The following is a 71,934-nucleotide window of genomic DNA, read 5'->3' on the forward strand; positions in this document are numbered from 1 at the left end:
GTTGAATAAAGTACGAGTAAGTAAAGTGCGAGAGTAACAATTGCAGCGAGTGGCCCAATCCTTTTTAGCACAAAGGACAAGCCGGTTTGTTTACTTATAATTTCCAAACGTTCTCGAGGACACACGGGATTTTAGTCTAGTGCTTTCGCTACATACGGCTAAATAATCTTCATTGTTATGATAAGTGTTGTGTGGGTGAACCTATGCTAATGTACCGCCCTTCCTAGGACTAATACATACTTGTGATTATACCCCTTGCAAGCATCCGCAACTACAAGAAAGTAATTAAGAATAAATCTAACCACAGCCTTAAACTCTGAGATCCTGCGATCCCTCCTGCATCGATATACCAACGGGGGTTTAGGTTTCTGTCACTCCGGCAACCCCGCAATTAGCAAACGAATACAAGATGCATTCCCCTAGGCCCATAAATGGTGAAGTGTCATGTAGTCGACGTTCACATGACACCACTAGAAGAATAACACCACAACTTAAGTATCATACCATTGAATATTACTCATCCATAGTTCACTACTAACATTTAGACTTCACCCATGTCCTCAAGAACTAAACGAACTACTCACAAGACATCATATGGAACATGATCAGAGGTGATATGATGATGAATAACAATCTGAACATAAACTTGGTTCAATGGTTTCACTCAATAGCATCAACAACAAGTATGAATAGATACCGGGAGAGTTTCCCCTATCAAACAATCAAGATCAAACCCAAATTGCTACGGCGGTGACGAGGTGCTGCGGAGGAGATGGCGGTGATGATGGTGGAGATGATGATGATGGTGATGGAGATGATGTCCAGCTCGATGACGGTGACGATGGCGTCGATTTCCCCCTCCCGGAGGGAATTTCCCCGGCGGATTCCTCGCTCACGGGAGAGCTCTTTTCTCTCTGGTGTTCTCCGCCCCGCAGAGGCGGCTGTAACTCTTCGTGAGGAACCCTCTGTGGCTTAGGTTTTCGGGACGAAGGATTTCGCGAAGAAAAGGAGGCGAAAGGGGCCGTGGGCCCCCCAAACCACATGGCGGCGCGGCCAGGGCATGGGCCGCGCCGCCCTAGGGTGTGGGCCCACCCTGGGTCCTCCTGGCCCCTCCTTATGGCTTCCTTCGTCATCTTGAAAAATAGGATTTTTGGTATAATTTCCTTCCACAGTTGATCTTCCGAAATATTGCATTCTGACGGTGCTTTTTCCAGCAGAATCCTGGCTCCGGTGCTTGATCCTCCAATAATGATGAAACATGCAAAATAGATGAAATAACATAAGTATTGTGTCCCAATATGAAATGTATCAATGAATAACAGCAAATTATGATATAAAATAGTGATGCAAATTGGACGTATCAACTCCCCCCAAGCTTAGACTTCGCTTGTCCCCAAGCGAAACTGAACTCGATAGACAGGACCACATGTTTATGGAGTGAAGAGTCGATAAATAAATACGGACAAGAAGCATCATATTCATTCACACAAGACATTATAGTAAACAACCTCTTATAACTCAACTTGAAACAAGTATAAGGTAATCACAAGTAAAGGTGCATAAGAAATCATAATTGGTGATGGCAAACGTCGTTCTTGGTCAGAGAACAATTAACAGATTATATTTACCTCATTGAGCAGCGCTCTCATGTTAAAGTTTATAAGGCACAACTTGCATACTCAATCATAATGGTCTTTTCATGATCATTGATAACTTGCAAAGCTATATTCATTCAGATAAAACTTGTACTAAACAAAGAAGAATAGAAGACATGATGTAGCAAATCACAATATAATGGTTTGATCACAACTACTCAAATGCTTGCTTGAGATGGAGGGAAATAGGTTTACTGACTCAACATAAAGTAAAAGATAGGCCCTTCGCAGAGGGAAGCAGGGATTAAATCATGTGCTAGAGCTTTTTCAGTTTTTGCAATCATATAAAGAGAATAAAAGTAACATTTTGAGGGGTGTTTGTTGTTGTCAACGACTGGTAGCGGGTACTCTAACCCCCTTGCCAGACAACCTTCAAAGAGCGGCTCCCATATTATTTTCATTTTGTGTGGCACTCCTTCCAACCTTTCTTTCACAAACCATGGCTAACCGAATCCTCGGGTGCCTGCCAACGATCTCATACCATGAAGGAGTGCCTTTTTATTTTAGCTTTATTATGATGATGACACTCCCCCCAACCTTTGCTTACACAAGCCATGGCTAACCGAATCCTTCGGGTGCCGTCCATCAATCACATACCATGGAGGAGTGTCTATTTAGTTTAATTAATTTGGGACTGGGAATCCCATTGCCAGCTCTTTTTGCAAAATTATTGGATAAGCGGATGAAGCCACTAGTTCATTGGTGAAAGTTGCCCAACAAGATTGAAAGATAAAACACCACATACTTCCTCATGAGCTATGAAACATTGACACAAATAAGAGATTCTAAGTTTTGAATGGTTTAAAGGTAGCACATGAAGTATTTACTTGGAATGGCAGAAAATACCATGTAGTAGGTAGGTATGGTGGACACAAATGGCATAAGTTTGGGTTAAGGTTTGGATGCACGAGAAGTATTCCCTCTCAGTGCAGGTCTTTGGCTAGCAAGGTTAATTAGCAAGCATAAGAGTCGAGGGAAACAAACAAATATACATATGATAGAAACAATCATGCATCTTCCTTGTAAGCACTAACAATCTTAACTTCAGAATAATAAGCTATGAGCTAACAAGAAAGACAATGAAACATCTACATGTATTTCTCTTTTCTACTTAAACCTCAAAGTGTTGTTGCTATTTGACCAATGCTAAGTTTGCCAAAACCAAATAGATTTATTCAATGCTCCCAAAGTGATACCAATACTAACAACAAGGTAAATCATATAATAGAGATTGCAAACTAGAATAAGATGTGCAATATGTAAATGATAAGACTTCTCATTAATATTCCATAATGATAACTCACACCAAGGGATACATAGATAACCAACTAAAGAGAGATACTTCCAACTGCAACCCATCTTATATGATAACTTCCCTACTCATGATATGACACTACTTGACAATAAAAGTAAAAGGTAGTGATGATGTGATACCGCGGCACTCCCACAAGCTTGGAACAAACCAAGGGGATGCCAATACCGATCATGAATTACTCCTGCGGAGATGGTGGTGATGAATTCCTGACAAGCTTCTCAATAAGCTCCTTCAACTTCAGTTTCTCAGCTTGACAATTCTGCACTAAGATTCGAAGAGATTCATTGTTATCTGAAGTTGGCGATGACGACCTTGTGATGCGAATCGAGTGGTATTCAATCATTCTTCGGAGACGGCAATTCTCCTCCTGGAGTATCTCCACTTCTCTTCTTAGAGCCCGATATTGATCACAAAACTCATCGGTAATCCGTAGAACTTCTTCCATCATGGGGAAGGAGTCGAGGCTAAGAGCGGGTGGTAAAGGTCCCTGCAGGTTATGAGAAAAAGAACGTCGAGTGTCAACAGATCCCACCAAGATTTGCTTGCTCCCTCCGGCTTGCTGCTCTTGTCTTGATGGTACCTCCTTCACTTCTTCCTCCGGAATCCCCTTGCCCTTGTTCTTGGAGACCATGGTGCTTCCAAACTGAAAACAGATCCTGGCAGAAACAGCTCGAAACAAAACACGTCGAGAACACGATATACGGACCTCCAGGGGTCCGGGGGATTATATAGCAAAAATTTTCACGACATAAGGAAAGTACCAGATCGAACCAGAGTCGGAAAGTGGCGACGGGGCGGCCAGACCATAGGGCGGCGCGGGCCCAGGCTTGGCCGCGCCGGCCTATTGTGGCGCCCCCTCGTGCGTCCTTTCCACTCCGTTTTGAACTCGTAATTTTTCATATTTTCTAAAAACAGCAAAAATATTGTTCGGAAAGTAAATTGCGTACTTTTCATTACCAGTACTGTTGCCTATTCAAAGTCGAGTTCTGGCGGACTGCCAATTTGCCCTTTAATGAAAGCCTCCGGTGTTTCCACTTGAATAATATCAACATCAACATTATAAGAATCACCTGAGATATAATGCGTGAGTCTTTGTCCATTCACCACTTGCGTAGCACTGCCTTGGAGAGAGCTAATTTTGATTGCTCCTGAACGATACACCTCCTCGACAACATATGGTCCTTCCCATTTCGAGAGTAATTTCCCTGCAAAGAATCTGAGACGAGACCGATACAATAGGACTTTATCCCCAATATTAAATTCTCTTTTGATAATCCTCCTATCATGCCATTTTTTAACTTTCTCCTTAAAGAGTTTAGCATTTTCATAAGCTTCACTTCTCCATTCATCTAGAGAACTCAATTGCAACAACCTCTTATCACCGGCAAGTTTAGGATCTTTATTTAATTCTCTAACAGCCCAATAAGCTTTATGCTCTAGTTCTAAAGGTAAATGACAAGCTTTCCCATAAACCATTTTATAAGGTGACATTCCCATGGGATTTTTATAAGCAGTTCTATAAGCCCATAGTGCATCCTTCAATTTACTAGCCCAATTCTTTCTAGTTTTATTAACGGTCTTTCCCAAAATAGATTTAATCTCTCTATTTGATAATTCTACTTGACCACTAGTTTGAGGATGATAAGCAGAAGCAATTCTATGATTAATACCATACTTAGCAAGGGTTTTTCTAAAACCTCCATGAATAAAATGAGAACCTCCATCAGTCATAATATATCTAGGTACTCCAAATCTAGGAAAAATAATATCTAAAAGCATTCTTAAAGAGGTCTCACCATCAGCACTTTTTGTAGGTATAGCTTCCACCCATTTAGTAACATAATCAACGGCAACAAGTATGTGAGTGTTACCTTCCGAAGACGGAAAAGGTCCCATGAAGTCAAATCCCCAACAATCAAACGGTTCAATAACAAGAGTATAATTCATAGGCATTTCATTGCGTCTGGAGATATTACCAACCCTTTGGCATTCATCACAAGATAAAATAAACTTTCTCGCATCTTTGAAGAGAGTTGGCCAATAAAAACCTGATTGTAGAACCTTTTGCGCGGTTCTTTCTCCAAGGCATGATGTCCTCCATAAGCACTACCATGACATTTACTCAATATCTCCGTTGTTCATATTCGGGAACACATCTTCGCATAATACCATCCACTCCTTCTTTATATAAGTGTGGGTCATCCCGTAAATAATGCCTCAAATCATAAAAGAATTTCCTCCTTTGCTGAGCTGAAAAGGTTGGAGGCAAGTACTTGGAAACAATAAAGTTAGCATAATCAGCATACCAAGGACTGTCTCGCGAGCTCACCTTTATTACAGCCAATTGTTCATTTGGAAAACTATCATTAACAGGAACAGGATCATAAACAATATTTTCCAATCTAGACAAATTATCAGCAACAGGATTGTCAGCACCTTTCCTATCTACAATATGTAAATCAAATTCTTGCAAAAGAAGTACCCATCTAATAAGCCTCGGCTTAGCATCTTTCTTTGTCATTAGGTATCTAATTGCAGCATGATCAGTATGAATAGTAACTTTTGAATCAACGATATAAGATCTAAATTTATCACAAGCAAAGACTACAGCTAATAATTCTTTTTCAGTTGTAGCATAATTTCTTTGAGCAGCATCAAGAGTTTTACTAGCATAATGAATAACATTCAGTTTTTTATCTACTCGCTGTCCAAGAACAGCGCCTACAGCAAAATCACTAGCATCACACATAATTTCAAATGGTAAGTTCCAATCAGGAGGTTCAACTATAGGAGCAGTTGTTAAGGCTTTCTTAAGAGTTTTTGAAGAAGATTAGTAAGAGGCTTTGAAATCTTGGAGAAATCTTTAATAAATCTCCTATAAAACCCAGCATGACCAAGAACACTACGAATACCTTTAACATCCCTCGGATAGGGCATCTTCTCAATTGCTTCAACTTTAGCTCTATCAACTTCAATACCTCTCTCAGAAATTTTATGTCCCAATACAATTCCTTCATTAACCATAAAGTGGCATTTCTCCCAATTAAGAACAAGGTTAGTTTCTTCACATCTCTGCAAAACTTTATCAAGGTTTCGCAAGCAGCTATCAAAAGAATTCCCATAAACGGAAAAATCATCCATGAATACCTCTACAATACTTTCACAAAAACCATGAAAAATAGCAGACATGCATCTTTGAAAAGTAGCAGGAGCATTACATAAACCAAAAGGCATGCGTCTATAAGCATAAATTCCATAGGGACAAGTAAAAGTCGTTTTCTCTTGATCTTTAGCTTTAACAGCAATTTGTGAAAACCCAGAATAACCATCAAGAAAACAAAAATGAGTGTTTTTAGACAATCTTTCTAGCATTTGATCAATAAATGGTAAAGGGTAATGATCTTTCTTAGTAACTTTATTAACTTTTCGAAAATCAATGCACATTCTATACCCTACAACTACTCTTTGAGGGATGAGCTCATCATTATCATTAGGCACAACAGTCATTCCTCCTTTCTTGGGAACGCAATGTACAGGACTAACCCATCTACTATCAGCAATAGGATATATAATACCAGCTTCAAGAAGTCGTAATACCTCATTTCTTACCACTTCCTTCATCTTCGGAATTAGACGACGCTGATGTTCAACAACAGGCTTCGCATCATCTTCCATATTAATAGCATGTTGGCAAATAGAAGGAGAAATCCCTTTCAAATCATCAAGAGTATAGCCAATAGCTCCTCGGTGCTTCTTCAATATTTCCAATAACCTTTCTTCCTCAATCTCTGAAAGCTTAGAACTAATAATAATAGGATATATTTTCTTATCATCAATATGAGCATATTTAAGATTATCAGGTAAGGGCTTTAAATCAAAAACAGGATCTTCCTTTGGTGGTGGTGTTGTACCCAAATCTTCCACCGGTAAATCATGCTTGAGAATAGGTTGGCGAAGGAAAATTTCCTCAAGCTCATCTCTTTCCTTCCTAAAAACTTCACTCTCGCTATCCTCCAAATGTTGCTGCAAAGGATTGCTAGGAACAAGAACAATAGATGCACACTGCTCCATTTTAAAATCATCACTAGGCAAATCAGCTTTATAAGGAGTTTTAGTAAATTTAGAGAAGTTAAACTCATAAGATTCACCAGCAAATTTAGTCAAAATTTTCTCTTTCTTGCAATCTATAATAGCTCCACAAGTATTTAGAAAAGGTCTACCAAAAATAATAGGACAATAATCACTAGCAGCAGAACCAAGTACCAAAAAGTCAGCAGGATATTTAATCTTACCGCATAAAACTTCCACATCTCGAACAATACCAATTGGAGAAATAGTTTCTCTATTAGCCAACTGAATAACCACATCAATATCTTCAAGTTCACAAGAATCAATTTCGTGCATAATCTCCGTGTAAAGCTCATAAGGAATAGCACTAACACTTGCACCAATATCACATAATCCATAATAGCAATGATCACCAATTCTAACAGATAGCATAGGAACACTAGCTTGTTTGGGTTTATTAGGATGTGAAACAATATTAGAAGCATCTTCACAGAAAATAATATGACCATCCTCCACATTTTCAGTCACAAGATCTTTAACTATTGCAACAGCAGGTTCAACTTTTATTTGTTCTTCAGGTTCTACCGGTTTCTTTTCACTTTTATGAACCGCACTATTTATAACAGAGTACTCCTTCATTTTAGCAGGGAAAGGAGTTTTTTCAATATAAGCTTCAGGAATAACATGATCAGCAGTTTCAACTACAACGCATTTATTAATAGATGAATCAATTTTATCTTTATATGGTTCATGATACTTATCAAAATTCTTCTTTGGCAATTCATAATGAGAGGCAAAAGCTTTATAAAGATTTGCAGCAACTTGAGAATCAAGACCATATGTAGCACTCATATTATGAAATTTATCAGTATCCATAAAAGCTTCAATGCATTTATAATCATAAATTATACCTGATTCTCTATCCTTGTCGTTCTCCCATCCTTCAGTATTTTCTTGGATCCGATCAAGAAGGTCCCTTTTAAACTCTTCTTTGTTGCGTGTAAATGATCCGTAACAAGAAGTATCCAGCAAGGTCTTGTCTTGAAAAGAAAGTCTTGCATAGAAATTATCAATAATAACATTACCAGGAAGCTCATGAATGGGGCATTTGAGCATTAAAGACTTCAATCTCCCCCAAGCTTGGGCAATACTCTCTCCATCATGAGGCCAAAAATTATATATGCGATTCCGATCCTTGTGAATTTCACTTGGAGGGTAGAACTTAGAATAAAACCGGGGCACAATATCATTCCATTCAAGAGAATCCCCATTATCCAGTAATTTATACCAATGCGCCGCCTTACCGGACAGCGATAAAGAGAATAGTTTCTTCCTCACTTCATCCATAGCAATACCTGCACATTTGAATAACCCGCATAATTCATGCAAAAACAAGAATGATCACCAGGATGGACAGTTCCATCCCCTTCATAGCGGTTATCCATAACACGTTCAATAATTTTCATAGGTATTTTATATGGTATCACTTCCTCACCTGGCGCCTCATCCACTACCGTTGCAGTAGTAGTAGATTTCCCAAATAAAAATTGAAGAGAAGATCTCTCCATAATGACTTATAGCGAAAGCAGAAATAAAATCAGCACAACAAGAAAGGTTTTCCTTACCAATTCCACTTACCAATAGCGCTTCACTCCCCGGCAACGGCGCCAGAAAATAGTCTTGATGACCCACAAGTATAGGGGGTGTATCGTAGTATCTTCGATAAGTAAGAATGTCGATCCCAACGAGGAGCAGAAGGTGTTGACAAGCAATTTCGATGAAGGATTCACTGTAAATGCTCACAGACAAGTATTCAGGGGGTTTTGATGTAACAGTTGAATAAAGTACGAGTAAGTAAAGTGCGAGAGTAACAATTGCAGCGAGTGGCCCAATCCTTTTTAGCACAAAGGACAAGCCGGTTTGTTTACTTATAATTTCCAAACGTTCTCGAGGACACACGGGATTTTAGTCTAGTGCTTTCGCTACATACGGCTAAATAATCTTCATTGTTATGATAAGTGTTGTGTGGGTGAACCTATGCTAATGTACCGCCCTTCCTAGGACTAATACATACTTGTGATTATACCCCTTGCAAGCATCCGCAACTACAAGAAAGTAATTAAGAATAAATCTAACCACAGCCTTAAACTCGAGATCTGCGATCCCTCCCCGCATCGATATACCAACGGGGGTTTAGGTTTCTGTCACTCCGGCAACCCCGCAATTAGCAAACGAATACAAGATGCATTCCCCTAGGCCCATAAATGGTGAAGTGTCATGTAGTCGACGTTCACATGACACCACTAGAAGAATAACACCACAACTTAAGTATCATACCATTGAATATTACTCATCCATAGTTCACTACTAACATTTAGACTTCACCCATGTCCTCAAGAACTAAACGAACTACTCACAAGACATCATATGGAACATGATCAGAGGTGATATGATGATGAATAACAATCTGAACATAAACTTGGTTCAATGGTTTCACTCAATAGCATCAACAACAAGTATGAATAGATACCGGGAGAGTTTCCCCTATCAAACAATCAAGATCAAACCCAAATTGCTACGGCGGTGACGAGGTGCTGCGGAGGAGATGGCGGTGATGATGGTGGAGATGATGATGATGGTGATGGAGATGATGTCCAGCTCGATGACGGTGACGATGGCGTCGATTTCCCCCTCCCGGAGGGAATTTCCCCGGCGGATTCCTGCCCGCCGGAGAGCTCTTTTCTCTCTGGTGTTCTCCGTCCCGCAGAGGCGGCTGTAACTCTTCGTGAGGAACCCTCTGTGGCTTAGGTTTTCGGGACGAAGGATTTCGCGAAGAAAAGGAGGCGAAAGGGGCCGTGGGCCCCCCAAACCACATGGCGGCGCGGCCAGGGCATGGGCCGCGCCGCCCTAGGGTGTGGGCCCACCCTGGGTCCTCCTGGCCCCTCCTTATGGCTTCCTTCGTCATCTTGAAAAATAGGATTTTTGGTATAATTTCCTTCCACAGTTGATCTTCCGAAATATTGCATTCTGATGGTGCTTTTTCCAGCAGAATCCTGGCTCCGGTGCTTGATCCTCCAATAATGATGAAACATGCAAAATAGATGAAATAACATAAGTATTGTGTCCCAATATGAAATATATCAATGAATAACAACAAATTATGATATAAAATAGTGATGCAAATTGGACGTATCATGTAACCAGAAGAAGAAGGAGGCAGCCAACGTGTCCGTGTTCCAACGCTTAGGGCCTCTCCCACCTCGAAGCAAACGCGCTGAGTCCCCTCGGATGGAAGATCTTGAGGATTTGGAAGACGAGGGACAAGAAGAGGAAGACAGGTACCACCGGCCAAGGTGGTGCCCTGATGGACTCAGCCGTTCCCAAAAGCGCAGGGTTCAGCGATTGCGCGGCTTGGAGGAAGCCGAAAGGTTATACCTGCATACGCTAAGGAAGGCGCGACCTGATCTGGCCGCGAAAATTCAGCGAACCCTGGATGAGGAGGGTCGACCACGGAAAATGGAGTGGCGCCCCAAGCAAAGGAAAGCCGATGATGAAACATCGGCTGGCACAAACATGGTGCTCGTCCTTCCGACGGAGCTTAGTGCTCCAGGATTACACGAGGCGCCCAATTTGGATGACTGCGAGCGCATCGACGTGACGAAGGGAAGGGTTAGGCTGGTTTTATCCACTGGCCTGACCGTATAGCAAAAGCCAACCGATGAGCAAATGTGGCAAGGCCGATCCTTGGGATCGGCCCCCAAAGGTATATGAAGGAAAAGCACAACGCCTTCATTGAACACTTCGATCAATATGGAGGCCGATTCCAGCAATCGGCCAAAATTGTCCTCACCACATGTTCTGCTTGTGTTCAACATCACTCTACTTGGCAGCGGTTTTTACGTCGGCTGGTGAGTTAAGAAGAATCAACATTGGTCCTGCCAGAGCCGACGTGCAAATACAATGCCTTGGCTAAACTACAGAGCCGATATCTGCAGTTACCTGACAAATTCGGCTCGGGGGGCACCTAGTCAGATGAACATGTGTGCAGTGTGCAGTGAAACATTGGGGGCCGATTAAAAAAATCGGCCAGTAAAAAAAAATATTTTAGAATAAAAAGCCGATGCATGGACATCGACTCAAGAGGTACAGCTGATATAAGCAGAAGCCCGATGGAGCAGTTGTTGAGTTACAAGGAGAGGCTCTACTAGATGAATTCCTTCTCAAGACCTCCAACTCCTTCTGCAAGACTTCAAGTTCAGCAGTGCCAATGTAAGCATGCAGATCAGGTTAAGGGTGAGTCCAACAAAGGGAGCATACCCATCCTAGAAGCATGAGCACAGCCGATAACGAATCAAGCGGCTATGGCATTTTTGCCTGGCGTGGATTAAGGTGGCGGCTTAGTCGATGTCACTTTCAGAGGTTGTTGCGTCCAGAGTCTTGGAGGGTATCATAAATTCAAAACATCCTCACCGGAAGTTGCATCAGTTTGCCAAAGATGAGGAGCCGAGTTGATCAGCAAGGCGCAAAGGATTGAACTAGGAGGAGTCGGGAAGCCATTATGTTAAGGCTTCTTAAGTTCAAGGTACGAATTTGCTGATCTTTCCGAACCCTTTCAGTGCGTCGTTTCTTTGGGCGTAAGCTTCCCTGCCACGTTTTGATGGGAGCTGAAGAGGCTCGGGGGGCAGCTCGCCCTGAAAAATCTTTGCTCTGGAGAGCCGATTTTGTTGGAATCGGCTGGTTCTGCACTATAACTTGGAGGCCGATGGTAACACATTTGGCTGATTCGTCACTGTTCCCGCCTTGGATGAGGCTTGGGGGGCAACTCGTCCGAAAAGTTCTTGGCCCTGGAGAGCCAATTTGGTTGGAATCGGCTGGCTCTACATCGCAATTGTCCTGAAGAGTGGTGCTTTTGTTACAGAGTTATCAGTTTTAGCATCCAAGCTAATTCAGCGACAGTTCCAGGGTTCTCTTAAAGACGCCTGCTCAAGACCAAATCGCAGGCCTGCTGCGATCGGCTGTGCCAAATGCTGTCGTCATCGGCCTGTCTCGCAGATTATCGTGAGAGACCGATGCGTTGCCATCAGTCATTGAGCGTTGATTAGGCTAACAGTCGACTAAATCAGCATAGAGGACATCGGCAAAATCAAAGGAAGTTTTCATTAATAATAAGATTTCTTACAAAGAGAAGCCGATTGTTCGACAAAAGGGAACAGATTACTACTGCCAACCCTATGCTAGTAGATCCCTACTCTAAGGGTTGTTGCTGTCTTCGCCGTCGCTGGGGTAGCTGCCGTCATTGCTGCTGTCGACGAGTTCCTCGTTGCTGCTACTGTGACCTTCAGCAGAGGCTTCTTCCTCGTCATCATCATCGTCCTCGTCTGACCAAGCCCAGCCCCGGATGCGTTTTGGCGGCGGTTCGTCGGAGGAGGTGTCGTCCTCCTGTTCCTTCTTCATGTCGGAGGAGATGTCTTCGTCTTCGTCATCCTCTTCTTCTTCTTTGGTGACGGAGGTGAATTTACCCCGGAAGGGAGGGTCGTCGTCGTCGCTCTCCGCCTCCAGTGCTCCGTCAACCAGGAACCGGAGGTCATCTTCCCCGTCAGTTAGGGGCATGGCCCCATCTGACCAGACGAGGTCCTCGCCCTCTGGCACGAAATCGAAGTCCCACTCCCGCTTGTCCCAATGCTTGGGAGCACGCCGGTTGTACGCCTCCATCTGGTCGTGCTCTGGAATCGACTCGCTTGAAGAAGAGGATTGGAGAGAAACGGAAGAGGAGGAAGAGGACGACATGGCTATGGAAGGAGAGGGTTTTTTGGCTGACGGCTAGTCTGGTGCAGAGGGATGAAGAGGTGAACTGTTCGATGCTGTAAATAAAGGGGGATGGAATAGAAATTTATTGCTCGAGCAGTTTCCGAGGAGGTGGAGCCAAAGTTGTCAAATCGTGCAGAGAAGCTGAGAAGACAGGGCATCATGATGAAGGATACTGCAACGGTTCTGCTCTGCCATGACATGACCCTTCGAAGGAAAAGCAGAGTGATTTTGGAATTATCAATTCCAAAACCAGGGGGGCATGTGTTATCACCAGAATTTGACCGAGTCAGAGGTGGGCCGCGATCAAGATGGACTTGAAGATTATATACGGAAGAAATACGTGAATCGGCCTTATATGCAAAGTTTGGGCTAGTTTGCCCTTGTATCTGTAACATAGTAGATTACGTGTCGGTTAGTTAGAGTTTGCCTCGTGCACGGTTGGGATTATTCCCACGTTAGAAAGTCCCCTGGACTATAAATATGTATCTAGGGTTTATGAAATAAACAACAACCAACGTTCAACCACAAATCAATCTCGGCGCATCGCCAACTCCTTCGTCTCGAGGGTTTCTACCGGTAAGCATCATGCTGCCTAGATCGCATCTTGCGATCTAGGCAGCACAAGCTTATTACGTTGTTCATGCGTTGCTCGTACTGAAGCCTTTTTGATGGCGAGCAACGTAGTTATCTTAGATATGTTAGGGTTAGCATTGTTCTTCGTATCATATGCTATCGTAGTGCAACCCTTGCATATCTAGCCGCCCTTACACCTATCTTAGGTGTAGGGGCGGCACCCCGCTTGATCATTATTTAGTAGATCCGATCCGTTACGGTTGCTCCTTGTTCTTCAAGGATTAGTTTAATATCTGCAATAGTTAGGCCTTACAAAGGGTTGGAGGATCCAGCGGCACGTAGGGTGTCGTTTGCTAGTCCTAGACAGGATGTTCCGGGGATCAACCTCGTGTTGGTTTTTAGGCCTTGTCTAGGATCGGCTTACGATCACCGTGCGTGGCCGCGAGGCCCAATCGTGAGTAGGATGATCCGATTATGCGGTGAAAACCCTAAATCGTCGTAGATCATTTTAGCGTTATCTTGATCAAGCAGGACCACCATATATTCGTGCACCTCGTACGAATCATGGGTGGATCGGCTCCTTGAGCCGATTCACAGGATAACCTGAGAGCCGATCGAGGCTCGTATTTAATGTTTACGTGTATGCCATGCAGGAAACTAAGCGAGGCATCTCCATCACCTTCCTGACCAGGTATAGGTCAGGTGGCACGCCCTTGCACCAGCATCGGACGTGTGTACCAGAGGCTTTACGGGCCGTCGCTCGGAGGGACCAGGGCCAGCCGCAACCCTAAGTTGTTCCCGGCTCTACTGTGTTGCCCGTCGCTGCCCGCCGGTGGGTTTTGACCGCAACAGCCGGTAAAACCTCCAACCTCGAAAATGCAACAAGTTGCCCGTGCAAAAACCATTCTCGATGAACTAGAGCTTGTCATGAGAATAAGCACAAGCTCTAAAAAATCACATGGATAGGACCCAAATAATAACCAAGAAAGGTGATTCACCAAACTCGAAAACGCAATAAGTGATTTATGCGAAATCCGTTTTCGATGAACTAGAGCTTGTCATGTAAATAAGCACAAGCTCTAAAACATCACATGGATAAGATCCAAAAAAACACCAAGAAAGATGATGCAAGGATGCAAAGGTTTGAGCTCTCTCCGAACGATACGATCGAGTTACTCACTCGAGAGCCCTCTTGATAGTACAGCAACTAAACTATAAATCGGTCTCCAACTATTCTATGATACCGGTGAGAAAGAAACCCTATCACGAGCGAACCTTATACTTGCGCATTCCACTTGAGCTCGATGATGATGATCTTGACCGCAACAATATGGAACACATTTCTTGCTTGTGCTTGCTTGACGAAGTCTTGTGGATTGCTCCCCCATAATCCACCATGGGAGAGCTTCTTCTTCGGCGCATCTTCACATATCCATGAACACCATATGGATGGCAAGAGTCAATCAAAGGATCTCTTCGAGCAAATTAGTTAACGATTTGTCTAATATTTATACTAGTCATTTGTTCCTTTTATTCTAGTCATATATATGACTAGTATAAATCATGAGCAACACCATGTTAACTTTCTTCTTCGGCGCATCTTCACATATCCCATGAGTAATATATAGTGATTTGTTCCTTTTATTCTGAAACATTTGTTCCTCTTGTTCTAGCAAATTAGTTCCACAATTTTTTTGTTCCTTGTTATTTTTTATTGTTTCTTACAATGTTATTATTTATTCCTTACCATATAGATTTGTGTTTTGTTCCGAAAGATTGTTTCTCTTATTCCAAAAATAAATGGTTACACAATTATTTTATTTCTAGTTATTTTTTCTTTTCCCATGTGATGTTCTTTTTTTTTTGTTCCTTAGTGTATACTTTTGTGTTCATTCTTTCTGAAAGATTTATTTAGCTTACTCTGCTAAATTGTTTCCACTAAAATATTGTTCCCAGATGTGTTTTGTGTTTAGCTTCCCTTGTCGTGCTACCAATTTTTTCCAGATCGGAGTCATGATTTTTTTTTTTTTGCCAATTTGTCTATTCCTAGTTTTTTCATCAGTCGCTACCTTTGATTTTCATTCCTAGTTTTTTAATTTCTTATGGAAAAAAGTTTTGTTTCCCTCCAACTTGATTTTTTGTTCCAAGTAATATTTTTTGTATGCGTATATTTTATATCGTTTTACAAAAAAAAATCCATAGTCATAGGCTGCTAGTCAAAAGTGGATGCAAATTACTCTCTGCGAGCTGAATGTTTTTTCTATTCATCGTGTACAAGGCCAACCCATCTTTCATCTCTTGCAAGCTGAATGGTTTTTCTATTCATCGTGTACAAGGCCAAACCATCTTTCATCTCTCGCAACGCCTCCCCATGGACACGGCAAAGGGGTGCCGGCATAGGATCCACACCAAATCTCAATCCAGCCTTCCACCCCACAGCCATGGCCATGAGCTGAGGAAGATTGAAAAAAGACCGATACAGATCTAGACCCGGCCACCCATTTATTTGCCTGGGAGAAGCTAACTCTTTACTCGTCGCAAAAGCTATCAGACCCCGCTGCTGCTGCGCCTTCCATTGCTGCATCTCACTTCTTCCAGAGATTCCAACTAACTAGCATAACCAGGGTCGAGCACTAACTACATCAGGTTATAGTCAGAAGCCACATAACTTCAGTTATGCTTTACCGATACAATCGCCAAGAAGGCGCTCTGCTTGATGGAGTATCGTCGATAGATTGCAGGAGATCCTGGGCCCTTCTGATTTTACTTGCTACTTTCTCCAGATCCATCAACGCCTCACCAGCAGTGCCAGGAGGCTGCTGAACTGATGCACACCCGGTTGAGGTCTTGAGTTTTTTCAAACTGGTGATACCTGATTGGCCATTGGTAAGGAACTCACAAGAATGTCCTGAATTGGCCAGTGGGGATGTTGGATACTCAGCCTGGATGTTCGTGCAGCATTCATCACTTTCATCAGGCGTAAGTTGCGCTTTTGGGCGGATGGCCACTAGAGACGTATCAGGCTCTTCGTTCGTGCATTTTTGTGGTTCCTCCTCGCTATGTGGTTGACTCTTCATGCAGTGCCTGCCATTTCTACTAGCTGGATGTTTTACATCCGGGTCCTTCACTTTCTCCGCGGTAACACATGATCCATTCAAGCAATTGTGTTGTTCCTGCTTCGCTGTGTCAAATGATCCATTCCAGCACTTTTGTACTTCCTTGATACCGTCATCAGATTGCTCAATGTCCTCATCTGAGCTGCTACTTCCTGTATCTGTATACCAATAGTAAGCAAAATATTATGGTCTGTTGCGAAGGCAGTTGCTCTAATTTAATGCAACTCTAGATGAACAATTCAAAAGCAAACACCAAGTAGATTTAATTCTAAGAAATGCAACAGATGAAAACCTATTCAAGGCAGGGTTCAGTAAGCCTGTGAAAACTAATCCCGCCTGCACGAAACTGTTATCAAACTGGTCCAGTCTGGTTTTCTTTAAAAGGCGGTTCAGAGATCAGGGCACCTTTTAACCCCGTTTTTTCTGAAGAGGTCCATTGTCACATGTTGCTTGAAATATCTTTTTTGGCAGAAGTTTAGCTTGTTGGAACTAGTTAGTTAAGTACATCAGGTTAACTTCTCAGCAACTAAAAATATAGACAGAACAATTCGATTTTATGTCTTCATCTATTGCCTGAATCTGAAAGAACAAACCGACGCTTCAACAAACAAAACAAGATAACTTGATCACATGCCCCATTACTGCCATGGCTGCGGATCACATGGATACACATTGTAATAGACGCTCTGTCAGATCCCACTACAAGACCACACTATATGTCTCTTATTCTTCCCTAATCCTGCTCTGGCCCCTCCAGCAAAATCCTTAGCTCCCAATACATGCATTACTGGGCATGCCATAAAAGATTTATATCGACAAAAGTGAGCAGATGTGCTGTACAAGATTGAATTGATGTGGGCCAGATGTAGGTGCATTTGTGCTGCTACAGCTTGTGTGCACCATCGTTGCGGCATGGATTTATAAAAATTTGCCCCACGCTGGTAGCATGCTGCAGCTCTTTTTTTCATAAAGATATTTTTCATATGAATTGCATGCAGAGACTTGCAGTACGTAAGTGATGAAGGTTCTGAATAATGTATTGTACTCCCTCTTTTCCCAAAATATAAAATGTTTTGGGAAGCCAAATTGACTGGCCAAAACATCTTATATTTACGAACAGAGGGAGTAATCGTTAAGATTTCACTTTGGACAAGAGTTATGCAGCACTGGCAAGAAGCTGCATTATAGTAGTGGTTCTGAGGAAATGTCTACATTCAGCATGACAAGGTATGTGTGCTTGAGATTATAGTAAACTTGTGTTGACCATTCCAAAACGTTATAAGGTATGCTACTTCAATGGTTATTTCCAGGATATGAATTAGTGAATGTATGAATGAGTTAAGGGTTTTTATTGACAAGGCTTGCCAGTACATGTCAAATTAGTGAATGTCTGGACTCTGATAATGACTGACAGGTAAGAAGAGGAAAGAGACATTTTTGGCGAAGAGAACTCTGCTCAGGAGATAATGAAGAGTCATTGGAAACAAGGAGGTAATACTAGTCTCATCATTTCCTGACTCCTGTTTATGGGCAGAGAGTTAGAGATATCAACTCCTGAGGATATGCTTCAATCAGGAAGATCCCTGTTCACAAGGACAAGAGACAGATAAGCTCTGCCCTTGGTTAAGATGAGGAATCAACTGGCCAAATGGAGCAGAATCCAGCTAAGATTCTGATTACTTTCATGCTGATGGGGTGGTATGTGTCAAAATATGACAGACTACACCATCACAATTGAAGAGCTGTATGAAGACCATGTAGTTTACAGAAATCAGCAAATTAGTAATACCTGGGTTCTCTGTGACCAAACGGGCAGTATACCAGCATTCACCATTTTCCTGGCACAATAAAACAACTGTTGATTCCAGAAATATAATGGAATGGAGATCTATCTAATTAATTATATAAATTCATTTATAATTAACTGATACTAAATTATCCTACCATGAAAAGCATATTATCTGTGTTTATATTATTTTCATCTTAGAAGTTACTAATTGGTAAGCCAGATCAGGTTTTCGGAGTCATAATCTTAGGTCGAATTATTTTTCTATTAGCAAAATATCAGGATTGTAGGATCGGCTTGTAAAACGTTGAATAGAAAGATAGTGATAAGATCATGATTGGAAATTTTCAAGATTGTCTCTGCTTTGAGTTTCAGATTGGCCAGTTAGAGAATTTCACACAAGAAGGAAATGTCTTCTTGATGCTGAAGTTCGGAACCAGGTAGCCAGCTCCACCATATATTGCACTACCCAATACCGTTTAAATAACCCCCTGTGGTGGTTTTTGAACTGTATTTCTTCTTCGAGAAAAAGCAAAAGCCTTGTGTCTCGATGCATTTGATAGAAAGAAGAGTTTGTAAAAAAAAAGGCCTCGAGGTGCCAAAACGACATAGTTACAACGCGACACCCTACACGCTAGGAGCCACAGAGAGAAGTGCCACCAGCCCAGCTGCCTCTACTAAAGCCCACTGTCTGGCCTCAGCCTGGATAGTGTCAGAACAAGTTGGCAGTGTTGACCTGCCCGTTGTCGAAGACGAACGCGTACCGATGCTTAGGATGTTTCATGAGACACTGAATTATTATGCAGTTACCTTTGAAAGAGGAGCGCTCCACCCTTTTTCGAGGGACCAATCAAGCGCTGGCCTCAGGTCATCAAGATAGACTTCATAGCATCCACCTTCACCTAGCGGTATTTCAGGACAAGCTATCTGTAGACAAGGACCAAGTAGAAATAGTATAATCTAGCGCATATTAAATGTAATCGCCCAAACATAGCAACAAATGTCTGCTGTAAAATATGCAATGAAGGATTTTAAGAAAAAGTTTATATCACTAACAAAAACGCAAAGAAGAAAAAAGTTACATTATGGACACAACAGCTAACCATGTCTGCACAGAGGCATTCAAATCGTTTGCTAGAAAAGAAGGCATGGACTTCTTTTGGAATTTGGATGTTGGCCCCTCATACTTCGGCTGAGGTTGGTCTCACTTTATATTCCATCTAAGAACCAGAAATTTTTGGTACTTCCTCCGATTCAAATTAATTGACTCCATGGTTTTAAAGGCGTTAAGGCGTCTTAGAGCGGAGGGGGCGCTCTGACGCTTAGGCGACGCCTAGGCGGACGCTTTGGACACCTAGGCGCCTAAAGCGGCCGTTTTTCCAAGGCTGAGGGGGAGCGCTTGGACGTCTAAGCGACACCTTTAAAACCATGATTGACTCCACTTTATCTAGGTACGGATGTATCTAGTTAACAAAAACATCTAGGTACATCCGTATCTAGACAAAGTGGAGTCAATTAATTTGAATCAGAGGGAGTACCTATAGTCCTACCACTGGCTATAACACTGGTAAGTGGGACAGAGGCACAAACACAACTGACACATTTATTGACAGATGTGATTCTTAGTTCCTCTCCCGGTGGTAATGAGAGTTTTCCTTTTACGAAATTTTTGCGGTCTTGGATTGTGATTATTAAATGTTTGGAAAGTTGCAACTTCTTGTCCTTGTCAGATTCGCATGATCACAGCGAATGGTCTTGACACCATCTACTGCAATCGTTGTGCAAATATAGCAAGCACAAGTTGAAATCAACTTGAAATAATTAATTTGCAGATAAAGCAAGCATAATTGCTTGAGCAATCATAATATGCAAATAGACAGGCTCCTACCATCCTCAATAAGATGATGCTAGGTAAAACATTTTAGAATCTATCAAAGTGAAATTTGAATATAAATAACATGATGATGCTAATTTTTTGATGAAGTTTCAAACAAAAAATAATTAAGACAAGTTTAAATTACAGTGGATAGCTATTTGCATCCATGAAGAGCAGGCAATCGCCATTTGCCATAACCATACTAAATACTTACCATAGCTTTGTTATCGCCCAGTAACTCGGTAATTTTCCCGGTCCAGAAACAACTGGTGTGCTGCCAGTCAATCAAGTCACCAACTTTCCAAGGGCTGCTTACAACTGCTAGAACATCCATCTTCTGGCCATGCTCAGGAATATCATTATCCCGACACCATGGAGGAAAAGGAGGTCGTAGCATGAGCTCCCTATTCTGTCCTGCTTTCCGACCTGCTTTCCGACGGTATTTTGGGGGAACTTTGTAGAGTCTACTCCAGCTCCTTTCTGTTAGTAGATGAAAGGAATCATTTAGACGTATAAAAAAGTAACAAAAACTAGCTTTGACAGCCGTTTGGAGGTTTGTTGGCACAACTTTTCGGTGATTTCGCTATGCTTGCTTTTGACACTAATATCCATCCAGATTTTCACATGTTGACACTAACCCTCTAAGGATGAAGGAACATTTCTGGCCTACAATTGCAACTAAGACGATGCATTATACCTGTTTTAGGCATCCAAGTGAAATACATGTACATGTACTTTCTATTGGCCTAGAGGCCATGCAGTACACTGTACACGAGTCAATATTCATCCCAACGGTATGTATCGCGCTTTACTTTTCCAACCTAAAGTCCAAGACTCAAGCTCGTAGAAAATGTCTGTCAGATATATTTTCAACTTAACATAGTACAGTAGCTGTTGGAATCAAAATATGGCAAAGAGTCCTGGTAAGTTCAGTGGATCTTCTAGTTAATGCAGGCCTTGAAGGGTATATTTGAGCCGCAATGCTTGCTTGTTAGCATTAAACTTAGCTGTACTAAACCCCCACACAAATCATGAGGTTAGTATATCTTGTGTTTTCAAGATATTAGTGCAGAAATTCGGGGCAGAGATTTCCCGCTCGTGAAATCCAGTGCTCCCTTTATTTTAAAAAATTAGAAAATCATATTAACAAGTTCCAAAAAAATGTGTTAACAATTTCTGTATGTACTTAATTATGTATCCTACAAACTTGCGAATCCTACACAAAAATGAAAAGGTATAGATCGGGGTATAGTAACCAGTGCATATTTTAAAAACTCCAAAATTTGTGATTTTTTAAGCTCAGAATTCAACTAATTTAGCTTTGTAATTTTGCATGATTGTAGAATATACTACATCCAGATTTTATTTCAGATTTTTCTAAAACTTTTAAGCATATTTTTTGAATATTTTAAAACGAAGGGAGCACTGGAGCTTAGGAGCCAAAAGGACTTTCCGAGAAATTCTAGAAAGTAAACAATATCTAGGAAAAGTGCAAACTGAAACTGCAAGAAGCAGCAATGTAATATGTAGTCATATGAAACAACAGTGCAGCACACGTGCACACAAAAGTCACTTTTGTTTATTGTTGCCCACTGAAGGCTATGTCTCATGGTTTATATTATAGTTCAAGGTATTATGTCGCTGAGTTGAGTCGAGCTCTTGGAGTTGAGTCGACATGGCACCCGACATGTCGACGATTGGGCGTTTGGCAAAAATAATAATAAATAATAATTTTATGGTAAAAAAATGAAATTATACAAATATGGCATCAAATTTCCACCTTATGTGACAAATTGGCCGCAAAGTTATACTAGAGCCGGTCCATTAGGCCCAACAGCCTGGACGATATAAGAGCACAGAAAACCTAGCAGCTCCCCAATGCTGCATAAGAGAGGGTAGCAAGTCAACAGCCTGAACGATATTAGAGCACAGAAAACCTAGCCTCTTCCTTCTACCACCACCTGTACTGCTGTTTCAGCAGCCTGGCGTGGGAACCATGGCGAGCTCCAGCAGCCCATGGTCAAGGATGGCGAGATCCATCAGCTCCATGGAAAGAGAGCCATGGCAAGCTCCAAAAGCCCATAGCCGGCGAGACACGGCGAGCTCCAGCAGCTGCTCAGCTCCGCATCTCCTCTGTCCATGAGCAAATCAGCCACGCCAACTGCATTTCCCCTCTCTCGTTGACTTGCTACCTCCAGATCTGAAGTTTTTGCTCATTTAATGCAAAAAACTCGAGCTTATCCTGCCGATTTCTCCCAGGCCGAGCGACGCAGTTAGCCGCGGCGACGCACAGGCGAGCATGGCGAAGCCATTTTTTCTGGGCGCCTGCCTAACTGAGAAATTCTGGGCGTCGCTTTGAGTCGTCCACCTCAGAGCGCTCGGACAAAATAGCGACATTTAGGCAACTATTAGGCGACGAATTAATAACAAAGTTATAGTTTGCACTAGGTTCAACAATCCAGACTGATTCATGTAGCCTAGCAAATAGGGGCGTCTCCAGTGCAGTGTGGGCTGGGTTCGCTGGAGCTCCATTGAAATATTAAGTAGGACAGACCATAGATCAGTTTATAGCTTACATGCTACAAATTCAAGCCTGGTTCATCAGTCAAACTATGAAAAATGCACCTCAGCTAAGCGTAAGCTGCAAGAAAACGTATCCAGGGAGAGGAAAGGGAGCTAAGCTACAAACTAAAAGAAAAAAATCACCGTCAGATCAAGATAGCCTCCACTATAATAATCAGCATAATACTTCTCTTCAAAAAATTGTGCAGTATACACAAACACCCAGACAAAGCTAGCACAGAAAAAACAAATTCGAATAAAAAGTACTCCCTCCGTCCCAAAATATAAGGCATATAAGTTTAGTCAAAAGTCAACATCTTCTAAGTTTGACCAAGTTTATACAAAAAATATTAACATCTAGAACACTAAATCAATATCAATAGATTCACAATAAAGTATATTTTCTCAATATGTCTACTCAATATTGTAGATATTCATATTTTTCCGTAAATATTTGGTCAAACTTAGTAAGGTTAGACTTTTGATTGAACTAATATGCCTTATATTTGGGACGGAGGAAGGCTCTGTTCCTTTCTATAGTGCCTATAGATTTTTGGCATTTGTTTCACAATATAAGGCTGTAGCTTGGCTTTTTTCAATTACCCCCTCCACCAGTCAACTCCCACACGACATGCATGAAAAAAGATCCATACAAAACAGGAAACAATTAATTGAGATTCCTAATGCATGGCTCCAAGGATTTCTTAGATTTAGGAAGCAATGTTTTTCTTTCCTTAATTAAATCTGGCTACACATATATGGAGAGACAACCAGACATATTTGTGGGATTTGTTATGGTAAGTTAGGAAGTTATCGATTTCCCTAATTTTAGTCTGATCTCAAATCGTTCAGCCAGGGGGTCTTGTGTAAAAAAATACTATTGCGCTAATTTCCGTGCCAAAAATCTATAGACACTATAGAAAGAAACAGAGGTATATACTATTGGGTTCTCCATATGAAAATGACATATACTACATAGAAGACAAGGCATAAAACTATTACTTACTTTCCTCTGGATAGTCCATATACTCAACCTGATACTCCATGTGACCATACCTGATACACATATCGCTGATCTGAAAGTGAAATGATTTAGTAATAGCCCATCTCGCTATACAGAAAAAGGACCTTTCTCCAAAAAAATCTGAATATATAAGTTGGTACGCAGGAGATGGATTTTCACAAAATTAGATTAGCAAGCTATCACTTAAGAGTAATTTTCTTTTAAAATGCACATTTTCTACCTCTTTTTACTGATTAAACACTAAAAAGGAGCCCGCAATAGTATACTCCATCCATTCCAATGAATAAGGCACCCTCTTTTTGTGTGTTTTTTCTTTGACTAAAAATTACTCTAAATATACAAAGATTGTTGGTTTAAAATTAGCATCATTAGAAAGTGTTTTTCAATATTTATCCAACGATATCAATTACGTACAATATTATCAAGATTTTGTTGCTTAAATTTTTTGGTCAAAGTTCGTCTTGAAATACACGTGCGCCTTATTCATTGAAACGGAGGTAGTAAATCTGAGCAACGGGATTCTAACTCTTCGTTAGATTCACGCGCCCCAACTGGACCACACCACCAAGAGGTGGTTCTCCTCAACAAAATATGAAAGAACACATATCGGTGCAGCTGCTAAATGTTTAACCCAACACCCCACGAGACGTGCCTTCTCTAGGGTGGAAATTATGTGAAAAGTGATGCCGTCAAACTCACAAATCCTGCTCTAAGGTCTCAAGTTCGAGTCCTGGCTTTTGCAATTTATCCCAAAATTGTTGTTGCCCCCTCGGTGTCCACGTATAGGCATGTCTTCTCGTCACACGTGGGGGCGGGGGGGGGGGGGGGGAGGGGAGGGGGTTGATGTGTATAAGTGGATTGCACTAGCCCTTTCCATTAGTTTGGACTTTTGGTTGCGTTGGCTACTGCCTCTCACTTGTCATGGTGTCAGAGCCCAGTCTTGGGTTTCGCAATTTCTCCTAGAATTGCTCATGACCCCTCATTACACGTAAAGGCTCATTGTGACATACCTCTTAGACTTCATGCACGTGTTGGCCTCCCCGGTCACACGTGACAAGGGGTGGGGTGTTGATGTATGTATATGTGGACTGCAGTGGCCTTTCCATCAGTTCGGACTTGTGATTGCGTTGGCTAGTGCAAGAAGCTTGAAATGGTATCAGAGCCAAGTTCTCAAGTTCGATTCCTGCCTTTTGCAGTTTATCCTAAAATTGATGTTGCCATGTTAAACTGTGTAAGTGGATTGCACTATCCCTTCCCATCAGTTTGGACTTTTGGTTGCGTTGGCTAGTGCCTCTCACTTATCACCCTGGGTTTCGCAATTTATCCTAAAATTTCTCATGGCCCCTCAGTACACGTATAGGCCTTTTGAGCCATACCTCTGAGTCTACACGTGTTGACTTGTCTTCTCGTCAGGGGGTGTTGGTGTGTATAAGTGGATTGCACTATTCCTTTTCATAATTTTGGAATTGTGGTTGCATTGACTAGTGAAATGGTATTGGAGCCAAGGTCTCGAGTTCGAGCCCTGTTTCGCAATTTATCCTAAAATTTCTCATGACCCCTCGGTACATGTATAGGCCCCTTATAACTCTGAGACTTCATGCACGTGTTGGCCTCCCCGCTCACATTGTCCATCAGTTCGGACTTTTAGTTGCGTTGGCTAGTGCATGAAGCTTGACATGGTATCACAACCTAAGGTCTCGAGTTCGAGTCCTGGATTTCGCAATTTATCCTAAAATTGTTATTGCCCCCTCAGTGTCCATGTATAGGCCTCTTGAGCGATACATCTGAGTCACCGGTCCACGTACAAGGCCTCTTGAGCCTACCTCTGAGTCTCTACACGTGTTGACTTGTCTTCCCCGTCACACGTGTGAGTGGGGGTGTTGAAGTGTCTAAGTGGATTGCACTAGCCAATGTTGGTAGTCATTTGTTAGTCGTCAAGGTACGAACAAACACAAGAGACATGTAATTGTTTAGATTTAATCTGATCTTGATACTGTGTTGGTACACATATGGCCAAGATATGACACGAAAAGATTGATCCTCTCCTATTCGCATGTCCATGTAGTCCTACCAATGATGGTATACTACTCGGCACCCCTACCATTGTCAGGTTTTACGAGTTAGGGCATAGAAGCATGAGACAAAGAAACCAATCCAAGAGAAGTCCAGACAACTCCATAGTTTAAGATTGAGCTATTAAAAGCATAGTAGGAGAGATTTGAACAATTGGAGGGTGTCAAATAGAAGGTTTTGGCATTGCGGGTTGAAACTCGAACTTGGTGGGGAAAACCTTTATGATATAGTGATTAGTGCAAATTAACAAATAAAAACATAATATGAGAATGTCAGAGTTGGATCAATAGTCTTGGTCATACTATTTTCGATGAAGCGGAAAATTAAAGTTGAATTAAATATTGCAGATGGGGTATAACCCAAGAAGTACTAACAAAAGAGATATGTGTTTACTATATAAACACGCAACAGTAAAAGAGATTACTAGTTCAACCTTGCAACGGAACCATGCACCCCTGTAACCAGCATCGAAGGATCTTAACTCTACAACACCTCCAACTTTAAATGGAAGTATTAGGTCCATTCTGAGTCACCCAACTACAAAAAGAAAAGGTTGTGTCAACAGCTCAGGAAGATTTAGTATAACCACATGCTCAAGTAAGTCAAATAAAATGCATACATCAAATATCGACACTGGACAACATAATAGAATAGTTCTATCATGATTCATGAGAGGTAACCTGAGGCTTTATTAGCAAAAGAGAGCAAACAAAGTAGCTCGGGATTAGGAAATTCGATCTTGAAAAACATTGTCAGTTTTCCTACTGGGTCAGTGGAGATGGCTCAGATGGCAAATGAGTAAAAGATGAGCTTTACTAGGCGAATTCCAAAATGGCATTGGATCACACAGCTAACAAGTACACGTATTTTCACCGGTATTCTGTGCTAATGTCAGTGCAGATGCATTTCAGTGAAATGTGCTTTGAAACCACCATAATCAACAGAGGCCAGGCCTCAAGCTACCTGGTCGACCACTGAAAGTACGATAACAGGAACATCTCCGGAACTTATTTTTACCAGGATTTTAGGCTTTGACTTACAGTACATATAATGATATGTGACATTTGCAACAACAGCAACAACAGAGGGGGGGCATCACTTTCCTAGGTGTGTTAGATTGCAATAACTGAAAATGTATGGACATTTATGGATGCATGTGGTTAGCAATGCATCAAGGAGAACAAATCTAATCTTTGTTGCCCTCAACTATAACTCACAGTAAGCACTGAATCGTACATAGAGCAGCGCATAAACCTCATCACGAAACAACTAGATATCTCCAATGCCAACCACTGGAAGGCTTTGGTGCGGCAATGTCTGCTTGACTTACATTATTAGTCTGAAATTCTTGCTGTTCCCGACTCGCCCCAAACCTAGGTATCTCCGACGAACCTGAGACCATGCACAAAAACAAAACGAACTGACTGATTCGAGGAACTAGTCCCAGCACCGAATCTGTTCGGACAAGGGAGGGAGGCGAAAAGGAAGGGAGGGTTAAAGAAGATCTAAGCCCCCGTATTGCACAATAGTTACCTCGCCGGAAGGGGAAAAGGCCCCCTCTTGCGCCCGCACGGCGCGTGGTGTCTCTTCCGCCGCCGAGGCCGATTGATTCTCTCGGCGAGTTCCGGTGCGCCTCCTCCGGCCAAAGGCGGGGTTTTCGCCTCTGCGCCGACCCAGGTGCGCCTCGTTAAGTTGAGAATCAGGTGCGCGGTGCGCCTCCGGGACTCCGGGCACAACCCCACCAGGCCACCCCGCGCCGCCGCCTCAGTCGTGCTATATTTGGCACGTTTGATGGTTTGGGTTTTGTTTTGTGTTGAAACTCAATCCGTGCCGCATCTTTTTTTTTTAGGTGAAACTTTTATTTTTATTAAGCAAGCAAATGAGCCCCTGATCAAAGTTGGGCCAAGCAGGCCCAACCAAATCCGTACCTCAGAAGAGGCGTAAATTTGTGTCAAAAAAAAGAGGAGTAAATTTCTCAAAATGAAAAATGGAGTATAAAAAAAGCTAAATATTTGCCTCCTGCAAATATCGTTTGTTGAAGTCGTCATACGATGGCACATGTGTCTATGTGCCCTACAAAAGATGCCATGTGGCCAAAATGCAACCATGGTGGCATGGCAGCAAAGACGTCTAACTGAAGGGACTCTGGAAAATCCAAATGATGACTAAGATGTCTAAAATGTCGCACCAATTAATGAACAGTTGTATGCACCTCACAACAAAGGGCAACCCATGGAATTGGGAGAAACCACAATCCAGAGGACTGCCTTGTCTTCTTGCTCGTAATTTGCAAGGTGAGGGGGCGTCCCCTAATGAGGTGCATACATGATGAGTTCCTCGGTTATTCTGCAGTAGTGTCTCTTGAGTATGGAGAAAACAGTGAGATAGATGCTTCAAGCAGTAGAACGGACCAAACAACATGCATACATGCACCGGTCAACGACAATGACTGGAAGCTTTGATGCATATAATGAAAGAGAAAAACACTCGACGTAGAACCCTAGGGACCTCCGACATCCAGAAGTCTTGGATGTCGACATAGATGCTCGGAATCCTCTCTTGTAATGTATGGAGGAGAGGGACAACACAGTCGTAGGAGTCTAGGAACGACCCAAATATCTCCTCCACCGCCCTCCTGGCCTTTCCATAAGAAATTGAGCTATTGAATTAGGCCCTAACTATTTTCTAAATGGCCATCACCTCTATTGCTTTGCTCTCCACTATCTCGGCGTACAATAGTCGAGCCAGAAGAGTGGAAGTACGGTTTAATCAATGATCTAGCAACATATTTGTGATAACACAAGTGTGCGGCATGAAGCCGATCTCCATCCACTTTGTGCCCCACTTAGGACGGTTGACGTGCACCCTCGTGGGACAACTATCATTGTTGCATTCCACTATTAATAATCCCATGCAGAATCATGTCCATTGTTCACGGTCATTCCAGTGACAAGTCACGATTCCATGAAAAAGGGATCGAGACCTCTTCCAAGGTATATTGTTCATTTGAATAATCGGAATCAAGATCATCTGCCAATCCATTCACATCCTCTTCTTCCATCAGGTTCTATATGTGCCCTTCTTCATCGTCACCATCGGCCTTGCCACTATCAGCATCGTCTCCTCCCTGCATGCATGACTGCTTTGCCCTGATTCATAGCCACTGCCTCCAACGTGTGCGACACGGACTATGGCATAGATACATTCATCTCATCAGACCCTTGCCTTCATGCAAAGTTACTTTCTTTTCCCTGAGCACTGATGCGATAGGGTGAGTTCCCATGCACTCGCACGCTTGTAATTAATGCACCCACTGAGAGGTCCGATTTATCGGCTTCATATGCTACTTTTTTTGAACTATATTTCGTCCACACGCATGCACACCGACATTGTATGTTTGAGGAGCAAGCCCAAAATTTACTGCTAACCACTCTTTTGATTGACTAGTGCGCCATGTTTGAGGGTCCAACAATTCCAACTCCACATACTGAAACTCACTCACAACAGCTTTCATTGGAGTCGTTCGGATAGTGCCAGTAAACAACAAATTTCACTAAATCAAACATGTCACCTATAAAAAAATCTATTTCGTCAAATGCTACGCACCACGACATTGTATCGTCTAAATATACATCTTCAATAAATAAAAAAGACTACCGCCAACACCGTCTAAATAATAGCAACTAAATAAAACAAAAAATCGCCAAACCAATATATAACTGAAAAATACCTAATCCACCAGACAAATATTCACAGAACTAACTAAATATACCCACTAACATCCATAAGCAACGTACAATAAACTGTAATTAGCGCGGGATTAGGGTTTACCCTTGAAGTGTGCAAAGCCCCTTCGTCCAGTGGCCTTGCGTCACCCGACCAATGCCACCAACAACACCACCACCACCATCACCACCACACTCAACCTACAGCCCCAACACCAAGCACCACCGGCATCACCACCATTGCACCAAAATAACACCACAAAAACACCTCCACGAGCTCTCCCATCAGTAGATCAGGGTTCCCCTTCACCCCTACTAGGTCTAGCAACTTGACTTGGTGAAAAAATGGATCAAATCGGCAGAAAGTGGGGATGGAAATATGTGAGTTCGCAAGAACAAAGAGAGAGGAAGAGAATAGCAAGAGGAGGAAGAAGGGGACGCGTTGGATGATTTAACCCCGACATGGGACATATCGGGTTTTGGCCCAGCCCGACCGGTCCGTTCGGGCTTGATATGCCCGAATGCCGACTGTTCGAGTTTGCGTAGCCCGACAGGGCTCTCGGTCGTCGGGGCGGGGGTGGGGGGTCTCTTTACTTTTCTGTTTTGCCCAGTCCGACCAACTCCTGGTTGGATCGACTAGGCTGACGCCACATTACTTTTTCAAAAAAATCAAGAACGCATAATACTTTTGGAATTAAAGAATAATAATAATATTTAATATTTTAGCTAATATCGAAGAGAGAAAAACAAATGGGCGACCATCAACCACACATGTAAAGAATGTGATACGTGCAAAAAAAAAAGGGTCTCTTATCACTACACACCATGATGGATAGTAAAATGGGCGTCATGTCAGATGCAATCTTATTTTTTATTTTTTGATGTAAGAACGATGCGAAGAAGATTCATCATTTTGTCTTGGGATGGCGATGTAATAAAAGATTCAAATTCCATTTGTGCTTTACACGTACATTTGGATAGTGCACACGTTTCTAACTTTCTTGGACCTGTGTGGGGGATTGGGGCCTATGGCTGACTTTGCCAAACAAGACCATCAAAGAAACGAAAGGACAAGTGTCATGGATAAAATTAGGCTGTAGGAGAAGCGAAACGAGCTTTTGCCCTCTCGTTGTTTTTTTTTTTTTTTTGAGAAACACAGTACAAACGTAGGTGATCATATACACGCGCATACACTCACCCCTATGAACGCACACACGCACACCCTACCCCTATGAGCACCTCCAGAAGACTGAGCCGGCAGATTGGATCTTGAAATTGACGAAGTCACCACAGGCGCCATTGCCGACGGAACGTCGCCTCCCACTGAATGAATATTCCGCCTTTACGAGACACACAGATGTCAAACCTGGGGTTTGAACTCTGGTGGGCTGGGGGTACAACCACCCTCCTAACCACCCAACCTCAGGTTGATTCTCGCCCTCTCGTTGTTTTGTTATGCAGTCTGAATCGAAAAGCCATTTCCCATCTGCCTCCATGGACAAATAATGCAGGAATATTTATTGAGGATAACTAAGTGTATATTATATAAATATATCCTTATAGAAAATAATATACGGCCAGATGTACAAGTACATGTTTTCAGTGCTCACATTTTTTTATCGTTTCCACATTATTAGGGTAACCTTGACCGTCTATAGTTCAAAAAATAAAGTACTTTTTCTATCTACAAAATGATGTCTTAATTTTATCAAAATTAGGATGTATTTACACCCATTTTAGTATATAGCTACATTCAAATTTATCTATAGTTTAGACATCTTTTATGGACGGAGGAAGTATCATTATTTTAAAACTAAAAAAAGGTAAAAGTGTCCTAGTGGTGGCCCCTTCGTCTCTAATCGTTCTGAGTTTCAATGCCAATATGGTGATCAAGCACTATGGCTTAACAAACAAAAAGTGCTGGTGACTTATACAAGTCCACGTTTTTGTGACCGTCTTCGTACCGGCCAAAAGAGCAATGTCGTGCAATAATTTGTTACTACTTCTACTTCCAAGTCCGAGTAAACAATTCAAATTTGTCCCAGGCAAGAGAATACCAAGATCAGGGGATAGATCGGTACCACCAACATGCTGTGTGGGACCACAACGCAGTTTGCCTGCACACACACTTTTATTGCACCAAGATAGATCAAGCATAGCACATGGGCACTTTTTCTCCAATGATCTATTGTTTGCTCTTTTGTTCTTTCTAGTATTTTGTTTCATAATATAAGCCGCTTCGGCAAGCTATTGCAGCTTGCCAAAATGGCTTATATTGTTGAGCGGAGTGACACTATTTGCAATCTAATCATCACAAAATTTGAACCCATATAGTAAAGTTTTGTTGTCCATGTAAATCATGTGGCGCCCCCAGTTCTACCATCCTAGATCCGACACTGCACAGTTAAACGCACAACTATCAATATGTTAGCCGGCGTATGGCAAACTTATATACTGGAAGTGTGAATAATGCTCTAGAGTACCATATGGCTCATCTCCACAATTGGCCTTATGCAGTCAGCTGACAAGGCCAGTTCAAAAGATTAGTATCAGTCGTGGAATCCATCTTCACTACAACTAGCAACTGTCTTGGCACATGTAAGCTGCTAACACATGATTGGAACCCCTACGAACAAACGACACAAACTCAAGTCCGCTCAGCAAATCGACGTACATGACAAAAATGAGAATGCGATGTTTCACACTTGACCGAGCGATCCCGCCAACATCGGTAAACAATGCGACTATCGATATCCATACAACAGTAGACAAGCAAAATATATATTTGATGACAATAATCGAACACAACATTACACAAGCATCTACCCTTCGAAAAATGATGCTCCTTTTTTTTAAAAATGATGCTAAAAGTAGTAGGGAGCGTGGGTGACCTTAGCAATAACGCCAGCTCAACGCCCCATGAATGGCCCTCTGCCATGTGGGGTCCGGGCACCGGTCCGATATTCCCGCGATGGCATTGGCCCAATTGCTTTGGCCCCGGCTCCAAGAAAGAAAGACATCCGGCTCCGGGCTCAGGCTCAGCTCCACCATTTCCGGCGGCGGCTGCCTCGATCCGACCCATCTCCCTCTCTCGGCCGCAACCCTACCGGGGGAAGCCCACTCGCGCCGCGCCTGCCCACCACGCGTCTCTCCTCCCAACTTTCACGGCGGCCTATATAACGCCCGCCTACCCCGCCCCCCTCTGACCATTCCCCTCTCTCCCCTTCCGATCCGCCATGCCTCCCCTCACCACCTCCCTCCTCTCCCGCTCCGCCGCGGGGCCCCGTGTCACCGCCGCCGCCGCCGCCGCGATCTCCAAGCCCGCCGCCGTCGCCGAGGCCGCCTCGTCCCCGTCCCCGTCTCCATCCGCGCCCGCGCACCCTCTCCAGGCCCCGCGCCGGGCCGCGTCCTCGCCCTTCGCGTCCGGCCTTGCGGGCCGCCTCTTCGGCGGCCGCCGCGCCGCCGCCCGCTCCTCGTCCTCCGCCACCGCCATCTTCGAGCGCCGATTCGCCTCCGCAGGTAACACCACCGCGACCCTCTCTCACCATCCTCTTCCAATCATCGCATCGCGTTCCGGTCTCTTACTAACGGGGTCTCTGTTTGCTTGTTCGTTTGTTTGGCAGCGACGAAGAACTCGTACGATGAAATCCTCACCAGCCTCGCCAAGCCGGGAGGCGGAGCCAACTTCGGCAAGTACTACAGCCTACCGGCGCTCGCCGATCCGCGGATTGGTAAGTTATTTTCCTCCTACTTCTCCGTCGTTTTTCGCGCGCCCTCGTCCCCGCTATGTTGCCGGCCTCTGTTTTCCATGGTTTGTGCCTGTGTCTCGGGTGAATCGGGAATCTAACAGGGCACAGGGCGACGCTGGCCTCTTTCGACCTGTTTATATTACCTACGATTTTATAGCGGATGAATTGTGTTTGGTCCTATACGGAGATGCATAATAGGCTCCGATCTGCTCCTGCGTTCGATTGTGTGTAATGTTGCTCAAATTCAGACGCTCGCGGGTTTCTGTTTGTAAATCATTAATTAGCTGATGATGAAATTTGTCTCTGGATGAATCGCCGTTCTCTTGTGTTTGTTTTTGCATGTTTAAATCTGCTTATACTGCTCAATTACGTCAACTCCGAAATTTTGACCCATCACTTGTTTTTACCAGATCGTCTCCCATACTCCATCAGGATCCTTCTCGAGTCGGCAATCAGGAACTGCGACGACTTCCAGGTCACGGGGAAGGACGTTGAGAAGATCCTAGACTGGGAGAACAACTCCACCAAGCAGGTCGAAATCCCCTTCAAGCCTGCCCGTGTACTCCTCCAGGTACTGATCCCTGCCACAGTCTCCACTTATTATGTGCTCCATGATGATGTCCAGCTGCTGTGGAAGGAATAAAGGTGACTAGTATGATAGAGATTCGAGTCAATAGCTTTTGGTGGCAGGACTATTGGAAATGGAGGTCCCGCTTTCCTATCCTTTCGAGAAAGTGGAGGCCCCTGATCCCCATGTATTGTGCCCGTTTTATTTTATGTTGTGCGATTGCTGCTGTCTCTTTAGTTGTTTAAAGATAGTTATATTCCCCATCCACAGTAGGTACTAATAGGTTTCCTTATAAAATTAGCTGCATCGTCACCGAGTATTGCTGTTGCAGTGTCAATTTTAAAAGTCAACACTTCCTATTTTAGTCTTGCAAGTGGTAGCGTGAGCTGGATATATTGCTTATTTTATCCCGATGTTACGAATTCTGATGCGATGTTTGATGATGGGAATCTTCGTTCTGCTTTCTAAAATATTCAGTTTATTTAGTTTTGCCAATTTTCTTTTTATACAGGATTTCACTGGTGTCCCAGCAGTTGTTGATCTTGCTTGTATGAGGGATGCTATGAGCAAACTTGGCAGTGACCCCAACAAAATTAATCCTCTGGTGAGTTTACAGACCACTAGTTACATTAACTACATTCTTGTCTATATAATTTGTTAGAATTTTTTTGGACATGCGTCTTTGATGTACTGTAGCATGCCATATATTGGACTAACTGGAATGGGAATATGGGATGGGAATCCTCTGGTGCTGGTAGCATGCCACATTTCATTACAAAAAATAAATAATTAAGTGAAGGAGCTTTTGGTTGATAAAATTGATAACTAAGTTAACTAGCTTGACCATAGCTGTTGAATGAACTGATAATTTCTGTTTGCTAATATGCTTTCTATGTTTTGCCAGTGTCAGTATTCTGGATTTCTGATAGCATCGTGTGTGCCCTAGTTTATTGTTATCACAACTAACAACCTAATTGTCTCATCTTATTTAATCATTTAATTTAACTAACAGTAAGGTGGAAAATGTGATTATGTTTTAATTCTGAACTGGCATGCTTCTACTGAACACTGACTATTCATTATTGATAGTTTTTATGCCATATTCCCATTCCAGTTAGTTCCAATATATGGCATCTATTCTAGTTAGTGTTTTATGGTATGTATGTTTGTAACTTCTTTATCCTAGCATCTCAATATCCTCTAATTGATTAGAGGGGAGCCCTCAAAAGGTAATCCATATGAACTTTCCCCCTCAGAATGGGTGCTAATGAAGTCTACTACTGCTCCTTTTGTCAACTGATCCTCAGAGGGTAGCTTAGCAATTGCAGTTCAATGCTTCTATCTTGTGCTGTTTCTGATATTGCTGGATATATAATTTTTCAGGTACCTGTAGACCTTGTTATTGACCATTCAGTACAAGTTGATGTTGCAAGATCGGAAAATGCTGTTCAGGCAAATATGGAGCTTGAGTTCAGCCGTAACAAGGAGCGGTTTGGGTTTTTGAAATGGGGTTCGACTGCATTCAACAACATGCTTGTTGTTCCACCCGGATCTGGAATTGTCCACCAGGTACCAATTCTGATTTTCTTTTCAAATATTCCTGCGAATTATTTCCACTAGCAAACAATAATGACAATTCCATTTTAGGTGAATCTTGAATATCTGGCCAGGGTCGTGTTTAACAATGGTGGGATCCTTTACCCTGATAGTGTTGTTGGCACTGATTCTCACACAACTATGATAGATGGTCTTGGCGTTGCTGGATGGGGAGTTGGTGGTATAGAGGCAGAAGCAACTATGCTTGGCCAGGTGAAGTTAATATCTGTTGCTAACAAGTTCCAGATAAGATGAATACAACCTTTTATGCCTGTTATCTGAATTGAGTGTGATTTGTTCTGCAGCCAATGAGCATGGTCTTGCCAGCAGTTGTTGGTTTCAAGTTATCAGGGAAGCTGAGGAATGGAGTTACAGCCACAGACTTGGTTCTAACAGTAACTCAAATGCTTAGGAAACATGGTGTCGTTGGGAAGTTTGTTGAATTTTATGGTACCCCTCATGCCATTGTTTTTATATCTCAGCCACTTCCTTTTTAGGAGCTTCTCTGATCTTACATATACACAATTCCAGGAGGAGGTATGGGTGAATTATCACTGGCGGATAGGGCTACTATTGCAAACATGTCACCAGAATATGGTGCAACTATGGGTTTCTTCCCAGTTGATGCGAAGACATTGGAGTACTTGAAGCTAACTGGCAGAAGCGATGAAACTGTATGTTATATGCTGTGACTGTTTGATTTGCATCTTAACTACACACACATCTTTACTCTTTTTCTGGCGGTTGCATTCTTTAGGTGGCCATGATAGAGTCTTACCTGCGCGCCAATAATATGTTTGTCGACTACAGCCAGGTGATTTCATACTTTATCTAGACATAATTTTTTGGTTATATGTTAGTACTCCCTCCGTCCATAAATAGATGCCAAAGATTTATTTAAATTTGAATGTATCTATACACTAAATCGTGTCCAGATACATTCAAATTTAGACAAAATTTTGGCATCTATTTATGGACAGAGGTAGTATTATTTATTTACTTATATGATACTGATACTTCTCCCTTGGTGTAGGTTCAAGCTGATAGAGTGTACTCATCTTATTTGGAACTTGACTTGGATGAGGTGGAACCATGTCTGTCTGGACCAAAACGGTAATGTACCTGGGTAACTCTTATCCTTGGCGTGTGCTTGGCCTCTTTCATGACTAAACTAACGATATACTCAACAGGCCTCATGATAGAGTGACGTTAAAGAATATGAAGTCAGATTGGCTCTCTTGCCTAGACAATGATGTAGGATTCAAGGTAAGAATTTGCACTGTATATTACGGAAATACTCCGCCATTGTGATTCTTGTGCTATGTGCAACCATCCTGGTGTTTATTGATAAGATGAAACTCCCGTTTAGGTTAAATCATTCTTGGACACCCTATGAAACTACTATGTTGATTAGACGACTGGAATTCAATACCTCTATAATATATTGTACAAAATACATAGGCAAACACTTTATACCAGCTAATTTTCTGTACTTCATTTTCCCTTATCCTTTTATGCTCACCACCCAGTTTTTTTTTGCAGGGTTTTGCTGTCCCAAAGGAATCACAGGGTAAAGTTGCTGATTTTTCCTTCAAGGGGACGCCAGCAAAAATTAAGCACGGAGATGTTGTAATTGCGGCTATCACCAGTTGCACGAACACATCAAATCCTAATGTTATGCTGGGAGCTGCTTTGGTTGCCAAAAAGGCTTGTGATCTTGGCCTTGAGGTTTGTCCCTTGACTTTTGCCTTTAACTGTATGATTTCTGCTTAGACTTAATGTCCTTAGTCATTTTGTCTATATAGCATATGCTATTGCAAAATATAAAAGGAACTCCATAATGTTTGTAGTACTTCCTCCGATCCAAAATAAATGTCTGTGACTTAGTACAAACTTTAATCCCTGACATTTATTATGGATTGGAGGGGGTAGTTTATAACTTTATAACTTCATGTGCAACATGAGTCCTATATTAAAATAAGATAATTTTTACGAATAAAGTTATTGCAGCCTTTTTACAAGTGAAGCGGACGATTTAATGTACCCCCTCTGTCCTGAATTAGATGTCACAGATTTGTCTAGATTCACATGTATCTATACACTAAAATGCGTCCCATGCGTATCTCAACAAACTAAAATTCGGGACAGGGGCAGTACTATTTTCGGGACAGGGGCAGTACTATTTTCTGTGCTGATGTTCTGATAATTTCTGTAGTCCACTGTCTGTAATTTAACATTACTGATGTTAATTAGGTGAAACCTTGGATTAAGACAAGCCTTGCGCCAGGTTCTGGTGTTGTGAAGAAGTACTTGGACAAGAGGTGACTCTTGGTTCTCCATTCCAAGTTTCCTTTTATTTTGGAGCCTTGGTTTTAAAAAAATCCTACATTTTCCTATGCAGTGGTCTGCAGAAATATCTAAACCAGCTTGGCTTCAATATTGTTGGCTATGGTTGTACAACCTGCATAGGAAACTCTGGAGATCTTGATGAATCTGTAGCTGCTGCGATTTCTGAAAATGGTGAGATTGACACGCTGGATGTGAAAGGCTTGCAATGTTGTGAAATGTGTATTTTACTCATGTTTTTTGTTTCAGATGTTGTCGCTGCTGCTGTGTTGTCTGGAAACAGGAATTTTGAAGGACGTGTACATGCATTGACCCGAGCAAATTATCTCGCTTCTCCTCCATTGGTTGTGGCCTATGCCCTCGCTGGCACGGTAAGTGAACATGGATTTCCCAAGTTTTAAACATCTGTATAATATTTCAAACTTAACTGTTGAAGCACCAGAACAAATCAGGACTGTTATCATTTATGTAATGCTACTGCTTGGATTATAATTTGTTAGTGCAGTTCGAATTTCTACCTAAAATTATTCTTTGGTTTTCTTTGCTAAACCATGGAACTACTGGAGCGAATCGAGAATTTGTTGTTTATGTAATGCTATTATTATGACTGAACAATACAGTTCATGAGTATGAGGACGGTCCAGACTACCAAGCTAACTAGTTTAAAATTCTCCCAGTTTTTTGTCTGATTTTCTTAGCTAATTTGTGGAGTGTGCTGCAGGTTAATATTGATTTTGAGAAAGAACCAATTGGCATCTCAAAAGATGGGAAGGAGGTTTACTTCAGGGATATTTGGCCTACTACTGATGAGATTGCAGAGGTTGGCACTGCAACTATCATTTTTTTTTTTCATATTTATCTCCTTTCGTTCTTCAAGAACATATTTGATTTGGGATATTCCTCATAAATAAGCTATTAATTCTTGTAGGTTGTGAAGTCAAGCGTACTCCCAGACATGTTCAAGGGCACATATGAGTCAATCACCAAGGGAAATCCAATGTGGAATGAGCTGCCAGTATCAGCAAGCACTCTGTACCCATGGGATCCAACATCAACATACATCCACGAGCCTCCTTATTTCAAGGATATGACAATGACCCCTCCTGGGGCACGGCCTGTGAAAGATGCGTATTGTCTTCTCAATTTTGGTGACAGTATCACAACTGATCACATATCCCCTGCTGGAAGCATCCACCCAGACAGCCCAGCTGCCAAATTCTTGAAGGAGCGCAATGTTGAAAGGAAGGACTTCAACTCATATGGCAGTCGAAGAGGGAACGATGAGATCATGGCTAGGGGAACTTTTGCCAACATTCGTCTTGTGAACAAGTTCTTGAAGGGAGAGGTTGGGGCGAAAACCATCCATGTTCCATCAGGGGAGAAGCTTGCTGTATTTGATGCTGCTATGGTAATATACTAAAACTTAGCAATATATAGTACTATAACTTAATTGAATCTAAAGTTTGCTTTTTAGTAATGCAACATATAAGTCTGCATAATGAGCGCTCAAATCTCTCATTGTTTATATTCTTGTGTTTTTTGACAGAAATACAAGAATGAAGGACATGACACTATTATCCTGGCTGGTGCCGAGTATGGCAGTGGCAGCTCTAGGGATTGGGCTGCAAAGGGGCCGATGCTGCAGGTAACAATGCTTCCCCATGACCTCTTCACCTTATGTATGATATGCCACAAACTGCCACTAACATGTGCCCTTTCACTTGGTGTCTGCAGGGAGTAAAGGCCGTGATAGCCAAGAGTTTTGAAAGGATTCACCGTAGCAATCTTGCTGGAATGGGCATCGTCCCTCTATGCTTCAAGGCTGGGGAGGGCGCTGACAGTCTTGGCTTAACTGGGCATGAACGCTACTCCATCCAGCTTCCTACCGATGTGAAGGAGATCAAGCCTGGCCAAGATGTCACGGTCACAACCGATGATGGAAAGTCGTTCACGTGCACACTCCGCTTTGACACTGAGGTACATAGAGTATTTCCTGAGCATCTTTCTAGGCCAATGTTGTTGACCATCTGTAGTGATTTCTGATAATGCATTTTCTGATTGCTCCTTCAGGTGGAGATCGCATACTACACCCATGGCGGTATTCTACCATATGTCATCAGAAAGATTGCCGCCGAGCAATAGTGTGTTCTTGAGATGAATGCGATGAGGCAAATTGTAATTGTTGTAAACAGTTTCTTTAGCAAGTCATGTTTGAGGAATACCCCCTCAAATAACATCTGAGATATCTGCAGAGAACTCAGAAATTTTGAGCGTGTAACAACGTTAGATGATCATCGCCCAGTTTTCTTTTCAAGGCACGATGTTAATAATATGCTTCATAATTGATGAGATGCTTTTGCATATTGTAAGTATTCGTACCTATGAACACACTGGAAAGTGGAATCAGGTGAATTAAAGTCTACGAATTTTTAATGCAAGGCTTCATTGCATTACATCTATACTCATGTATCTGGTTGAAGAACATGAGTTGGATTAGCATGACAGCTAGTCTCGCAATGTATGCCGCCATACATGTTTATCTTCCAATAAAATGTACTTACTCTGTTCCTAAAAAAAGCTTCAGCATTTTTTCTAGATATGGATGAGTCTATATTGTGCTGAATCTACATCTACATGGCCAAATTTCTGATAATGACTTAATCTCGCTTCCCAGATTATGTAACGCTGATGGAATGCTCTGAGCAGTTTCCGTTCTTACACCTGATAGAATGATCAATATGCGGAAATTTCCCCACAGGAATTTGCGATAATGCCTTTCATACTTTTGAAAAATTTCTTGCGGTAAAGGAGACAAAAATAAGGCTTACAGTGGCACGAGAAACTGACCAATATCGAAACACAGTTCTACATTTTGTGGTGTTTTGATCATTCCTCTTTCAAATACAATACTTACCAACAATGTATGTCAGGATTTTTATTTGTTTGTTAGAAGGATCTGTAACGTGTATGTTTAGATAAAAACGACTTTAAATTATATGCTTACAAACCAGGATAAAAATATTTGCAAAATATAATTTTCTCTATAAAATCGTTTGGGTAAATTTGTTTCAAACACGGGCGGACTTCAAATGTGCTCCGGACGTCCTTGCTGGGGTTTCCTTTTCTTTTCCTTTTTTTTGTTTTTTTTTGAGCGGAGTAACCGGTTTGCTGAAAATGAGAGGAAGCGGCGGGGATTTTGGGAGGAGAGGAGGCTCTCGACAGGGTTTGGCATCCCGGCTCGCATCGGGGGAGGCATTTTCGGCCCGAAAATCTCCTTCCTAACACTCAAACAAGCGACCCCACGTTTCCTAAATCTCCCCTCTAATCACTCAGATTGCCGCCACAGGAAAGAAGTCCAAATCACCCCCCTAAGTATTGGGTTACGGGTGCTAACCCCCCTTATGTATTAAGTGGGGCAAATTACCCCCCTAAGTATCAAATACCGGACAAATTACCCCCTTAAGTATTGAGTAGCTGTTTTGGGAGCAGATTTGGCCACGATGGACTCTGGTTTTGATCCACGTTGTACTCTAGTTGACCCGCACCCGCACCGCACACCTGGGCGAGACGCAGCGAGCCGCACTGAAGCGCCCACTCCTCCCCGAGTTGACCCGCCGCTGTGTTCCTCCACTCCGCCGTTGTGTTTCTCCACTCCGCCGTTGTGTTCCTCCACCCGCCGCCGGCGAAAATCCGGGTGATTCCTCTCCCTCCTCGTCGATTCGTGCACGGAATCGGCCGATTCGTGTTCTTCTCCGTTCGATTCGTCCACCAAATCCTCCACCAAGCAAGGGAGGAGGGCGGCGGGAGGGTTACGGAGGTCGACACAGCAGCCCGCCGGCCTGTACCACAGCAGCCCGCCGCCGTCCGATTCGTCCACCAAATCCTGCACCAAGCAAATCGTGGGAGGAGGGCGGCGGGGAGGGCTGCACAAGGCCACCGTGGACTCCCGCCATGCCGCCGCTAACGAGCTCAAGGAGCAGGCCGTCGCCGATGAGAAGATGGAGGAAACACACGACGAGGCAGGTGGCTGGCATGATTACGCGAGTTTTCTCTTTGGATGATATAGGTGGCTTCGATATTGTAAAGGTGCTTCACCAACATTTTGGTTTCATTAACATGTGAACAACTGCATGATTTGTTTCCATTGGTTAGTCTACACCAAAACAATTTTCTTACCCGGTGTAACTGTATTAGCCACAACAAAGCAGCTGTTTGTTGTACGTACTACCGTTTGGTGTGTGAGATTTCAACACAAAATTTTTGGCCATGTGTTGAAATGTCCTCCTTCAATGAAAATGTACATCGGTTATTATTTATTCAAACATTTCTCTAAATTGTTTAATGGGTTTCCCGCAGCAACGCGCGTGGTATCATCTAGTGTAACTGAATAACTTTGGGTATGCCTTCATTAGGTCTTCTTCTTTTTCCCAAGTGGCCTCTCTCTCGGGATGGTGTTTCCACTATATTTTGCAATACTTTATTGCTCTGTTTCAGAGTTGTTTCCAATTTTCTTGTCTTTCAACATATGTTAAATCTGATTGGAAATCTAACTCTTCACGTGACACAGGTTCATCGGGTGCTTTCAGACATTGTCGAAGCTGTGAAACGTGGAAGATATTGTGTATTAACGCCAATCTCTCGGGTAATTCTAATTTAAATGCTAACCCTCGATTCTGGCTTAAGATCTTGAAAGGTCCAATATATCTTGGGCTCAACTTCCCTTTTACTCCGAAGCGCTGCAGTTTTTTTATTGGCTTACCTTCAGATATACCATATCTCCTACTTTTGGCTCTGAAATCCTTCTCTTTTGATCAACATAGTTCTTTTGTCGGCTCTGAGCTATCTTGAGCCTATCTCTGATGATATCGATTACCTGTTGTTTCTCATTGATGTAGTCAGGATTAAATTCCTTGCTTGATCCTGGTTCGTACCAAAAGATGGGTGATCTACACTTCTTTCCATACATGGCTTCAAATGGTGTCATCTTACTCTGATAACTGTTATTATATGAGAATTCTATGAAAGGCAGGTGTTCTTCCCATGATCCTCCGAAGTCTAATGTGCAAGCTCTTAGCATATCTTCAAGAATTTGATTAGTTCTTTCGGTTTGTCCTCCAGTTTGAGGATGATATGACGATAATGATGTGCTGTAGTCCAACTTGGATCCTAAAGCTTCCTGTAGTTGTTTTCAAAAGGCAGATGTGAACACAGATCCTCAATCTGATACTATTATAGATTCTGGATTTTTTCTAAAAATTCTGGGGGGCCTTTTGTAAATCTCCATGGGACCCACATGTTAGCTCCCTCTCTGTCCCTATCTTTCCCCTATCTCTGTGTTCTCTTCTTAACCGACGGGCGAGCGCCGCCGGCAGCCTCCCCAGCTTTGTGCGCCTGCTCCAGAGCTCGGCGGCGGCAGCCTCCCTAGCTCCGTGCGCCTCCTCTAGAGCTCACAGCCTGCTACTTCCCCTTCCTATAGACCGCGGTCCCCCTCCCCAACATCCAGACGGCAGCACAGGGGGAACGCGCCCGAACTGAGCGCCAACGGCGGCCACCCTACGCGACTGCGGTCACACGGCCAGACGCGGTGGAGCTCCCGTCCGTGCGCGGCCAGACGCGAACGACTAGTTTAATCGTATATCGTTTGAAACGGATCAAACAAATCAAATAAATTACGAAAATTTAACTGAAAATTATGAAATATATTAAAAGTTCGACAAACACCGACATTTTATTTAAACTAAACTAATCTACTCGGAGTCCTCCCAGTCGTAGTCGACGATCCGCTAGTCGGAGTCGTGTCGGAGACCGGAGTGCTCGTCCACTCGAACGAGGAGGAGGAGGTGGGCATGAGAGTCGACGGTCCGGCGCCTCTCTTCTTCTCCTCCGCCCTCTTCGCCGCCTTCTCCGCCCTCTCTGCCTTCCTCGCCGCCGACTCAGCGCGGCGCCTGTCGCGGTCGGCCTTCTTCTTCGCCGCCGCCTTCGCCTTCTGCTCCTTTTTCTGAGCGTAGAAAGCTTCCATGGCGGCGACGTCCTCCGGGAACGCGCGCGCCCACTCCAGGCGGAGGCGCTCGTCCTGCTCCGCCACGCGCAGGCGCTGCTCGTGCTCGCGGGGCGCGCCGTCACTGCTCGGTCGTGACGGCCGGCGATGGCGGCGCGAGCATCTCCGCCGCTCGCGCGTCCAAACGTCGTCGAAGTTTATTTTCCGGCGGGAGCGGCCGAGGCGCCAGGCGACGGCGTCGTAGGCCCGCTCCGCCTCGTGCGCGGTGTCGAACGTTCGAGCCGGATACGTCCTCGCCGGAGCGGATCTCCGCGGCCGCTCGGCCGCGCGCGGACGCCGCGGTAGCCGGAGGCGGAGCGGCGGCGCGGAGGCATCTTGCACGGAGGCGCGGGAGGTTGAGCGGTGGATAGAGGGAGAGAGAGAGGCAGAGGCGGAGACACGCGGAAAGTTCATCGGTTGCCGTCCGCGCGTCGCTTCGCCTTTATAGCGCGCGCGGCAGCCGACACGCCAATTCTCCCGCGCGGGATAGCGCGAAAGCGCGGGCGCGGCAAATATTTTACCGCGCGCGTCTTTTCCCGCATTTGCTGGGGTTCGCGCGGGCGCGCCCTCCCGCGCTAAATTGGCTGTTTTTTTTTTTTTTTTTGCCTTTTGCCGCGCCTGCTGGAGATGCTCTTACAACAGTTTTTGTGAGTGCACGGTCGCTCGCCAGGTCCGCGTGATTTGTGAATATGGGCCGAAATCCAGCCGGACCCGGAAAAAAAAAACGGCCAACCGACTAAAGTTTCTGTTTTGGACTATTTTCAAGTGAAACAAGCAGGGCCCTAGTTGTGGGATATAAAAGGGAGTCAGACGATAGATATTGTTCCCGCCTCTCCCTAGGGTTCGCTTTCCTCTCTGCCGCCCGCCCGCAGCTTCCGGCGTCGCCGTCTGCTGTTTCGTCCTCCAATCGACTGCCCAGAGCTCCCACGGCGCGACCCTCCCGGGTACTGCCGAACGGCGCTGCCCTCCGGTCCTCATCGGTACCTCGAGCGAGCAGGGAAACTCGACGTCGGTGTCCCGACGCATCATCTCCGCCGATCCTCATAGTCTTTCCGCCCGCCGCCAGGTCTTCGCCGTCTCAGATTCCCCCTCTCCTCACCTTCGCTTTTCCTCGCCGTCGACGTCTCCTTTGGCACTTCTTATTAGTCGCTAACAGAACGATTTATTTTTTAAGCAAACTACGGTTGAGGGTTACCCACCTAAATTCATTCGTTTCTATTAAATTAAATGAAATTTATTTATTTTTTATATTATTATTGTGCAGGAGATGATGATATCCAAAATGCATGCTATGCTTCCTTTTGATGTTCCACGTATCCACAGTATGTTCCTACTCATTTTCTGCGGAGCTTGTTATTATTATGCATCTGTGTTTTTTCAGTATTATTCTAGAGCCAGATTTTATCTTCAGGATACTATAGCTGGAACAAAAACGTAAAATTACTAGATTGATCTCGTGCACTCCATAATTATCTTTTAGCATTGATGATTTTTTTTGGTATTGTGGAATGGCATAGTAATTCTAAAAGTTAGCACGACAAGTAGCATATCAAGTATCAATGCTAAATCAGATTTCAATATTTTATCAACAGTTACATGGCATCGAAATAATACTTTCTTGTTGACTTCTTTCCTTTGATTACTATTTATTGTGGACAGTTAAGTGGCATGAAACTGAAACCATACTTTCTTGTTGTGGACTGATTTTCCTTGTTAAGTTGAGATATTAGCATATTACTAGATTTTGATTACTATTCATGTTATAGTGTCTTTGGATTTATCTTAGCTAAGCAGGACAAAGACATGAAGGGTTCATCCTTACACTAGTTTGATGCCAGCTGCCTACGTTTACCAATATTTTTAATATGGTTTAAGTTCATGCAGATCTGATTTCATCAGTTTCAGTGTACTTCATCAAGTCATGGGCTGTGGCTTCAATCCCTCAATTTTTCGTTTGCATGTGCTGTGCTGCTATTAAGCATTGTTTAGCAAACAATGTTTTGGGAATTTCCTCCAGTATCAAGGTTTGTATTTATTAGTTATATTTGTGTATTTCTAAGAATTATGGGCAATTTCTGGGTGGTGTTCACTTCAGTTATGGTCGATTTTTTTTATGCTCCAATAAATGTCATAGATCTTGTTAGTGAAACTTTGGTGATAACATTGTCACTGGGTTCCTTTTTAGTTTAATAGTTCAACTAATCTGATCTGCATTGTTATGCACAGCTCCTGGTCCCACCCGCAGATGCTGCCTCCATGCTTTTCATTGGTGACACTCTAATATCTGGTTAGTAATAGAATACAAGTTCTTTTGTTTCTGCCAAATTACATTTGTGGATTGTTCTTCTGAAACTTGAAATGGTAATAGATATTTCCTGATGAAAAGTAACATCGGCTTCACTATGACTTGTGCATGTAAACTTCATTTGGCATAATCGCCTGTATTTATAGTGAGACCTTAGTAAAATTTTCGCATCATTGCAGCTCTTTCTCTTGTTGGTCTAAGAGGACAAAATATTATTTATCAGCATTTTCTTATTCTTGTTGGTCTAAGAGGACATTCTATCTTTTGTTTATTCTTTAGTATTACTACTCGAGAGAAGTTCAGATTTGAAACTAGAACGTTTCCAATTCTTGTGTAGGTGCATCCTGCTTGCTTGGCTGTTTTAGTTGCTCAGTTGCTCTATATGGGATCCATGCCACTCTTTTGATGTTGCCAGTATGATTAAAAAATAAACTGTGGCCCATGGGTCCGAGACAATATGCACCAACAAAAACAAATTATATTTTGAAGTTTGAACTGCCTCTTGGATTAACTATTGTATTCAATTCTGCGTATTGGAGCAATTGCTGCATCATTCAGCACATAATATGGATTTCTGCTTTTTGGTTCCAGGTATATGTGTTGCACTTGCCCTCTGTATTGCTGTGCCAAGAGGTAGCAAGAACAGTTTCTTTAATTACGCATGTTTGCGGTACACTGCCAGCTTGACTGTAATTAACATCATAATGAACTGGTATCAATCCACACAGGTGAGTTATGCTACTTGAGTTGCACCTGATATTATCTTGAAAATAAAAAGGCCTTGTTCCATATGCTCACCTCGTCTTTTTTTTTCCCAGGGTGGGGGGCAGCCTGTTCTACAATACGTTGCTGCTGGCGTGATTGATTTTGTTGCTGTTCACTGTTTGTGGAATGTAGAAGTAAAACAGGTAATGGTGGTAAATCTTCGCCATATTGTTGTTTGTACTATAGATATGCCTATTGCCAGTCCCAATTGTGTGGCGATTGATTACATTCTATAGTGACATTCCTATTCGCTAATATCTCTTTTTTTTCCCCTCGCTTGAGGGTGACAACAATCAGCCGATGAGTGAAGTGTGCGATTGGAACATTTATGGAACCAAACTCAAGTTTGATGGATGGTTTCTTAACACTGCCGATCAGGATGGTGACGGAGGTGAGGATGGTGCCGGGGGTGAGGATGGTGCCGGGGGTGAGGATGGTGCCGGGGGTGAGGATGGTGCCGGAGGTGAGGATGGTGCCGGAGGTGAGGATGGTGCCGGAGATTATGATGGTGCTGGAGGTGAGGATGGTGCCGGAGGTGAGGATGATGCTACATTTGCATTGGAGGATATCGGTCGTGAAATTGTGTCATGTTTACGTGTGGTGCAATTGTTAGCCATTCGTGCAAACTTCCGTATCAGCCATATCAACGCATTGGACTGGAACCAATATACAAACATCTATAGGGCACTTGAGGGGGAAGTACAAGAGGTATACACTAGCTACTGTATGTTATATCTACTACATGCTTTATGCCTCTTTACATACTTTATATATTGTAATAAATTAAAACCCTTCACATTCATGCTTCATGTGTAGGAAGGAATGGATTTGGTACTCACTGGACCATATAGGATGCTAGAGGCTTACTCCACCTTGGGCTTGGAGGTTTTCACAGCCGACGATGATGAGGGGTCTTCTACCGGTCGTATTTTCAAAAGGTGGGATGTTGCTTGGCCTGAAGAGGTTGAGGAATTCACACAAACCATCTATGGAGGCCTTGGCCGCAAGTTGGAGGTCACATACTTGGTGATTCCGGAAGCCATTGAGACCCATGTTGAGGTCAGGTTGAACCTCAAAGACCTCGGTTCGAAAAGCCGCGCTGTGTATGGTAGCGTCAAGTCAATTGCCATTGACTATGGGAGCAAAAGCGTCCATCTCTTCAGTTGTGAACGAGGAAAGAGCTTGTCCCTGCCCTGTGGTTCCACGTGCATTCTTCCACTGGAACCACACATGATTGCATTGCCATATCTTGGACATTTCGACCTCCAGATAGAGGTGGACCTAAGAGTAATCACAACCTGTGACAGCCAAGAAGAGGACAAGAATTTGAAATTCTGTCTAGACTGCAGCCGTAGAATTAGGAGTGAAGAACGTCTAGAGCACCGTCTTAGAATTAGGAGTCAAAAAAGAGAAGTTGATGGTGATCAAGTTGAAGTGAACGTCATCTGGCACCTAGAAAGAACCTTCTAGAAAGGAGCTAGAAGACAAAATAAGTGAAGGAAGGAATGTGCCACATCTGCAACTTTGTGTACTAGTCAGCTTCACGTGCTTTGCACGTTAAAACCAGTCATTATAACCAACAAACTCTCCTAAATTTTCCCAAAATAACATTTCGGAGTTTCAACTTTGAGATAATTATGTCTTGCCGAAACATTGACATGTCTTTCTAATGCAGAAATATAAATTAGTACTATGTGGTTAAAATTTTAATGTCTTACTCTTTTGTACCTTCTCCATCTACCGTTCTACCTGCCAAAGCTCTGATCATCTTCAGAGATCTCCCCGCATCCATGCATCATGCGGCTGAACGACTAAACGTGGACGTTTAATCTAAATGTCCCGCTTGAAACCTAAGGTGCACTTGTGCATGCATAAAATAAAATGTTCGGCTCTATCAAATATTTTTACCATCACTTGTTCGTCTCAAAGCATTTTCACCTTTCCGTCCTTTGAGCATAGGCCCAGCCATTGCCAGGCACACGGGGTGTGAGATTGTAGTCTGGTTTATGCATGTGGGCTACCAACGAACTGAGCTGCTGCGTTGGGAAGGAGGGGGCTTAGTTTAATCATGGATGCTTCTGGAAGGATGTAGAGAAAGCTGGGTGCTACTGTAGCTGCGAATCCCATTGTTCTTGGCCGTTGGATGATGTCCAATCAACGGTAGACATTGTTTCACGATGCTTGGACTCAAACTTTCAAAATTGGTACACTATATAGGAGTATAGATGTTATAATTTTAGCATCATCTTCCTGCTGTTATAAAACTAAAACCTGAAATCTTGCGAGCGCAGCTGCGCCAGGTCGAGCGCACGCAGAGAACGACAAGAAAAATATACGCGAGAAGGAAAAGTAAAGCCTCATCTGTTTGCCTCCACTTCGAAAAATATACGCGAGAAGGAAAAGTAAAGCCTCATCTGTTTGCCTCCACTTCCTTGGCCGACGTACCAGCCCAGCTCACGTGCCCCGGCTCCCTGCGCCGGCCGACCAACCCAACACGTCCGTCCCTACCCAGAAACCAGCACCACCGTTTCCCATTCAGGTCTCGTTTACTTCTAGTGTATTTATGAGGACTAGCAAAAATGCCCGTGCGTTGCACCGGGTGAAACAAATAATCGATCAAACGCTGTAAAAGGATTATCAATGTTGACACTTCTTCTCTTTGTCACAGTTGACGCTGGTCACGTTTTCTCCTGCACTGATTTGTAATACCTTAAACTGGTTATATTGGTGTGCCCCATTTAGAAATTTTATTAAGATATGAATTTAGATGAACTTATAATTAGTACACCATAATATTTTGGTAATGGCTTCAAAATTTAGTAAAAAAAGAACCTATAAAACTTAAAATTTACATGAATGTATGCCTTGTGCGTAGCACCGGGTTAGCTGATATGGGACATAATGATAAAGTGTTAATTTATCGTACATTTACTTTTTTCGTCTTACTTCGTACACTCATTTTTAAGTATATCGCTATAACAATTCGGTTAATACCCTAATTACATTTGGCTGTGATTTTATTTTTTCATCATTATGAAGTCTTCCCATCATTGCATTGCGTGATTTTACATGCTTTTCCAATTCCTAATAAAATTTGCAAACCCTATTTTGTTATACTGGGTTTTATAAACCCGGTTTGTATAATCTCTCGTCAAGACCGAGCCATGTACATCTCCTGGTTAAATAATAGTCAGCCAAATTTCTATAAACTCGGCCAACCTCGATATGTGTCAAGAAACCATGGCTACGTCGACCGCAACTTTGTACCTCACATGGTGTTTAATCAGCGTTCATCCTGGCTGGCCAATCTGGCCGCGCACTGTGCCTAGCTGACTTTGTCACACCACCATGGTTCCCCGCTCGCTGCGGGATGTGTCGCTATAGATTGTTTTTATGAAATACTTTAAAACATTATTACAGGTTATTTTTCCTAGATAATATAAAATCTCATGTTCCAAATTAATGTACAAAAAAGTGTATTTAAAAAATTAGGATCCAAAATAGAAGTGGCTGCACCGGAAGATCCACCATGAATACAACTGCATCATCCCAAGTCCACCATGGGCGGTGCGAGGCAATCAACATATTTTGATTATTTGATTAGAAAAAATTACATTGACGCCGTAGTGCCAGGAGTTGAGCGTGTTCACAGCATCCGCTCGCCCCGCCCCTTGTATATCGCCGCTATCGAGGTACAGTTAATCTGGATTTGATTGCTCTCAGCTTCCGTCGTGGCCACCACCCAACATATACAGAGCAATTTCCGATTCAGCCAGCCGGATCAATTCTTTCCTTTCATTCATTCATGCACGCAGGCACATCCCAACAGATACACGGTCCCGTTCGATCAATCCTTGCCCATCATCAGCACACGTCGGCATTTTTATTCGCTCCTTCATTATTAGATTTCCAAGCATTTGCTGCTGATTTATTCCGGAGGCAGCTTGCTGATAACCCAACTTTCTGAGCGTATATAAATCGGTGAGACTTGGTGCGAGGTACCGAGGTGGTACTATTCAACTGAATCGTGCTGTTTATGGGAGTTTAAGCTGGTGCACAGCAAAGTTGTCCTCTCGTAGGAATATACCAGGTGTACTCGGTCGTCCGGCAGCGCGGAATCAATTGGGCCGGCCCACGCGTCGTGATCCATCCGGGAAAAGGTAGCAGCCCCACACATCCGGTGAGGATCGCGACATAGGTTGTTTCATGTGCGGAGAAGAAAAAGAAACATACCTGTACTGGATATATTAGGGGTATAGATTTGGTGGGAGGGCAAAACTGTCCAAAAAAGTGTTGGACCAAGAAAACAATCCTCCCTTTATTATTAGGTATATAGACTAGTACAATGCCCGCGCGTTGCTGCGAAAAAGCAAAACATGTTGACTCCAAAATAGAAAATAAAAATGATGCGCTAGCGATATTGCAGAATAAACTAAATTGCAACAATTTTACATAGGATGTTTAGGCTCTTTGATGCATATGTTTCCTTTATTTTGAAATGAATCTTCGGTGTAATTTGAAATGCTAAAAAATTCTAAACAAAAAAATTCACGTGTACATCTTGACATGCTATGCGCACATAAACGTGTTTTCATGAAAAATCGACTTGTCATTTGGACTATGCGAAAAAATACTTAAAAATAAAGTTTTTTGTGAGACATGTTTTGTCATTTTACATTAATCAAATAAAAACCAGATTTTACGAAACTATACGAACGAGCATAGGTACATACAATTTTTAAAAAATATCTTAACAATTGAAAATACTCCTGCAAACAGAGCTTGGCTCTGGTGGTTAGGTCCCTTGTGGTGGAACCAGCCCACCCAGGTTCAAGTCCTAGACTTGACATGGGTGTTTGCATTTACCTGGATTTATTCCAGGATTTAACCGGCGCTATGCTTTCAGTGGTAGGTGACGTGCCCGTCAACAATGGCGCCGAGTGGTGACTTCGTCAACCTCAAGATATGCCGGCTCAGTCCTCGGAGGTGCTCATAGGGGTAGGGTGTGCGTGCGTGCGTTCATAGGGGTGTTTGTACGTGCGTGTTTGTGAGCGTCTGCGTTGTACTGTTCTCAAAAAAAAATTGAAAATACTCCTGAGAATCGAATTTCTTGACTAAAGATAAAGAACAAAGAATGAATAGATAGAAAGAAGATAGGCGAACCCATGAAGATGGATCAGGAGAAATGTTTAATTTACACCCTGGCTATCCCATACCTCGCATGGACGTTGGACAGAACTCAGAAGAATATCACAGCAACACGCTACAAATCCTGCCGCAAGTTCGGTCTGCCACGTGCTCCGCGTAGGCCCTAGGCCATGCGACGTGGTGAAACAGAAGTAAACCAGCGATACAATCCTAGGCCCACCACAGCCTTCATCTTCTCCAGAGTCGGAGCCCCCGTTGTGCTTAGGCGCGGCGTTCTCTGTCCCAACTTTGTTAGCCGCTGTGCTGTGCTACGAAGGCGGTCTAGCGCGTTGCCCATCGTGTATCCGTTTCTCTTTCTTCCTCTTTTTTTTTTTACTTGAGGTCAATCTTTTCCCTTTCTTCCCCAAATCCGTCATGGCAGAGCCGTCTCTCTAGTCTGGGTCATGGAGCCATGCAAATTCCTCCTTTCATCCTTCCTATATCGTTAGATCCAACGATGGTGCTGCTGCTTGTTATTGTTTTCCAATGCGGCTTGTTGATAGTTCTGGATAGTGCGTTATAAACTGGTGGAATTCAATATATGGAATCGAGGTGGGACTATTGAAGATAAGAAATCAAGGCAGGATCGAGGCTGGACTGGATGTCATGTGGCTGCACGAGACGGTTTTGCTGATGGTCTATGCCACGCAATGGCCCATCAGCAACACGGCCCAACAGCTTCATGCACGTGGCGCAGAGGCGATCGGATGGACAAAACGCCACAACAAACGCGACGGACAAAATAACACCATGAATATGCGAACCGTTTTTCACTTAAACGGTGGCAATGTTTGTAATTTCATCGGAACAATAGTGGCAGTTACAAAACGGACGAAAATTAGGGGGAGAAACCTTACTTCCTTTATTAGTAGGTATAGACTAGCAAAAGTGCCCGTACGTTGCACCGGGTTTACAATAAACAATACATGCTCATAGACCCTGAACAAACGTGTTATTTATTTTCTTTTGTTTTAATCATTCGAATATGTTAGCTCTCACTTCACATTTAGTTTTCTTTGTATATAATACAATAAAGCATTTCTTTCAGGGAAAGGAAAAGCTTTGCACCTACTTTCCAATCTTTTTGTTTTGTATCATGTTTATCCAACATCACTGATTTAAATAATATAGCACAAAATACCCGTACGTTGTTACGGACAGACCATCAATTATAAATTTATGCGCAACAGGGAGGGATCAATTTCATGTGCGTCTTTTGTTGTCTTGCGACCTCGTTACTACGGACTCATGCTCTTGTCCACGTAAATTAAGTTCGTGTTGGCATGGCGGTATCGTCGGGTACCTTATTTTGTTTTACTATTTTATTCTATGGTTTTATAAAGCCTTCTTCCTTTCACAACTTAAACAAAACTACAACAATAATAATGTTTTGGATATGTTGTAAAACTTTTAAAATATAGTTTGGCAGAAAGTCGTAATTTTTTTCGCTTCAATAAGACGCCAGGAACCCCAAGTCAAGGGAGCAGTCGTTCGATTCCCTCGCGCTGCCGCTCACCAAGCTCCTCTACAAATTGGGGCAATTTCGGAGCTCCTTCTCCTGTGCTGAAAGCTCCGTGTGCACTTCCGCTGTCTCCCCTTCCATCAATTGGCGTCCGTCGGTCACTCTGATCAGCCATTGCCGGCTCCACCCAGCACTTCTGTCTCATTAGACATCGAAAGTTAATTCCTTCCTACTTCATATCTTATTGAGGCGCCTTGTTAGTTTCTGGTGTCTTGACATATATAAACCGGCCAAATTCCTTGGAGTATAGCGATGTGGGACTATTGAGTATAAAGTATCACACGTGTTGATTTTTTTTTTTTTTGAGGGATATCACACGTGTTGATGAGTTTTGAAGCGTTTTGACAGAATTACTGGGCTTGCTACCCATTCATTGCAAGTGGACCAGGTGCATCAACGCTTCTAGCTGCTATGGGCTACGGCCCAGGCTTGACACCGGACAACCAGCGCGAGCAAGCATCCTGATCGGAAACATACCGAACCATTATTATTTAACCGGTGGCACTACCCGTAATATTCAGTGAAACATGGGGATAGATACAAAACGGACGAAAAAATTGGGGAGAAACCTTCCTTCCTTTATTAGTAGGTAGGTATAGATTAAAGGGGATTATTTCGTATCCCGGAAAATTCCCACTGATCCGTTTACTTCTCCGATTTTGAATGATATAATCCCGAGATATCCTCTCCCATACCCTTCAATCTCCACATTTTTTGCCTAAATAAAAAACTCTCCATCATACTGGTGTATTTTTGGGGAAGGGTATTTGAGGGGATTGGGTGAACACCAAATCCCCTCCCATCCCCGTACCCATTGAGAAGAAAAATACGAGAGAGGTAAACAAGGGCTCAGGCCCCTCTTCCGATTCACCGCCACGCAGGTTCCCGGTGGCCGCCAGAGCAGGGCAAGGACGCGGCATAGTCGTTCGAGACGGAGCAGAGCGACCTCGCGGCGGTGCGGCTGCCGAGGGAGGGACTACTGATGTGACCTTTCATTGATGAAGGCGGGGCAGTGCAATAGCCTCGAGAAGATGGCAAGATGCAGATCTCTACGGCCCTATAAACGCAGGCAGGAGGATGTACGGTGGAAGAGACTCCATCTCGCGAGATTCACCGTGTAGCTTGTTGATCCATGAAAATAAAGAAAATGAAAAGGGAAAATTTTCGGGGCTGGAGGCCAGTGCATTGCCGCTCAGTTGCGACCAATACCTATTCTGAATTCAGAAAACCAGGAGAGTCTTGGTAGATGAATATGCTCTGACTTCACTGGTTCAGTTTGGCTAGTCTTTTTAGGACTGTGTGTTTAGTGGATGGAGTTAACATGGCTGCGTAAAGCATACTAACGAGCTTGATACTCCAAGCCCAGCATCCAAACACCACACCTTGAAAAGTATTTTTCTGGCTACTTCCATTTTCCTACTACTTGCAGCCTCTTTGAGGACCACATGCTCAACATCAACGCCGGAGGCTCGAGGAGGAGGATGCTGGAGGTCGATGGCATGCACTTGCGAAAGCACATTTTGTACTGCAACTTTGGATCCTACGAAGCAATTTTGGTGCTTAACATAGCAAGTTTGAAACCAGAAAGAGCAACTTTGGTGCCTAGCAAAGCTACATTGTCACGTGGCGCAGTTTTGTTGTCCACCAGAGCAACTTTGGTGCCGGAAGGAACAACTTTGGTATGAGACGGAGCAATTTTGGTGCTGGAAGAAACAACTTTGGTACCAGACGGAGCAACTTTGGTGCCTAGCGGCACAATTTTGGTGCCCGGCATAACAACATTGGTGCCAGACAAAGCTATGTTCGTGCGTGGCGGTGCAATTTTGGTGTCTGACAGAGCAATTTTTGTGCCTGACAAAGCTACGTTTGTGTCTAGAAGCACAATTTTGGTGTCCCACAAAGTAACTTTGGTAATCGTCGGAGCAACTTGGGTACTCCTCGGACCAACTGTGGTACACGTCGGAGCAACTTTGGTGTCTGGCGTGCAATTTTGGTGTCCGACAAAGCAAGTTTTATGCAGGATAAAGCTACGTTCGTGTCTGGCAACGCAACTTTGATACCCGAAAGAGAAACTTTGGGGCCTAAAAGAGCAACTTTGGTGTCCGATAGAGCAACTTCGGAGCTTTGAAAGAGCAACTTTGGTGCCCGAAAGAGGCAGTGGTGGAGCTTGCCAAGGATGGCTGGGGGCAAAATGAAATTTAGGAGTTTTATGGGGCCAAACACACAAAAATTTCTAATCTAACCTCTCCCAGAATTTTTTTTCCTTCAGAGATGTGCCAAATCATGGGGGGGGGGGGGGGGGGGGGGGGTTTTTGATTAGAACAAAAGCTGTTACGCCTTGTTGTGGGTATACTTCATGGGTGTACTATCGACAGTGCCTAGATCCGGCAAGCCCGGGTGGCCCATAGATGGTGATGTGGCATGTGGCCCATCGGGGGCCCAGTTGCTGTTGATCCTGACGGATGAAGTCCGGCCCAGGAAAAGGGAGCCGGATCCGACCGACCTTATGGAGGAACCCGGATCCACGAAGACCCATTAAGGAACCCGGATCCGGTACGACGTAGATAGGAAGGCGGATCCTTGACGTACACGGCAAGACATTGTACCGTAGTTAGGCAACCTGTATCCGGCTAGGACTCTCCATGTAAACCCTAGATCCGTGCGCCTTTATAAGCCGGATCCCGGGAGCCCTAGAGGCACAACCACAACTCATTGTAACATCGCGAAAGCGCCCAGATAATTCCAGACAAGCAGCAGTAGGCACTGTCATCGTGCAGGTGTTCCGAAGCTGGGTAAATCGCGTACCACCATCCCGTGTGCACTCCGCCCTATGGCCCCTACTTCTTCTCTCCCTCGTGAGGATCCCTCCTCCGAGGTACCGTCGATTAGGCAACGACAGTTGGCGCCCACCTTGGGGCCTGCGGCGTCTGGAGGCCGGAACCGGGAGGGTTCCGCCATGGGAAGCTACGACGACACCATCGCTGTGGGGCGCGTCCTTTACGCCGGAAATCTGCCGTTCATCCCTCCGGATGAGTGCTGGATTCCGGCTAAGACAAACCCCGTCAAGCTCTCCATCCTCCCAGTTGGCGGCATACACATCTTCATCGGGGAAACCGTCGATTCCGACGGAAACCCATTGGTAAGTAACGCAGACGCGACCGCCGCTGAGCTGGACGCAGTCGCGAAGATCCGATCTGAGATGCAGGAGCTTCCCAAGGAAGATTCCGCCTTGGATCTGGAAATTTCAAAACCCACCCAATCCGCCCCTGAGCAGGAAATAACGGTGGAAGACCAATGCAGATCCGCCTGGGTCTCCCAGGTGTTAGAAAAGCAGAGGTGCCACTTCGTACACTTCTTGGCCCATACCGCCGGAACCGCCCCTCAAGAAGTCGGAGCTGGTCCCGAGCAGGTGGAGACACCGGAAAACAACGCTGTTCCAGATCAGGTCGAGCCTGTCGGAGAAAGCGGAACTCCGGCCGAAGAGTCGATTTTGGGGAACCTAAGCCCAATTTCCGGGGATACCCCCTCCATGGATACTGAAGAGTTCAACCGCAAGCTAGGGGAATACGGATACGGTGATCAGCCTGAAGTTGAATCCGCCCATCCTAAGCAGATACTTGCGACCTTGGCGGCGCTGGGACAACCTGAATCAGAAGATGCAAACACCCAATCCGACCCCCAGCCATCCCGTCAAGGATCTCCAATGTCGCGGGAACGACCGCATAAGGAGCCCTCCTCCGAGGACCTCCTGTCACCGGAGGAGATGGTTGCACAAGCAGGCATGGATGCAATTTATCACTCGGATATTCTTAACAAACCCATCACTCCCGAAGACGTAGAAGCGCTAGAAGCCAAGAGACTGGAGATGCTGGCCACAGCCAAGAAGTTCGCCGACACCGCAGCTGCAATGCTTGATGAAAGGAAGCACGCCGCAGTTTTTGTGGAAGACTTCATCCAGCGCGAGCAGGAGGTAGACGAAGGATTGGCAAAGGTCAAGGAACCCCGGAAGCATTGGGAGGACAAGATCGTTGAAGCTCATCAGGAGGTCGAAAGAGTCCGGCGAGAGTTGATAGCTCCCCGTAAGATCACCTTCGCAACTCCGACTGAGCAGCAGCCATACGCCACTCCAAAGGACAATATGAAGAAGGCTGCGGAGATCTTGAAGAAAAAGGACGAGGAGATCGACATCGACTACGTCCGTACGCTCGTCGCTTCAGCAATGAGGCAGCAGAGCAAGGCAGACACTTCGCGCAAATTGGAATCTAACCCAGAGCATTGCATCTCCACTGCGCAGAAGGACGCCTACGACAATCGCCATCGAGATGACGAATCGCGAACCGGATCCTCGGAACGCAGAAGGAAAGCCAGAGAACACCCAAATCCAATCCCGGTACCATCAAAGACGCCTCCGTCAGATCCAAGAAAGGGAAAGGATGCAATGTACTCTGGAAGGGACAACTACCGCAACCCCTCTCATCCGCCTAACGGATACCCGCGTCCCCCTCGACGCCGTAGTCCAGCCGGAAACACCAGGCCCAATGGGCCTGGCGGAATCATCATCCGCGACAACGTGCTGCCCTCAAGAAACAGGAATAGGGAGCGCACGCCGGAACCCCGCCGGAGCCAGAACAACGATCGTGAACCCGATCCTAGGAGGAGTCGGAACGAAGACCGCGACCCGGAGCCTCGTCGAAGCAGGAACGGCCATGGAAGCTAGCGCCAAGGTGAAGGCAGCCACAGAAGCCGGAGCCAGCATCGGGAGGGGCGAGGAGAATCTGACGGCGGAAGCAAAAAGTCGGATCGGCCCCCTCGCAGGTCTCCCTCACTACCACCTAGCGGTGGCGGCGGAGGTGGAGGCGGAGGCGGCGGCCGGAGATCTCGCTCTCGCTCACAATCTCCTAGCCACGGCTCGCGTGAGGATTACTACAATGCAGTAACCTTCGCCGGAGGAACCCCTAATATCGCCTGCCGCATGCTTCAGCTGTACCTTGTAGGTCCAGCCCGGATCTGGCTCAGCGACCTCGAGAAGAACTCCATCTTTTGCTGGTTTGACCTGAAGACTGCATTCGAGAAACACTTCAGGGGCACCTACAAAAGACCTGCCACAGCAAGTGATTTACAAGCATGTATTCAGAAGAAGGGAGAATCCTCAAGACACTTCCTCACACGATGGTTGGCATGCAGGAACGAGTGCGAAAATGTCGACCACACCACCGCTATGTACGCCTTTATTGGTGGACTACAGAGAGGAGGGTTGCTGAGGCATAAGCTCACTTGTTTGGCTAACGCAAATAAACTGACTTTGGATGACATGATCTCCATTGCCAGTGATCATACTGCCGCCGATGATGACGTAGGCGGAGATCTCGCAGCTACAGCAATCCCCCTGCACCAACAAAAGAAGAACCGTGATAACGGCAACAGCAGCGGCCACAAGCGGAAGAACCCCCCTGATGACCAGAAGAGTGGCGGATCCGAGATGGTCGCCATGGCATTCCAACCCGGAGGTCCAGGAGGCGGAAGAGGACGCGGCCGTGGCGGCGGAGCCGGCAGGGGCCAGCAGCATGGCACTGAGGTCACAGCTGTCGGATCCCGCGCCCCGCAAACCTACGAGGAGTACAGAGACATGCCCTGCCTGGCCCACCTGGATCCGGCTACGGGGAAGTCCACCCAAACCAACCGCAATTGCAAGTGGGTCAATGATCTTAAAAAACGACCCGGAAGCAGGATACAAGCGAGCCCGGAAGCACCGCCCACGCGGCAAAGTAGGCAAGGGCAAGAACAAGGACAAAGAGGAGGACAGTTCCGAGGCGATGGACGAGGATGATAACTCGCCGGATCCCAAGGCAGGGTCCGCAGGTAAATCCAACCCATTCGAGAAAAAGAGTGTGGGCGCGTACCACACCTTCCTCGGAACCCCAACAGTCCGCGCTACCAAGTCAGCTATCCGGATCCTGAACACCACAGTTCCGGTTGTGCCGCAGTATGTCAGGTGGTCGGAAGTCCCGTGCACATTTGACAGGGAGGATCACCCTACCATTGTGCCAAAAGAGTGCTACGCCTTGGTTGTAAGTCCCCGCATAGACGGGTATGACTTCTCCAAGTGCCTCATGGATGGTGGAGCCACCTTGAACATCATGTACCTGGAGACTCTAGAGCGGATGAACCTTACCAAGGAACAACTCAAACACAGCAACACTGAGTTTCATGGCGTAGTTCCGGGTAAAAAGGCGAATTCCCTCGGCAGCATCACACTTCCCGTGGCTTTCGGCGATGTTCACAATTTCCGCGAAGAGAAGATCACGTTTGAAGTTGTGCCCTTCAAGAGCTCCTACCAAGTCATCTTCGGCAGGCCCACCTACCACAAGTTTCACGCAAGGGCGTGCTACATCTACAACAAGCTCAAGATTCCGGGTCCTAATGGTATGATCACCGTATCCGGAGACTACAAAAAGGCTCATGAGTGCGAGTTGGGCGTGAAGGAGATATGCCCTAGAGGCAATAATAAAGTGGTTATTATTTATATCTTTATGTTTATGATAAATGTTTATATATCATGCTATAATTGTATTAACCGAAACATTAGTACATGTGTGATATGTAGACAACAAGAAGTCCCTAGTATGCCTCTTAAACTAGCTTGTTGATTAATGGATGATTAGTTTCATCATCATGAACATTGGATGTTATTAATAACAAGGTTATATCATTATATGAATGATGTAATGGACACACCCAATTAAGCATAGCATAAGATCTCGTCATTAAGTTATTTGCTATAAGCTTTCGATACATAGTTACCTAGTCCTTATGACCATGAGATCATGTAAATCACTTATACCGGAAAGGTACTTTGATTACATCAAACGCCACTGCGTAAATGGGTGGTTATAAAGGTGGGATTAAGTATCCGGAAAGTATGAGTTGAGGCATATGGATCAACAGTGGGATTTGTCCATCCCGATGACGGATAGATATACTCTGGGCCCTCTCGGTGGAATGTCGTCTAATGTCTTGCAAGCATATGAATAAGTTCATAAGAGACCACATACCACGGTACGAGTAAAGAGTACTTGTCAGGAGACGAGGTTGAACAAGGTATAGAGTGATACCGATGATCAAACCTCGGACAAGTAAAATATCGCGTGACAAAGGGAATTGGTATCGTATGTGAATGGTTCATTCGATCACTGAAGTCATCGTTGAATATGTGGGAGCCATTATGGATCTCCAGATCCCGCTATTGGTTATTGGTCGGAGTGAGTACTCAACCATGTCCGCATAGTTCACGAACCGTAGGGTGACACACTTAAAGTTGGATGTTGAAATGGTAGATCTTGAATATGGAATGGAGTTCGAATATTTGTTCGGAGTCCCGGATGAGATCCCGGACATCACGAGGAGTTCCGGAATGGTCCGGAGAATAAGATTCATATATAGGAAGTCATATTCCAAGTTTGGAAATGATCCGGTGCATTTATGGCAGGTTCTAGAAGGTTCTAGAAAAGTCCGGAAGAAATCACCATGGAAAGTAGAGTCCCGGAGGGACTCCACCTTGCATGACCAGCCAACCCTAAAGGGGAGGAGTCCAAGGTGGACTCCCCTAGGGTGGCCGGCCAACCCACCTCAAGGAAAGGTGGGAGTCCCACCTTGGGTAGGACTCCCTCCTTGAGTAGGTTTCCCACATATGGGAGGTTTTAGTGTTGGGGTCTTATTCGAAGACTTGGACTAGAACTCTTGGTGCTTCCACCTATATAATGAGGGGCATAGGAGAGGGGGCTGATCACTTCAAGCCTCAGCCTTGGCCGCACCCCTTAGAGGGCCGGCGCCCAACCCCTCTCTCTCCCCAAACCCTAGCGGTCTCTCTCCTCCACCACATCCCGCACGCTTAAGCGAAGCTCCGCCGGATTTCTCCACCACCACCGACACCACGCCGTCGTGCTGTAGTATTCAAGAGGAACTACTACTTCCGCTGCCCGCTGGAACGGGGAGGTGGACGTCGTCTTCATCAACAACCGAACATGTGACCGAGTACGGAGGTGCTGCCTGTTCGTGGCGCCGGAAGCGATCGTGATCAAGATCTTCTACGCGCTTTTGCAAGCGGCAAGTGAACGTCTACCGCAGCAACAAGAGCCTCTTCTTGTAGGCTTTGGAATCTCTTCAAGGGTGAGACTCGATACCCCCTCGTTGCTACCGTCTTCTAGATTGCATCTTGGCTTGGATTGCGTGTTCGCGGTAGGAAATTTTTTGTTTTCTATGCAACGTAATCCTACAGTGGTATCAGAGCCGTGTCTATGCATAGATGGTTGCACGAGTAGAACACAATGGTTTTGTGGGTGTTGATGCTCTTGTTATCTTTAGTTTGAGTACTTTGCATCTTTGTGGCATAGTGGGATGAAGCGGCTCGGACTAACTTTACATGACCGCGTTCATGAGACTTGTTCCTCGTTTGACATGCAACTTGTATTGCATAAGAGGCTTTGCGGGTGTCTGTCTCTCCTACTATAGTGAAGATTCAACTTACTCTTCTATTGACAACACTAGTATCACCGTTGTGGTTCATGTTTGTAGGTAGATTAGATCTTACTCGAAAACCCTAAACCACGTAAAATATGCAAACCAAATTAGAGACGTCTAACTTGTTTTTGCAGGGTTTGGTGATGTGATATGGCCATGATATGATGATGAATATGTATGAGATGATCATTATTGTATTGTGGCAACCGGCAGGAGCCTTATGGTTGTCTTTAAATTTCATGTTGAGTAGTATTTCAAAGTAGTTGTAATAGTTGATACATGAGGTGAACAACCATGAAGCCGGCGCCATGAACCTTGATGCTACGCCGACGATGATGGAGATCATGCCCGTTGATGATGGAGATCATGTCCGTGCTTTAGAGATGAAGATCGAAGGCGCAAAGACAAAAGGGCCATATCATATCACATATGAACTGCATGTGATGTTAATCCTTTTATGCATCTTATTTTGCTTAGAACGCGACGGTAGCATTATAAGATGATCCCTCACATTAATATCAAGATAATAAAGTGTTCTCCCCTCGTATGCACCGTTGTAACAGTTCGTCATTTCAAAGCATCTCGTAATGATCGGATGTGATAGATTCAACGATTCACATACAACGGGTGTAAGCCATGTTGCACACGCGGAATACTTGGGTTTGCTTGACGAGCCTAGCATGTACAGACATGGCCTCGGGACAACGGAAACCGAAAGGTTGAACACGAGTCATATGGATGATATGATCAACATGTTGATGTTCACCATTGAAGCTACATCATCTCACGTGATGATCGGTTTTTGGTGTAGTGAATTTGGATCGTGTACCACTTAACAACTACGAGGGATGTTGTATTAAGTGGGAGTTCATTAGTAATTAGATTAAAACATGAACTAATTATCATAAACATAGTTTGAGTAGTATTTTGAATTAATTTTGTAGTATTGGCATCCGTTTACTACTATGCGCTAGTCTTGTAATTGAGATAGAAATACTGTTAAAATCTGACAAGAAACTTTACGGTTTGGTACCGTATTGTTAAAGAATCAAGAATTAATTAAGTCCTATTGCAAACTTTTAGTAAACCTCACATTGTTGATTCAAAGAGTTATGGTTTCAATTAGTACCTAAAGTTATCTTGTCTCCGTAAAACCTGAAGTTCAAATTTGTTTGAAAAGTAAGGAGCTGAAAATTTAGTTTTCAGAAATAATCAAGGTATGAGATATATGTGATATCTAAGACCTTATTGCAAGATGATAGAATATATTTTGGTGAGACTACATAAACTCATAAGTTTTATGGGAATGTATGAAGGTTGAAGACGCCAGGCGTCACAATCCTCCAACTATTGGGGCACTAACGATATTCGCATATCCATGAAGTTATCATCCTTAGTATGCACCGTTGCTAAGACTCGTCGTTTTGAAGCATCACGTGATGATCGGGTGTTATAGATTCTACGTGTGCTTACAACGGGTGCAAGCCAGATTTGCACATGCGAATACTGAGGTTAAACTTTATGAGCCTAGCATGTACAGACATGGTCTCAAAAAGTTGTCATGAATTGATGGATAAAATTATGAGTGAAATTGTTCATCATATTACAAAGTTACTAATAAGTGAAATCTAGAACACTTGTCATATGATGATCAACTTCAAAGTAAGAACCTCAAGGTTATTGGTATTTGACCAACAAACCTAGAAGTTATTGATGTTGAAGTGTTTTTCTGAATAATGAGGAAAGCTAAAAGAGAAACTGCAAAAGATATTTTGGCAGAAAGAAAAGAAAAGACTAGAAAGTCTAGCTCAGGTGTATATAAATGATATACATGTTATGGTTGTATTCCTAGTTAGGTCACACTATGAAATTCTTGGGTATTATTACTATATTGGTTGGTATGAAGTGTCATACAAAACAACGCAATACAAGAATACAATGGCCTAAGTGACTGACAAGGAATATGATAGAAATGCACGTCTGGAACAAAATAAAGTGTTATTACGTTCGTCGTTGGCATTCTATCTAGCCCTTAGAATTTATAAATAAAGAACTTAATAATTGTTATTTTGCTCTGGTCAAATGAAAACAATGAGTTGTTCAAATTATGACATTACTCCATGTACGATGGATAAGTTATTATAAATCTTAATGGTGAAACACACATACATAACACTGACGCTAAAATGCCATAAGGCAAATGATTTGAATTCCACTTATTTGTGGAACCGCCATTTAGGTCATGTTAGAAAGGAACACATGAAGGAACTCCATGCAAATGGATTTTTGGAGTCATTTGATTTTTGAATCATTTGGTGCTTGCAAATCTTTTCTAAAGAGAATGATTAAAATGTCGTTCATAGGCCAAGAGTTGAACGGGCAACTAACTTAGTGAAAAATACATGATGATGTATGTGGTTCACTAGGCATAGTTGTGTGCGGGAGATTCTTCTACTTCATGAAAACTTTCAACAATGAATTGAGTATATATGTGGATATATTCAATAAGGAAGAAGTTTGAAACATTTGAATGGATTCAAATAAATTTCAGCATGAAGTAGAAATCATCGTAATAGAAAAGTCAAATATCTATGATTGGATCATGGTGGAAATATTTGAATTACGAGTCTTAGCGAACATCTAAGAGAGTTATGAAATTGTTCTACAACTTACGTTTCTTGGAGTATCATAGTGATGATGAAGTATCCAAGAGATATATCCAAACTTTGTTGGATCAATGATGAGATAAAATATTGATGCCATTATATTTTTGTGGATTATGCTTTAGTGACTACCGCTTTTACACTAAATAGAGCATCATCATGATCCATTGAAATGACACCATAAGAGTTATGGCATGGGTATAACCCTAATAGTCCTTTCTTTAAATTTTGGTCTAAGAGTTTACAACCAAAATCGGATGAATATCTTTGTTGGATATCCCAGAGATTTAATTGGGAATTCTTTCCACGAGACAAAGACAAAAGTGTTTGTCAATGTTTCTTATTTCCAAGAAATTATTTCTAGCGAAGTATTTTGAGTGGGAGGACAATAGAACTTGATAAGGTTTATGAACCTAAGCATAATGATCAGAGTAGCGCAGCATCGGAAATTGGTTCCGGAAGCGACCGCGATGATCATGGCTCCCATGACTACAAAGTGTTTTTAGCCATGGAGATCGAAGTACATATTTGAACCTTGTAGATATGGTTTACTTTGTGATCAAATAAATGATTTGTGGACAATGATAAACCAACTACAAACAAAGAAGTTATGATGGGCCCTGACTCCGTTAAAATGGCTATACGCCATGAAATCCAAGATAGATGAATACTTTTTGAAAGTAAATGGATCTATAAAATTGATGGACTTGGATGAAATATCCTTGAAGAAGCTCAACTTGTCGAAAAGTTGTTTACAAGGTTCAAAGAGTTGACTACGATAAGATTAGATCTTCCGTATCAATGCTTATAGTCTATGTGGATTATTCTAGTAATCACTACATATTTCTTTTATGAGATATGCTAGTAGGATGGCAAAATACATTACTTATCAGAAGTATGTATTAAAGGTGTATACAAGATACAACCAAGAGTTTTGCTGGTCCGTGGAATACTAGATAGGTATACGAACTTCAATTGGATGAAGTAAGTATCGCGGAGTTAGAATCTTCACCAGATGAAATAGTCAAAGAGTTTTTGATTTCATCAGAGACGATGAAGAGGCTTGCATTTGCAAGAAATTAAGTGGGAGCGCTAAGGCATATTTATAATACTTTATGTATGTGACATATAGTTGGTTATAAATGATGTAATTATATACTTGATTAAAAAGGTTTCATTGAGAAATTAACTTCAATGAAAAGATATGGACTGAAACAAATTTAGTGTCAAGATCTATGAAGATAGATTGAAACACAAAATAAGTTTAAGTCAAAGTACATAGAATGGATATTGAAATAGTTCAATATAGAAATATTAAGAAGATGTTCTTATCATGTGAAGTTTTAACAAGACTTGAGTGTATCTGACACTCAATGAGTAAAAACACATGAGTGATTATAAATCACGAATAATATGTACACAATCAGATATCATAAAGTGTTATGAGCATATACCAGAATGATTCATATGATGATCATGGGACGACAGTAAGAATATCCTTGAGTACTTTAGAAGAACTAAGGATATATATATATATTTGTATGAAGAAATGACAAACAAATCGCTGTAAGGTGTTACATCGATATTGGTTTTGTCACATATAAAATATAATTTCAATCTCAAATTAGACTAAGTGTTGTTTAAAAGGTAGCACAATGAGCTAGAAGTTGTCTATACTAGATTTAGAAGAGTTCTAAATATTGTGACGGATTCTACAAAAGAAGGCAGAGTATGTCATTGTTTTGACAATGACAAAGGATGTTAAGTCAAGAGGTTCTTTGAGAACATGGTGTAGTTCCGACGGAATCAGAACTTTGAAGCGATATTGTGTATGACAATATTAGTGACATATTTCAGACCGCGGAATTAAGGTTCCACCAGAAGACCAAACATATTTAATGCCGACTCATTTGGAAATGAGTGATGCGTTGAGACGCAAATGAATTACAAAATACATACGTTTCTGAGCGTGTCAGATCCGTTGACTAAAAACCTCTTCCGTGAGCAATACATGATAAAGCACCATAAGGCCAAGATGTTATATCTTTACAAATGTAAACTAGATTATTGACTCTAGTGCAAGTGGGAGACTGAAGGAGATATGCCCTAGAGGCAATAATATATCATGCTATAATTGTATTAACCGAAACATTAGTACATGTGTGATATGTAGACAACAAGAAGTCCCTAGTATGCCTCTTAAACTAGCTTGTTGATTAATGGATGATTTGTTTCATAATCATGAACATTGGATGTTATTAATAACAAGGTTATATCATTATATGAATGATGTAATGGACACACCCAATTAAGCATAGCATAAGATCTCGTCATTAAGTTATTTGCTATAAGCTTTCGATACATAGTTACCTAGTCCTTATGACCATGAGATCATGTAAATCACTTATACCGGAAAGGTACTTTGATTACATCAAACGCCACTGCATAAATGGGTGGTTATAAAGGTGGGATTAAGTATCCGGAAAGTATGAGTTGAGGCATATGGATCAACAGTGGGATTTGTCCATCCCGATGACGGATAGATATACTCTGGGCCCTCTCGGTGGAATGTCATCTAATGTCTTGCAAGCATATGAATAAGTTCATAAGATACCACATACCACGGTACGAGTAAAGAGTACTTGTCAGGAGACGAGGTTGAACAAGGTATAGAGTGATACCGATGATCAAACCTCGGACAAGTAAAATATCGCGTGACAAAGGGAATTGGTATCGTATGTGAATGGTTCATTCGATCACTGAAGTCATCGTTGAATATGTGGGAGCCATTATGGATCTCCAGATCCCACTATTGGTTATTGGTCGGAGTGAGTACTCAACCATGTCCGCATAGTTCACGAACCGTAGGGTGACACACTTAAAGTTGGATGTTGAAATGGTAGATCTTGAATATGGAATGGAGTTCGAATATTTGTTCGGAGTCCCGGATGAGATCCCGGACATCACGAGGAGTTCCGGAATGGTCCGGAGAATAAGATTCATATATAGGAAGTCATATTCCAAGTTTGGAAATGATCCGGTGCATTTATGGCAGGTTCTAGAAGGTTCTAGAAAAGTCCGAAAGAAATCACCATGGAAAATAGAGTCCCGGAGGGACTCCACCTTGCATGACCAGCCAACCCTAAAGGGGAGGAGTCCAAGGTGGACTCCCCTAGGGTGGCCGGCCAACCCACCTCAAGGAAAGGTGGGAGTCCCACCTTGGGTAGGACTCCCTCCTTGAGTAGGTTTCCCACATATGGGAGGTTTTAGTGTTGGGGTCTTATTCGAAGACTTGGACTAGAACTCTTGGTGCTTCCACCTATATAATGAGGGGCATAGGAGAGGGGGCTGATCACTTCAAGCCTCAGCCTTGGCCGCACCCCTTAGAGGGCCGGCGCCCAACCCCTCTCTCTCCCCAAACCCTAGCGGTCTCTCTCCTCCACCACATCCCGCACGCTTAAGCGAAGCTCCGCCGGATTTCTCCACCACCACCGACACCACGCCGTCGTGCTGTAGGATTCAAGAGGAACTACTACTTCCGTTGCCCGCTGGAACGGGGAGGTGGACGTCGTCTTCATCAACAACCGAACATGTGACCGAGTACGGAGGTGCTGCCCGTTCGTGGCGCCGGAAGCGATCGTGATCAAGATCTTCTACGCGCTTTTGCAAGCGGCAAGTGAACGTCTACCGCAGCAACAAGAGCCTCCTCTTGTAGGCTTTGGAATCTCTTCAAGGGTGAGACTCGATACCCCCTCGTTGCTACCGTCTTCTAGATTGCATCTTGGCTTGGATTGCGTGTTCGCGGTAGGAAATTTTTTGTTTTCTATGCAACGTAATCCTACAGGGCGAAGCCGCCTTCGCAGAGTCTGTGATATCTGGAGAGGAGCTGAAAGGCTACAGAGCCGCGGTGGATCCGACTGAAATGCAGACCACCAAGAAGCAGATCTCCGAGCATAAAAACTCCTTCAAGGCCGCGATAGAGACCAAGAAAGTCAGCTTCAAGGAAGGAGACGATTCCAAACAGGTCTCAGTCGGAGCCAACATGGACCCCAAATAGGAAGACGCGCTCGTCGGGTTCCTCCGCGCTAACATGGATATCTTCGCGTGGCAGCCTTCTGACATGTCCGGAGTACCAAGGGAACTCGCCGAGCACTACCTCAACATAAACCCGGGGGCTAAACCGGTGAAGCAAGCTATGCGATGCTTTGGAGATAAGAAGCGCCGCGCCATAGGAATGGAATTAGCAAAGTTACTAGAGGCAGGTTTTGTAATAGAAGTCATCCACACTGATTGGGTCGCAAATCCCGTCCTTGTACCCAAAAAGAATTCTGAAATACTAAGAATGTGAATCGATTACTCTGGCTTGAACAGACATTGCCCGAAAGATCCGTTTCCCCTGCCGCGCATTGACCAAGTCATTGATTCGACGGCAGGGGCGGAACTTCTGTGTTTTCTTGATGCGTATTCCGGGTACCATCAGATCCGGATGAAGGAGTCCGACCAAAAGGCGACCTCATTCATCACCCCATTTGGCACTTACTGCTATGTTACTATGCCTTTTGGCTTGAAAAACGCAGGTGCCACCTACCAGCGTACGATGCAGCGGTGCCTGAAGGACCAAATTGGCCGGAACATGCACGCCTACGTCGACGACATCGCGGTCATGACTCGGAAAGGATCCGACTTGATCAGCGACCTTACAGAAACCTTTGAGAACCTCCGTCGGTACAAGATGATGTTGAATCCGCTAAAGTGCGTTTTTGGCGTACCAGCTGGAAAACTCCTTGGCTTCATTGTCTCTAATAGGGGCATCGAAGTAAACCCGGAGAAAATCAAGGCAATCATGTGCATCAAAAGGCCAACTTGTCTCAAAGATGTGCAACGACTAACTGGTTGCGTCGCAGCAATCAACAGGTTCGTCAACCGTCTTGGCGAGAAGGCGCTACCCCTGTACAAGCTATTGAAGAAAACAGACAAATTTGTCTGGGATGAGGCAGCAGATGCAGCACTTCAAGGGTTGAAGGAAATACTCACCTCCCCACCTATCCTAGCAGCTCCAGGAGAGTCAGAGCCTATGCTCCTTTACCTGGCAGCCACCAGTAGAGTCATCAGCCTCGTCATCGTCGTGGAGCGACAGGAAGAAGGTCATGAGTATGGAGTCCAAAGGCCAGTCTACTATATTAGCGAAGTGCTTACGGAGTCCAAACAACGCTACCCTCACTTTCAGAAGCTAGCCTATGGAGTATTCCTAGGTAGCAGGAAGCTAAGACACTACTTCCAGGAGCATCCAGTAACAGTTGTGTCGAGGGTACTCCTCGCCAATGCCCTCCGATAGGGGCTTAGGGTTGATGGAATCCTGCAAGCTGACACGAGACATCGGTTCACAGACAAGCGGGGAGAGCGATTTACCCAGTTTCGGGGCCCTCGATGAGGTAAAACCCTTACGTCCTGCCTGTCTGTTCTTGATTATGATGATAATGGGTTACAATGGGGTGCCGAATAGTTCGGCTGAGATCTCGGCGAGATTGCTATCGCTAGGGTTACCTAGCTCTAAGCTTTTGCTGGCTATGATCGCTAAGATTGTTCATGTCCCTCGACAGCCCCTCTCCTGGCCTTTATATAGGAGGCCAGGTCTCAAGGGTCCTAACCGAGTACGACTAGGTTTACAGTACTTTTAGATCTAATCTTTCCTTGTTGGCTGCTTCCTTGTCTTGCCCGCCAAGGTTTCCTCCGGTGCGCTGTCCAGGTGGCCCATCTAGCCTTCGGGTGTCTTCATGGGCCTCCAATTAGTCAATACAGGATAGGGCAACGTTGGTTACTCGAAGGGTAGTGCCCACGGCAGTAGCCCCCGAGTGTCTAGTCGAAGATAGTTCGGGTAGAGACTAATGCATGTCTTCTCCTGATGTTCTTTGTTCATCTTGAATTTGCTCCGTCTTCATTTTATCGGGTGCGCGTCAGTGCTCCCGATGGGAGTAGGCCCCGAGTCTAGGTACGGACGCTTGCAATCCGTGCGTAGACTCAAGTTGTACCACTCGAATATTCTCCTCTGTCGATGTTTTCCACAGGTCTTCATAGGTCATCCGATATATTTTCTTTATGCAAAGGATAATGAATAACGTGCCCAACTTTTGTTGGTTAACTGCCGATGGCAAAACAACGTTACCCTACACAGAATCAAGTCCCCGGGCATGATCCTGGAGTGCAAAAAACTTTTATCGGGTGTGCATCATGCGCTCCCGATGGGAGTGTAGCCCCCGAGTGTCTAGGTGCAAGCGCTTGTAACCGAGTGCAGACTCAATCCTTCTTCCCTCGACTGCTCATTCTGTCGAGTCTTCATTTTATCGGGTGCGCGTCAGCACTCCCGATGGGAGTAGCCCCTGAGTCTAGGTACGGATGTCTGCAGCCGGGCGTAGACTCAAGTCCTTCATCCGATATCCTTTCATTTCTCCTTCGAATGCCTCAAGGGTTTTTTTTATGACGTCACTGCTGACGTGTAACTGCTGTGGGCTGATTGACAGGACTTGACCTGACGGGCCCACCCTAACTCTGCGTGGGCAGTTTTTAGGGCTTGATCATTGCACGTGTGGTGACCGAGGTGCCTCCTCGATTTTCGCACAACATGGACATAGTGGGCCACCGGTTCCTCCCCTCCTTCAAGCGCCACGTGCTTACTTAGCTCTTAACTTCTCCTCAAAATCTCCAAAGGGCGAAAAATTCCTAATCTCCTCCACGGTTCCCGCAGCATCTCCTCATTCTTCCCCTTCTTCCTTCCTTCGCCGTTGTCGCGCCGCCACCGCAGCTTTTCCAATCTTCCTCAGATCCCACAATGGTGAAGAAGAAGAATCCTGCTGCCGCCGCCAGCTCCACCAGCGGAGGTGCCGCCGCCAAGTCCTCCTCTTCTCTTCCGAAGGGGACCGCTCCGAGCGCTCCTCCCCCAGCTCCGGCGCCGCCAGCGCCGTCGAGCTCAATGGTCAAGCCCGGAGACTGGGTAGCATCAACCGTCACCAAGCATGACGAGAAGAGATCCCGAAGCCTAGGATTGATATCTTCCGATGCGGGAGACGTGATTCTTCCAGGTGCGATTTCTCGGCCTGATCC

General features: G+C 43.9%; 3 protein-coding genes across 5 annotated transcripts; 2 read left to right on the top strand and 1 right to left on the bottom strand.

Annotated features, from left to right (window-relative positions):
- Window positions 1-15,642: 15,642 nt before the first annotated feature.
- On the bottom strand, window positions 15,643-27,611 carry LOC127325701 (uncharacterized). Of its 3 annotated transcripts, XM_051352513.2 has the most exons (8): window positions 27,390-27,611; window positions 27,187-27,248; window positions 26,290-26,393; window positions 23,766-23,835; window positions 20,412-20,677; window positions 19,132-19,248; window positions 18,325-18,373; window positions 15,643-16,693 (listed from the first exon to the last, which is right to left on the bottom strand). In XM_051352513.2, exons 3-8 carry the CDS (start codon window positions 26,377-26,379, stop codon window positions 16,101-16,103), a joined length of 1,185 nt encoding a protein of 394 aa, XP_051208473.1. In that variant the 5' UTR covers window positions 26,380-26,393; window positions 27,187-27,248; window positions 27,390-27,611; the 3' UTR covers window positions 15,643-16,100. The 3 variants fall into 3 exon arrangements, with proteins under 3 accessions (XP_051208473.1, XP_071675598.1, XP_071675599.1); XM_071819497.1 differs by lacking the exon at window positions 27,187-27,248; XM_071819498.1 differs by lacking the exons at window positions 23,766-23,835; window positions 26,290-26,393; window positions 27,187-27,248; window positions 27,390-27,611 and adding an exon at window positions 20,895-21,424.
- Window positions 27,612-32,790: 5,179 nt separating this feature from the next.
- Window positions 32,791-40,273, top strand: LOC127325714 (putative aconitate hydratase, cytoplasmic). The gene is made up of 20 exons (XM_051352526.2): window positions 32,791-33,100; window positions 33,205-33,312; window positions 33,741-33,901; window positions 34,410-34,502; window positions 35,282-35,467; window positions 35,546-35,707; window positions 35,800-35,944; window positions 36,026-36,168; window positions 36,252-36,308; window positions 36,528-36,607; window positions 36,685-36,760; window positions 37,037-37,222; window positions 37,748-37,815; window positions 37,896-38,014; window positions 38,090-38,211; window positions 38,562-38,660; window positions 38,769-39,248; window positions 39,387-39,485; window positions 39,575-39,817; window positions 39,911-40,273. The coding sequence occupies exons 1-20, from the start codon at window positions 32,818-32,820 to the stop codon at window positions 39,980-39,982; spliced, it is 2,982 nt and encodes a 993-aa protein (XP_051208486.1). The 5' UTR covers window positions 32,791-32,817; the 3' UTR covers window positions 39,983-40,273.
- A 4,847-nt stretch (window positions 40,274-45,120) lies between these two features.
- On the top strand, window positions 45,121-48,472 carry LOC127325657 (uncharacterized). Its single transcript, XM_051352455.1, has 7 exons — window positions 45,121-45,199; window positions 45,762-45,901; window positions 46,104-46,164; window positions 46,774-46,910; window positions 47,001-47,090; window positions 47,230-47,655; window positions 47,764-48,472. The coding sequence occupies exons 1-7, from the start codon at window positions 45,145-45,147 to the stop codon at window positions 48,415-48,417; spliced, it is 1,563 nt and encodes a 520-aa protein (XP_051208415.1). The 5' UTR covers window positions 45,121-45,144; the 3' UTR covers window positions 48,418-48,472.
- Window positions 48,473-71,934: the final 23,462 nt, after the last annotated feature.

The sequence above is a fragment of the Lolium perenne genome, chromosome 4 (assembly GCF_019359855.2).
Source record: "Lolium perenne isolate Kyuss_39 chromosome 4, Kyuss_2.0, whole genome shotgun sequence".
Taxonomy (NCBI): domain Eukaryota; kingdom Viridiplantae; phylum Streptophyta; class Magnoliopsida; order Poales; family Poaceae; genus Lolium; species Lolium perenne.

Coding starts and splice junctions, on each gene's coding strand:
- LOC127325657 (XM_051352455.1), top strand. CDS start 45,145: ATGATGATATCCAAAATGCATGCTATGCTTCCTTTTGATGTTCCACGT. Junction 46,911..47,000: donor ACTGGTATCAATCCACACAG/GTGAGTTATGCT, acceptor TTTTTTTCCCAG/GGTGGGGGGCAGCCTGTTCT. Junction 47,091..47,229: donor GGAATGTAGAAGTAAAACAG/GTAATGGTGGTA, acceptor CCCTCGCTTGAG/GGTGACAACAATCAGCCGAT.
- LOC127325701 (XM_071819497.1), bottom strand. CDS start 26,379: ATGGACCTAATACTTCCATTTAAAGTTGGAGGTGTTGTAGAGTTAAGA. Junction 18,374..19,131: donor GGAGCGCTCCTCTTTCAAAG/GTAACTGCATAA, acceptor TTATTGTGCCAG/GAAAATGGTGAATGCTGGTA. Junction 16,694..18,324: donor TTTGGTCACAGAGAACCCAG/GTATTACTAATT, acceptor ATTGGTATACAG/ATACAGGAAGTAGCAGCTCA.
- LOC127325714 (XM_051352526.2), top strand. CDS start 32,818: ATGCCTCCCCTCACCACCTCCCTCCTCTCCCGCTCCGCCGCGGGGCCC. Junction 35,708..35,799: donor AAGCAACTATGCTTGGCCAG/GTGAAGTTAATA, acceptor TTTGTTCTGCAG/CCAATGAGCATGGTCTTGCC. Junction 37,816..37,895: donor AAGAAGTACTTGGACAAGAG/GTGACTCTTGGT, acceptor TTTCCTATGCAG/TGGTCTGCAGAAATATCTAA.